The sequence below is a fragment of the Cryptomeria japonica genome, chromosome 2 (genome assembly GCF_030272615.1).
Source record: "Cryptomeria japonica chromosome 2, Sugi_1.0, whole genome shotgun sequence".
In the NCBI taxonomy this organism is placed as follows: Eukaryota; Viridiplantae; Streptophyta; class Pinopsida; order Cupressales; family Cupressaceae; genus Cryptomeria; species Cryptomeria japonica.
Window position 1 is genome coordinate 923,635 of NC_081406.1, and position 72,089 is coordinate 995,723.

Sequence of the window (72,089 nt, forward strand, 5' to 3'; positions counted from 1 at the left end):
ACTAAAAATAAGATATGCCGCGAAGATCAAGCAACTACTGGTGCCAACTGACAAGAACACATAAAACTGCACAAAGAGCAAAACAAGAACAAAACTGAAAGGAAATATTTTTGGTTGATGCAAGATTGCCCATCGACCAGGGATGCTCTTGCATCAGACAACCTAGGTAGAAAAAGATGTTCCATGAGAGAAAACTCATGAACATCTAAAAGGATTCAGAATGAAGATCCCCTGCTCATTTTTTATCCAAACATCTTCTTTGTCTACCAACCTCTGCTTTGGCTCTTCTGGTGCCTCAACTGGCTCCTCTAACCCCTAACCCCCATTGTTTCTCTTTTCTTGCTTATGGTCAACACATTGTCTCTATTTTTGCAACTCTGATTTGGTTTTGCCACAAGACTTTATCCGGTTAGTTACCATCAATTCCCTGTCATCTGGTTCCACTTGTCTACCAGGCTCAACTATCAGATCCTTCTGCAAACTCATGTCACCCTCTGGTATAACCTCTGCAACTGGTTCTATCAGATCTTTCTTCAAATCCTCTGGTTTAACTTCTACAACTGGTTCTATCAATCCTTCTAGTATAGCCCCTATCACTGGTTTCTCAGTAGTGCAACTTCTCTCTGGACTCAGTTTCTTCATCTCCTTCTCTTTCTCCTTTAAAGAAATCAACGTGAACTCCTACCCATCATTTTCAATAGTAACCAGGTTTCTTCTACAGTCATAAATAGCTCCTCTATCATACTACCAAGGTTTTCCCAACAAGACATGACAAACACTCATTGACACAATATCACATAAAACTTCATCTCTAAAAGGCCCAATATTGAAACTCACCAAACACTGCTCCTTTATCTCTATCTTCTTATCATCTTGTAACCAACTCACCTCATAAGGACAAGGATGCTTAAGCCTCTTCAACCTAAGATTCACAACCATCTCCTTAGATACTAAATTATCAGTGCTTCCACTATCTACAATGAGCTTGCAACACTTACCACCTGATTTAAACACATTCTAGAAAAGACTCCTCCTCTGAGTAGATCTAGTATCCTTTCTTTTGAACATAAGGGATTCTCCTTGCTTCGGTGCACAGTCAAATTCAGTACCACCACCTTACAGTTCCTCACTTACCATACAACTTCTTGTCATTCCTTGCTTACATTCATAGGATCTATGTCTGATTTCTCCACACTTGAAGCATTTGCCAGGAAACTCTCTACCGGTACTGTTGCTACCTTTCCTCAGTATCTTTTGCTTCAGTTCTTTACTCCACTTAGGTTTTGACTCCTCTTCTTCAACCAGTTTCTTCATATTATCACTCATCCTGAATTTCTCCTTTCCCTTATTCAGTTGTTTTCTCCTCACTTTCTCCTCAGCCTTCAAAGCATATTGTTAAGCTTCTTCAACTATGGAAATCTTCAACATACTCATCTCATCTTGAATGTTAAAAGAAAGTCCATTGAAGTAACTTGCCACCTTTTCTCTATCCATCTCTTTATGTCCAAATCTGATTACCACCTCATAGAATTCCTCAGTATATTCCTTCATAGTCATGTTTATCTATTTCAGGTCCTGCAACTTCTTAAACAACTCCAATTCATAGTCTCCCGATGTGAACTTGGCCTTCAATCTTACAACCATATGTCTCCACCAGGTGATCTTCAATTCACCATTCTCCACTCTATCTTTTTGCAAGTCTTTCCACCATAAGGCAACATGCCCTTTCAAATTGGTATGTGCCAACCAGAGTCTCTACGGGTCCTTGACATCCTCAAACTCAAAGTAGTCCTCCAACTCTCCAATCCAATTGATCAGATCCTCCGGGTTCAACATTCCCAAAAATTTAGAAACCTCAACTTTATGCACTTAACTTGCTTGCACCACTGCTTTTAGGAATCTTTCCTCTCTCTCATCTTTTGATTCTTCAGCTTCCTCAAGCTCTTCACCAGCTACCTCATATTCATCCTTAGAATCAGGGTTTCTTCACAAACTAGCCAAAGCATTCCAAATTTTATTCCTCACTTCATTCTTGAAGTCTTCCATCATCTGTTCTACCCTCCAGGACTTTGTTCTCCTCGACGACATCTCTTCTTCCACTCTGGTGAACTGCCTCAACTTGACGACCTGACTACCGGTTTCAATTGTCTCCCCTCGGTGATCTATTGAATACACACACAACGTACCTCCAATCAGTGATCTGTCCACCTCAAGGAATTCCTCAATGTTTGCAAACAATTCTTTGACCAACCGGTCCATAACCAACTCTGATACCACTTGATGCAACCATAACCAGTAAAAACCCTCAAAAGAGTCAATTGGCTTATGCAGCAAGGGAGACACAATGAAAGCAACAAGAAAACATAACAAATTCACATAAACAGATCATATTAAAGTTGTTAGGATAACTGGTGAAAAACTGAGAGGGGGGGTGAATCAGTTGTTAACATATATAACTTTTAATCCACAATACAACCTTAAACAAATCAAGTACCGGTAAAGCATATACAGATGCCAATAGGAACAAATACCGGTAAACAATACAACTTAACAATTAACTAGATAATCAATGCAAAGCAACCATAATAGCTAGTGTTGACATCAATGACAAAACATCAATGCAACACATAATCAATTCATCCATAATGCCAACAATCTCCCCCTTTGGCATTGATGGCAACACTAGATGTGAAAAACATCTAAGTACCAAGAAATGCCAAACAAGTCTCTCCCTGTGGAAGACAACCAACAATCAATAGCTCTCCCCCTGTGAATGATGTCTTTGTAATGTTCTGAATGATTTTTCACATTACTATCTTTCCTCCTTTGACATCAATGCCACAAATTTGACAAAAATATCAAAGCAATGATATAAACCTCTGAATCTCAAAGCTGACTACTCCCCCTGAGTAGTAGCACCACTCATCAGTGCCAGAATGAATAATGTCTCTTGTAATGCATGTCGGACTGATGACAAACTTCATCAATCAAGTCTCTGCCGAAGGGGCATAAACCCCTAACCTGTCTCTCAAATACTCAAATGATTCCTTAGATAGGGGTTTAGTAAATATGTCTACAATCTGTTCTTTAGTGTTCACATAAACCAATTTGACTTCCTTTGCTTCAACCTTGTCCTTCAAAAAGTTATACTTTATTGAAATATGCTTAGTCTTAGAGTGAAATACCAGATTCTTAGATATGTCAATAGCTATAGAATTATCACAGTAGATAACTACCGATTCACTACAATTTACCCTGATATCCTTCAACATTTTCTTCATCCACAAGACTTGAGTGCAATTAGTTGTTGCTGTAGCATACTCAGCTTCTGCAGTAGATAAAGAAATGCATGAATATTTTCTTTCCAAGAGAAAAAGCTCCATGAGAAGTTCTCTTCCTGTCATCGATATCACTTGCCCAATCTGAGTCAGTATATGCACATAAAGTAAAATCATCATTTCTGGAATACCATAAACCATATTCTGTTGTTCCTTGCAAATACCAGAATATCCTCTTTACTACACATTCATGATTTTCTTTAGGATTACTTTGATATCTTGAAACAATAATTACTGCATTCATAATATCAGGTCTAGTCTGAGTTAGATATAACATACCACCAATCATAGACTTATACCTTGTCAGATTTACCGGTGTAGAAGTATCCTTGATAGATAATTTCTCACTTGTAGCCATAGAAGTACTTACTGGTTTGGAATTCTCCATACCAAACTTCTTCAACAATTCCCTCAGATACTTAGTTTGACAGATAAAAATCCCTTTGTTAGTTTGAGTAATTTGCAAACCTAAGAAAAAATTCATCTCACCAATCTTGGACATTTCAAATTCATTCTTCATGTTGTTCACGAATTCCATGTACAGTTTATCTTCTCCTCCAAAAATGATATCATCAAGAAAAACTTCAATAATCAGAATATCGTTATCAGTGATCTTATAATATAGATTACTATCAGCACTGCCTTTAGTAAAACCAAGCTTCAAAAGATATTTATCCAACCTTGCATACCAAGCTCTAGGAACCTGTTTCAATCCATATAAAGCTTTCTTCAATCTACAAACCATATCTTTATCATCTATCAGTGAAAATCCATCAGGTTGCTCAATGTAAACTTCTTCCTCAAGCTCACCATTCAAAAATGAACATTTAACATCCATTTGATAAACCTTATAGATCTTATAAGCTGCATAGGCAAGAAATAGTCTAACAGCTTCAATTCTAGCTACAGGTGCAAATGTCTCATCATAATCAATTCCTTCCATTTGAGAATATCCTTTAAAAACCAATCTAGCCTTTTTCCTTCTAACTTGACCATCCTCATTCAGTCTATTTCTAAATTCCCATTTAGTTCCAATAACATTCTTATTTTTAGGCTAGGGAACTAAAGACCAAGTTTCATTCTTCTCTATTTGATCTCATTCATCTTCCATAGCCTTTAACCAATGTTTATCCTTACAAGCTTCAATAACAGTTGTTGGTTCAATTTGAGAAATAAGACATACCTCTTCATTTGCCAGTTTTCTTCTTGTCATAACTCCCTTGTTTCTATCTCCAATAATTTGATCTTTAGAATGATTTAATCTTACATACCTTGGTGTCTTTTGAACTTTAGGTTCACTGCTCTGATCATCAGTCACAATTGAATTTTCTGATTGTGTCGGTGTAACTGTCTCAACTTCCTATACCGGTTGAGGCATTGTCGGTTAAGTTATGATCATTTCCACGGCTGGTTCCCTGTCATATCATATAGAATGATTTCTGTACTGTTCATCCACTTTCACATTAGCACTCTCCACAATTTTCTGCAATCCTTTGTTATAACATCTATATGATTTTCTCTGAATTGAATAACCAAGAAATATCCCTTCATCACATCTAGGATCAAACTTTCCAATTGAATCATCCCTTTTGATATAGCATTTACTTCCAATTTGTTTGAAATACTTAATAGTAGGTGTATGTCCAAACCATAGTTCATAAGGGGTCTTACCGGTTTCACCTTTGATGTGAACTTTGTTGAATGTGTAGACTGTTGTACTCACTGCTTCTCTCCAGTAGATATGAGGCAATTTGGCTTCCATCATCATAGATCTAGCTGCATCCAAAATGGTTTTGTTATTTCTTTCAACTACTCCATTTTTTCGAGGAGTCCTAGCTGCAGATAGTTGTCTCTTGATTCCATTTGTCTCACAATAACTGTTAAATTCATGAGAAGTGAACTCACCGCCATGATCTGATCTTAGACATTTGATTTTCAATCTAGTTTCTGTTTCAACCTTCGCTTTAAAGATCTTGAATTTCTCAAAAGTTTTAGACATCTTCCTTAGAAAAGTCACCCACATCATTCTAGAATAGTCATTAATAATCAGCATGAAATACCTCTCACCTTGAAAGCTTCTAGTCCTTGCTAGACCACATAAGTCAGTGTGAATCAAATCAAGTACATCATTAGATTTATCATGTATTCTCTTAAACTAACTTCTGACTTGCTTACCCAATTGACATTCCTTACATACCGGATTATGAGGCTTCATAATCTTAGGTATATCTCTAACTGCCTTAGTTGATCTGATCTTAACAATACAATCAAAATTAACATGAAACAACCTCTAATGTCATAGCCAACTCTCATCAATATGAACAATCAAACATGTCTTATTACTAGTGTTCAAGTGAAAGATTTTACTTCCTATCTGAATACCGATTGCAATCTCCAAACCAGTCTTGTTAATGATTTTGCATTTTCTATCTTTAAACTGAAGTTGAAAACCCTTATCAACCAATTGACCAACACTCAAAATATTATGCCTTAAACCTTGTACATAATAGCCATTTTCGGTGTTATGCTTGCCATCCAAAGAAATAATATCTCTACCTTTGATCATACATGCCTTGTCATCTCCAAATCTGACTTGACTGCCATTGTATTCTTGCAGGGACAAAAATTTCCATTTATCTCCAGTCATATGATGTGAGCATCCACTATCAATTACCCATTCATCCTTATCTTCAACTTTTGCTTCCAGGTTCTTGATAGCCAATTTCAGTTCATCTTCCTTCAAAGCATAGAACACCCATTCTTTTCCATTTCCAGATCCACTAGCAAAACCTTCTGTCGGTTCATCTCCAGAGTCATCAGTTACTCCTTCCTCATCTGCTATGTAGCATTGTTTACTCTTCTTGAATCTATATCTGTTCTGGTTAGGCTTAAAAGATTTCTTAACTCTTTCCTCAAACCTTGCATTCCTTTCAGGACATCTAGATTCAAAATGACCAATCTTATCACATGCAAAACATTTAAAAGGTGCTTTTCCTTCATACTTACTTCCAGTTGGTCCTTTAGGTATTCTTCTAGCAAATAAGGCTTCAAGTTGCTCAAGTTCTTCATCTTTTTTCCTCATGTCTTCCAATTCTTTTGCATATAGGGCTTTCCAGTCACTTTTGCCGGTAGATGTTGATGATGATGCATGAAAAGAAGGTTAAGACTTTACAGCTCCAAAAGATTCAAATTCTTCAAGCTCAAAAGAAGATAATTTTCCAATCAGAATGTCTCTGTTAACTGAAGTGTTTGCCATTGTTCTTAACTCATTAATAGTAGTTGCCTTCATCTTGTAAGCCGGTGGAAGGGCTCTCAAGACTTTGGAAAATATTTCATCTTCACTTAGAAATCCTCCACAACATTGAATTCCCATAACAATCTCATTTACTCTTTCCATAAACACAACAATTCTTTCATTATCTTCTATTTTCAAATTTTCAAATCTTACCCGTTAACCATCAATTTCAACAATTTTGATAGTAGGATCACCTTCATTCAAATTTTGCAATTTGTCCCACATAACCTTAGCCGATGATTTGTCAGTCAATCCCATGATCTGTTGTTCAATAAGTGCACACAAGAGGGCTTCTCTAGCTCTGCAATCATTTTCAATATTCTTATCCAGTTTTGCAGGAGTAGGATTGCTAGATGTGGGATCATAAGGTGTGTATCCTTTCTCAGTGATCTCCCAAATATCCTTGCCAAGACATCTAAGATGAGACTCCATTCGAATTTTCCATTTCCCATAATTTGTTCCATCAAGCTTAGGGATTTCTCTTCTGAAAATAGTTGCCGGTGGATTAGAAGTGTTAGTTGCCATAGGACCTACCTCAAGCGATTAAGCTTCTGCAAAAGAGGACCAAAGCTCTAATACCAATTGTTAGGATAACCAATGAACAACTGAGAGGGGGGGGATGAATCAGTTGTTAACATATTATAATTTTTAATCCACAATTCAACCTTAAACAAATCAAGTACCGATAAAGCATATACAGATGCCGGTAGGAACAGATACCGGTAAACAATACAACTTAACAATTAACTAGATAATTAATGCAAAACAACCATAACAACTAGTGTTGACATCAATGCCAAAACATCAATGCAACACATAATCAATTCATTCATAATGCCAAAAAAAGCCATAAAATTTCTGGCAATCATCCGACAATCATTTTGTTATCATCAAAGAACATCCAACAATTAACCAGTTACATGCATGCTTCAAGCCATATACTATCCAACCGAGACTCTAAGAATCAACCGAATCACAACATGCGAATCTCAATCCTTATTTTGAGTTCTTCTTCCTTTGCCCCTCCAAATGATTACCTAACATCATATTTATACCCGTCAAAACACATTTGGGTCGGCCTCATAAGATTACATTCACCAATGCAGGAAAATGAAACGTGTAATTAGGTCGGCCCTAAGAATAAGATAAATATTTTTGAAAAATAACAACCAAGTGATGTGGTTCAGCAGGAAGGTTGGCCATATGCCAAAGAACATCATACAAGACCCAAAATGAATCCACACACCAAGAATCACGTCGGTAATGAAGGAAAACCAACTGGTAAGCACAAGAACTGCCCCGGGAACCCAGAAATAGCCAATCGAAAGCGATAACTAACCGGAAAAGAACCCAAATGAACTAGAAATATGGAATCAACCACATGAAACCACCAGGAAACCAAAAACAAGATCTACCACGAAGAACAAGCAACTACCGATGCCAATCGACAAGAACACAAAAAACTGCACAAAGAACAAAATAAGAACAAAACTGAAAGGAAATATTTTTGGTTGATGCAAGATTTCCCATCGACCGGGAATGTTCCTGCATTAGATTTTGATTCTAGTCAGCTCATCTCCACCAAGCCTGAGACTACCAAGAAAGCCAAGACCTTGTCAAGAATAAAGATAGATAAAAATAAGAACAAATATGCAGAGATTTCCATTTTGCCTATTGATAAGGACATTGATCAAGTTCAAGATTTATATTATACTATTACTAGGGTTGATTTGAGCAAACAAACTCATGACACTATCAAAGGAGATATTTAAATAACACTAGATGCTCTCATTGATAGATATGACAAGGACAAAATTAAGAAAGATAAGCTTAAGGCACATGTTGAACTCACTAACGTTCTAATCAAAGTGACCAAGTCCTCTGAAGAAATTGAACAAGCGACTTCATCACTGGATGAACAGGTTATGATGAGAGCTGAGAAAATAGCTTCACAGAGTAGAGCAGTGGGTAAATGGATGGATATAATTCTTAGTCAAGGAACATGTCTCTTGAGCTTAGCCACCACCATAGTCAAGAATCTTGATGCTATGAAGACTAAGGTGGATTAAACTATAGGACTCTTATCTTGAGAGTTGGAAACATAGGAAACAGACTTTGATGCATGGTTGAAGCTTGAACATTGTGACATATATTCTTGTGGAAAGTGGTGTTATTCCTTCTCGGGATATGTATGTTGAGAAACGAGAGGCATTAGAGCATCAAATGAATACTCTGGAGAGGCTAATAAAAGACCTAAGAAAGGCTCATATATAAAGAAAGATATTCTTAACAAAGGATAAAAAATTCCTTGTGCTTTCTTAGATGAAAACTAGAGAGTGCTTGATGTTGATGAAATCATCAAAGAATTTAGTTTGCTGATAACTACCAAAATTGAGAGAGAGGACTTCTCTTTTTCTTGTATTGACAAGTTGGTTGATCTTTAGTTCATTCTGGATTTTCTTGATTCTCTCTTGAAGAAACATAAGAAATGTTATGTTGATTTGGGAGATTCTCTTACATGGGTCAAGGATTACCAATCATACTCAGGGACCCAGTGAAGCTTAGATGAAAATGATTCTACAAAAGCTTGAAGAATTCTAGGAACAAGATCAACGTGAAGATAAAGACACTTAAATTATTTCATGCTTTTCTAGTGGCATTTTGTAATTCCAATCGACACCTTAAATATAATTTCATATATGCTCTAGTACACATGTAGGACTACACGTGTCCTAATTCAAATAGGTTTCTACTTTTGACTTATTCACAATTAGTTATAACTTTCCCTATTTTTGTGCATCATCCCTCTTCTATTTATATGAGGGATCTCGTTGTAAAGAGGATTTTTTTTCCATCTTTTGGCTAATACGTTGAAACTCTGTAGAATTGAAAAAATATCTGTCTTTGAGCTTTTAGTGTATTTAAGAAATTTAATCAAAGAAGAAGAGAAGTTGCATCCAATATTTGTCTTGGGACTACTTTATTGTGTGAGGAAATGTTCGTATGTCATTCTTTTCAACTTTCTTCAAATGAGTTTAAATCTTGCATTGTGAAAATTATTAGAGTTAGAAGAGATTAAGTAAAATATTGTAAACTTTATTTTATGATATCTTATTGAAAAAACTTGTGTTAATTGGGTAATAAGGCAAATTCAAGTTGTTCTTGGTTGAGTTATCTTGTTAGAGAGAGATTTGTAATATTTTTGGGAGACTTTGTTCTTACAATATATCAATATTTTGGTTACAGTGGTTGATAGGACTTGAGTGTTTGAAGGAGATGGACACTTTGCTTCCATTTAGCATAGATTAGGATTGTCTTTTTGCTTTGTTCTAAATAGAGAATCGAAGAGATACTTGTTCTGAATAAAGAGAACTAAGTTATTGTTTTATCTTGGATTAGTGTAAATTTAGTAGGTAGATAAGAATAGATATAAATTGCAATAGAAAGTGGGAGCCTTCCCTTATAACCAGGGGAGATTATACCTTGCCTTCTGAGGTATTATCTCATGTACTATCGTGAAATTCACATTTTGTAAACCTTCCCCAATTTACAAAATTTTCACCCAACAAAACATAAATGATTTAAGCTAAATAAATTCATAATACCACTTAACTAGAGGTAAGAAGGAATAAAATAAATTTTTATCCAAACTTACAGTTGAGAAAAATCTAACTAATATAGAAAACAAAATTCCAAGCAAAGAAGTACCTAGTACTAGATGAAGAAGCTCCCAATCTCAAAATCTAGCACATATCATAGTCTATAGCGCACTACACTATCATCCTTACATAGTAGATCCATAGACTCCCAAAATTATCATTTACAATGCAATAATTTTCCAAACTTGCACACATTGAGAACAAGCAAAATGTTGTGGGCTATTTAGGGGCTTGCCTTAGTCAAACCCCCATTTTAGTCTTTCAACTTACATGAACACCTGGAGATAAAATATGATAAAAATGATAAACAATTACTTTTTAAACCCTATCAATATTAAGAATTTAAAAGTAGAGATTAGTGACAAAATATGGATACAATTTCAACCATAGTATATGGGGAAGAGCACCATGACTTTGAGATTTGATAAAAGATAAATGATAAACTAATGTATAAAGATTCAAATATTTATTCTATAAACATAAAATAATAGATAAATAAAGAGAGTTTTACCGGAACTTTGGCCTTTCTCCTTCAATATTGTCAATTGATTTATAGTGTATAGCCAAACTAAGGAAGCTTGATCTACAATTATTGGTGTGAATAAGGTGTCCTAACTAGTTCACTAATAGGTCTTATTCACATGTTAAGTTTACGTAGGTCGTAGGAATCTTTATAGAATTCCCTAGTGTCATGTGATCTTATCTTATCTTATCTTGGCATTTACTTCTTGTCTCCTAGGTCATTTAATATTTATCAAGTTAATTGTCTCATTCTATAGGATTAAGATACATCTCAATCTTATCTAATCCTACCAATAAATCTTGCATTTATAAGAAAGACCTCATATGTGCATTTCATTCAATCTTGCATCCATGATCAAGCAAGCTAAATTCTTGCCATTATCTCTTGTAGAAATATAAATTTGTTTTGTAGGTGATCTTGGGGTGCACCATGGAGTGTTCACAATCAACTCCTACAATAGTGTGTGATTATATCATAATAGATTGAGACTTCACTTTAAAAATATTGCAATGGCTAGAGGAATTCTTGTAGAGTTTTGCTAAGATAGAGAGATTGAGAGTATATAGTGAAAAAATATTTTTAAGAATGAGGAGAAAGAGATTTTTATTTGGTTGAATGGGTGAAAGAGGACGTTACTTTCCCATTTGGGTATTACGACATGCATCATAAATGAAGCATGTAAAAAGTATAGTTTTGAATCTAAATAATTCGTTGGATGCTAGCATGCCACATAGACGTCTACACATGCTATTGCAATCAAAGATAAATTTTGTTGATTTTCAAATTACAAGATGATAATACATCATTATCAATTGTGGAATTGAAATATTTGAAATCAAGATATCATTTCATCATTAATTATCTAATGAAAGCAAGAACAATGTGCATGAGTGTGAAATTGCAACACTATCAATTTTTTTATGCTAGAGAGGGTAAACAAACAAGAAATGAAATCATAATTGAGCATGAAGGGATTGGATATGAAGGGGCATAAGATAGGAGAAACATTGATACTTGATAAGGAAAACAAAATAGGTAAAGAAAAAAGGGGGAAGAAAGGGGTAAGATAATGATAATAAGGTGTGAGAAATCTAATGTGAATAGGATGTTTTGAGTATTGGTTTTAATTTTAAATTTCTCATTTACAATTTTTTAGAAAGAAAAAGATATATTTTTTGTATTCATTTGTAAGGTTCACTAAATAAAATATAGTAATATATTTACCATTATATTTTACACTAAGTCTAAGACTTATTATTTTAGCATTTTTAAAGCATTTAACTAATTTAATTATATTCAATAAATTAGTAAAATAAATATTTTTTAGATCTCTATTATAAATACATTCAAACACAAGAGTTGGAAATCGAATGCATGGATATGAAATTGACAAAGTGAGGTTATAAACATGCTCTTGGTTTGAATAAGATATTGTTTTAAAATGTTAAAAGCGGAATGCAATTGGTGTCTAACCCTTGGGTTCTTTTGTTTGACCTCCAAGAATCAACGATCTTGTTCTAATGATGCTATTATTTTTCACTTTTATTGCTTTGTAGATTCCTAAGCTTGCTTGTCTTAAGTTTACAAGCCTTGTAATGCATGTAGGATCTTGGAGGTCTTTTGAAAAAAGATAGTAATGGTTAAAAAACAAGATTTGTGCTATTATAACTATCTCAATAAGTCCTATATTTGGCATAGTTTATGTTAAAATAGTGTGATATTAAATTGTGATCCTATTTGTAATATTTTTGGGCATGAAGGGAACCCTTACCTCCCTCTAGCAAGTTTCATTAAAGAGAATTGGGGGAAGCACCCTTGAATTTTTTATGTGGCCCATTTTTTTGCCTTTTTAGTCATTTTACGAATTGTTTCCTTGGCCCATGCTTTTGGTGCCCATGGTATTCTAAAATTGATTTTTTTGCGTGCCTATTAATATTTGCACATGAATGGGGGTTTGGTGATGGGGAGGGGTTCTCAAAGAGAGTCTCACCTTGCTCAATAGGAAGTTGAGTGATATGTTAGTGGGCTCCTTTCACTCTACACTGTTCATTCAACAAACCAAAACACTCAAACTCTCTAAGAGTGCTCCGTATCAAATTATGCTCAATAGTTACTCAGGCATGGTTGAGATTCACAAGGGTAAATCCAACCTCAAACTAAGAAATCTTCTAATGTATACTTGCAGGGGTTGTAGTAGGTGTTATTAAGGTATTTCCATGCCAATCAACTAGTTTTACAATTGTCTTTCCTTCATTTCTTCATTGCTCCCTTTTCTCCTATTTTCTAGGCCTAGTAGCCTTAGAGCCCCAATTAGCCCTACCTAACTGGTTTTTGGGGAGTTGTTCAAAAACCACTCAAAGAACCTGGAAAAATATTTTGTGATATGGATACCCTTTTGGATGGAATTTTGAATCCATTAGGTGAGGTAGTCAGATCTGTTCGTACAGGTATGAAACCCAAAAATGGCATTTATGAAGGGTTTTGAGACTTTATTGTCTTCTCAAAGGGTTTATTGTCTTCCTAGCTCTGTCACACCTCCAACCTTCCACATAAGCTCTTCCACACATTATTTACTCATTCCAAACACTTGGCATCTTCATAACTGAACATCCCTGCAAGCACATGCAACATTTCACTCATTTTCCTAACCAAGCTATGACTGAGCTCGCTTAGAAAATGATACCAAATAACCTTTCAATGACTTCCAGGCCAAAAAAAAACTTATTTATATTATACAAGGGTTCCATGGCTTGAGTCCCAAGGGTTATTGAGCAAAACTCAAGGGATTTCAAGCTAGAACCATAATTGGGCTCTTAAACCCTTTCTCAGTCCGAGAGCAATGTAAAATCAAATACACACTTCAAACCTGCACTACAAACAATAAAAAACACCTCTTGAGCACTAAAATACTATGTACAAAGAAATTTTGAAAGAACAGTAGTAGAATCAATCCATTAAGTATGGACTGCTGCTCAAAGATTGAGAAAATGCAAGGTAAAATTTGGAAAAAGTCTTCACAATGCATTCAAACTTGCTCAAGACCTTTGCCAACCTGTTTACATTCCTTCTTAGAGAATTTTATATTCCATATGGATCCTAATCAACTCTCCATCGGTTTCCTAACCACTGATGTGCTCAAAGATGCAAAAAGTTGCTCAAAAGTTGTAAAATGTTGTCGAGCAACAATGACGACTTTTGCCAAAAAGTGCATTTTTACATTTCATACATTACCACTCATCCTAAACCACCTATAATTACCTAAAAACACTAAAATGACATGTCTAAATTCCAAATGAGGTGTTACAAGACATTTTACACCAAAATGCAAGTTTGTGCCATTTTAGGCTTACAAGGGCTCATAAGCCAAATTTGAGTAAATATATGATCTCGTTGACATTCATCCCTCAAATTCATATCCAAAAAATATGCGGACCTATGAGTAGTCCATTATTCACAAAACTAATCCAAGATAAAGACTAACACACCAAAATCTAGAAAATGCATTAAAAACTAGGAGCTCCTGCACCATTTGGAGTAGTGAGTTTCATTAATATGTGATAGGTATATAAGGACTACAAAATGCTATGAGATTAAAGGGATAAAGTGTGTTACACATATGCTCTTGTGTTTAAGATTAATACATGCTTGTGTCTCTCTTTTATGGTGTATTTTTCAATCGTAAGAATTTTCTCCATGTGCAACTAGTATTAGGTGTTCATTTATCATGGTCTGTTAATGTCTATTTACTTCCATATATATCTTAATGGGTAATCCAATGATACATTCATAAAAATCAGATTTGCATACTTTTCTAAGGGTAACAAATTTGTTGTAGCTTAGTTTGTTTTACCACTATTTAGGCCTCCATAAATAGCAAGTAAAACAAGGACTATGTGATCCTTATGTAATAGTAACAATGGTATGTGCAAGATCTATAGCTCTAAGAGAATCTCTTTGAGATGTCTAGTCTATTGTGGTGTGTGTAAGCACAATGGAGGAAAAATAGGAAATGGATATCTCTAGAGTGTCAAGGGTGTTGTGCAAAAGGGATTTGAGAAGGTAGAAAGAAAGGGAAATTTCAAAAGCTAGGGGTTGCGAACATTGGATGGAAAACTTAGTATGGGAGTGTTGGCATTGTGTTGTCATTGATGTCAATTGGTATACCATGGAAACCGGTATGGGAGATTGAAGTGTATTGTTGTCATTGATGTCAAAAGCTAGGGGTTGCGAACATTGGATGGAAAACTTAGTATGGGAGTGTTGGCATTATGTTGTCATTGATGTCAATTGGTATACCATGGAAACCAGTATGGGAGATTGAAGTGTATTGTTGTCATTGATGTCAATCGGAAATGGTGTCATTGATGTCAATCAGAAATGGTGTCATTGATGTCAACTAGTATAGCAGGTTACCAGTATAGCTTGTCATCAGTAAGGAAGAGAATGTCAACCTGCATTGTGATCATTGGAGTCACCAGTGCACAAGTTAGTATTAGCTTGTGTTGACGACATAAGGACTGTAGATTGGTATGGAATGACAACCGATAAGTGATATGTTGGAAGTGTATGGTTTCCAACCGATATGCACGATGACCGGATGCAAGGTTGAACTAATGAAGAAGTGCAGACACCGACATGCAATTGGATGTGAAACAACAAGACTCCCACCGAATAAAGATGCTATGATAGGATGAAGAGAAAAATGAGCACAATGTAATGACAACTGGTTCATACCAATCATTAGTAAGAAAATGACAAGGATCTACTCTCATTGATAAGTGATCATACCGAGCTTATCTCCCAATATGCATGGAATGCATCATAACCTTTTGAGATAAGACAAAAAAGTAGAAGGCAGGTGATTGAAGGCTCACACCAGATGAACTAGTGAAACACAAAGATGCCTCAGGTGCATGAAATTTGAGATATACTTTGGATCAACTAGAGTTGGCTTGTTGAGCCATCGGGATAGAGAAGAAAGAGTAAAGAAGTGATGGGTTTGTCACTTTGACAAACCGGTTGAGATGATGTCTGTGATGATGAAGAAGTAGGCAAGGTTGAGCAACTACAGACAAAGAGTGCAACCGGAATACAAATGCAGACAGAAGGAGCTAGTTGAAGATTGATGACATGGTGTCATCAAGGTGGTTACCGGTAAGTATGTCCACCGATAAAATTGGCAAAGTGATAAGAGAAGAGCTCTTGTCTGATGAATATGAGCATGCTATAGATTGGCATGTTTGGTGACTGACAAAGGTGTTCCACCGACAAAACAACAAAATGCAGGCATGAAAGTTGATCGATTAGGGTATAACCGACAGGGTTAGAGAACTGTTAGATGAACCTGGTTGTATGTTGTGGTCGATGACGAAGTCCAAACCGACACGATGACTGAGCTGAGGTGCATGTCGATAGAGACGCCACACAATGTCCAAGTGTTAAACAAATGGACCATGCATTATCGGTGAGGTAGTTGGTGATTGGTCAACATTAATGTCGATAGCGGATATCATGGGTCAAGAGCAGAAGGATGAGGCTCGAGACTGATCAAAGAACAGAGATCTGATTCGTGGCATCATGATCAATGCAGTGTGTCTAGGTGTTGATCAGGGTAGGTGAAGCTAACCACGTGATCGCTTCATGGTGATTGACAAGTGCAAATTGAATAAGAGGTCGTGTTTGCTAAATATAGAAAATGTGTTTTGGAAGCAACGTGATTGGCTAAGTTGAGTGACCCTTTGCAGGTGGTCGATCTCTGGAAGGAGGTTTGATTGGATTTGGTTTGCTTTGAGGTTGATGAAGGAACCCTAGCGCGCCAAAAGTTTGAATGTCATTTTGGCGGGAATGCATAATATAAATATGTAGATCAAAGACCAAATTTGATGGTGCTGCATGAGAGAGTGGCACTAGTGAAGTGAGTGCAATTAGAGAGACAACTAGTGAAGTGAGTGCAATCAGGGAGCCAACTAGTCAGAGACTTCATCGAAGATCACAGAGGCTTAGTGTTGGAGGTGCAACCGGTGAGAGGGTTTGGTAGAGGCAGAACCGACAAGGTTAGAGTAATTGGTAAACTCCAAAGTGAGTTGCAGTCGTCTAAACCGGTAGTGCTAGAACTTGTAGAAAGGCAGAGAAGGAGTTGCACTGCAGTGTGAGCGATTGAGGAGATTTGGCAAGCCAGAGAACAATGCAGAGTTAAACCGACAAGTGGAGGAACTGACAAGCAAGAGAACCGGTAGTGATCAAAGATCAGAGTACCAACATAGAAGAGGTAGAGGCTGAATTGATAAGGTTCCATCAAAGAGTGAAGGAGAGGAGGATCTGAGTGAGAAGAGAACCGATAGAGAGAAGAGTAGAGGAAGACCAGTTGAGAAGAGTAGAACCGGAAGAAAGATTGTAGAGGTTACATAACACATTTGTAACCAGGTATTAACTTTTGTATTTGATATATGACATTTTAATCACCAAGTTGGTGCCCTAAATCGGGGGTTGGTGGTCTTTGGGTTGGTGCCCTAAATGTTGTAACCAATATTTTATTGTGAGGTTATATTGGAGCAGTAGACTCCAACAACATTTCTCATCCAGGTTTTTCCCATGTTGGGTTTTCCTCGTACATCTGGTGTTATGTGATGCTCCTGTTGTGTGTGATTGCATCTTGATGTCTTCCCCTATCTCACTGGTATATCCACCTTGTGTTATAACTGCTAACTGGTACACACCTTTTAGGATTAAAAGGCTCAAGTTTGGAAACCACTGATTCACCCCCCTCTCAGTGGCATCTTGTGTTCTACAATTGGTATCAGAGCCTAGGTTCCCAGTTGATAAGCTTTCTCCAGCTTGGGTAGATTTTGGTTTCTATGAACACAATGGTTTGTTTCGTGACAATCCCTACTCTCATATTTGATGGTTCAAACTATTCTATTTGGAGTTGTAGGATGGAAGTCTACTTGCCCTCCTTAGGGTATGATGTATGGATGTCAGTTGTAAATGCTCCCTCTAGACCAGTTAGTCCTCCCACTGGTCCTAAAGCAGAAAGAAGAAATGAATGTAATGATGAAGCTATGAAGGCTATACTCAGTGGTCTTTCTGGTGATGTTTCCTCACAGGTGGAAAATGCAAATTGGTAAAAAGCCTATGGGACAGATTGCAGAAGCTCTATGGAAATGAGCCTACCACTAGGGAGCTGATTTGTGAGAACAAGAAAAGAAAAACAACAACAATGATGAAGATGAGACTCACCTCTTAATGGCTCAAGAGACAAAAAGTGAGAGACATGCATCTGGAAGTGATCATGCAGATCAATCCTACCGACAAGATGTATTTGGGAGCAATAGTGAAGGTGATGAAGAAGATGAAGCTGAGGTAGATCTTGAAGGAGAATTGGTGAGTGCTCTTGATGAACTCAATAGAGTAAGAAATGAATACAAGTTATTCAAGAATGCTGCTGTTGTGAAACAAAACCGGTTGATCAAATGCCTTCAAGAGTCAGAGTCAATCATTGCAAATCTAACAACAGAGGTGGATGATGCTAAAAGGATAAATGAAGAACCAAAATCAGATTTGGACTTCAAGGAGTGCAGGTTTAAAGATCTAGCATCAGAGCTAGAGGCAAAGGATAGAGTATCAACAGCTAAAAGGAGAAATGGAGAATCTCAACAAAGACCTTGAGAAATGTCAAGATGAACTCAAGGTGAGGATCTGGTTTGATGGCAACAGTAATGCCTTGGATAAAATATTTAAGAAGAAAAAACATTCCAAGGATATCAGAGGATTAGGATGTGATGTCAGTGAATGCTCCACTAGCAGGAATGTCTCTCACAAAGACATTCAGTTTGTCTCCTCAAATGGAGATAACAAAGGACAAACCTTCACTATCTGGAATATTCCCAAGAAGAAGGTTAATCTAACTACAACCAATGAGGAAATGAAGCTAAAGAAGATTGGTGCTGCAAGGAGGAACAATGTTGATCCAAAAGGAAAAGGAAAGATGAGAGAAGGTAGCTTCACTAGAAGCAAGAACTTGAGAAGAAGACAACATAGAAGACCTCCTAGTGGTAGAAGACAAAGAGATATTGTTGTCCACAAGTCAAGACAAGTGTGGAAGATGATGAGATCATATAAAAGAACTGTAGAGTGTGGATAATCCAAGATCCACCCTCGGAGAAGCAGAAACAAAGAAGCCAAACCGGTAAGATCACCTCATGTTTGGTAGAATAAATTTGTATGTTATGAGCCCCCTTTCTTCGGTTATCATTTTTCTTGCAAAGATTATGGCCATAGGGAAAATGAATGCAAAAAGAGGCCTAGGAATAGACAAAATGATTTTCCTAGATATAATAATGGTGTATGTCAAAGATGTTGTGGTTTTGGCCAAAGGTGTCATGACTGTAGAAAGAAGAAATTGTAGTCATATGGCAGTTGGTATAACAACTATGCTCAATATGAAAATGGGTATAGAGCATATGGGAGTCAAATACCCACATGGAACTATAGGAGAAATGCCCCTACAGGATCAAGGAATAAACTGGTACCGATGGCTGGTTACAATAGCATGACCAAAAGAAGATGGTCTAACCGGTTTGACAGAAGGTCCTCAAGACAACTGGTTGGTATGAACATGGTCTGCTACTACAACAATATTGTTGGAGAAAGGACCAATCAACATAAGAAGGTAATACCTGCTCCAAAGATTGCAAATGGGAAGAGGAATGAGACCAAGCAGGTATGGAGGAAGCTAGAAGAGAGTAGAACCATGGGTCGACACTGTGCATTCAATGCACAGGTGATAAATCCTAAGGCTTAAAGGAGATGGAGGACCTTAGGGGGAGTTACTTATTGACACAAGAAGACAAGAGTTAGAGGAAGGTTCTCCGGTGGAGATTATGATCCGGTATGGGAAACTAGTAATGTGCAGTATGCAACTGGTATTGCAGGTTATGTAAGTCAATGAGGTCTGAAATAATTGCAGTAACTTTGGTAGCATGGATTGAGGAAATTATGTCTTAGGTGATATTGGAAAAGACTTGAATGACATGTGTTGGCCCGATAGTAGATCATATATGCTTGCATTATTCTGGGCTAACCAACTTGTTTTTTTGACATGATAGTGATGTGGTATGGCATTGTGTTCATATAAGATCATGTCATCAGTTGTGATGGATGTCATGGAGCTAGAAGATCATCAGTTGACCACTTATTCACTCATATCAAATAGTATGAGGTGCAGACTGGAGCATCGGTTTAGGACCTGGCATGTAAAAATGACCTAAGATCTGTGATTCAGAGGGAGTTCACAGCCCCATTTTCTGATTGGTTTCAAACATGCTGGACACAGGGGGAGAGCAAGTGTCTATGGCTGTACCGGTATGATTGAGACCTTGGGATGTACTCATGGGTCCATGTTTGTGAGGTATTTCAATGTCTATCCAATTTGTACTTATTGAAATCACAATCGGACCACCGAGAGAGTTGCCTGCAAAGAGGGAGAGTTACCTGCACAGGAGGAGAACATGCATTTGGTATCAGAGTATATTCAAGTGACATCAAATTGGTATCAGTGTCAGCTTCTACACTTGGTATCAACAAATTTGGATCAAAATACCTTTTGCATATCAAAGGGGAGAAGATGCAGTCTGACCGCCAGGTAAGTGAAATTCACCGACACATGTTTCTACAATTGGTATCAGACTTGTATATGCAATTGGTATCCGGTTTGTATATACATTTGGTTGCTGAGCAATTGGTGTCAGTTGGTGTCTAAGCCCTCCATCTCAAGTGTTGTTGATTGAGAGGATGCAGAGTGAAATGGTCAAAGGAGGAGAAGCAACCGACAGAGAAAAGGGAAAGAGACACTTTGTTAGTGCCCTTTGCCATTATTGTCAAAGGGGGAGAGAGAATATGTAGTATGTCAGATACTACATGTGTTGACATAAATGCCAAAGGGGGAGATTGTTGGCATTGTGTTGTCATTGATGTGAACCAGTATAGCATGGTAACTGGTATGAGAGATTGAAGTGTATTGTTGTTATTGATGTCAACCAGAAATGGTGTCATTGATGTCAACTAGTATAGCAGGTTACCGATATAGGTTCTCACCAGTAAGGAAGAGAATGTCAACCTGCATTGTGATCATTGGAGTCACTGGTACACAAGTTAGTGTTAGATTGTGTTGACGACATAAGGACTGAAGATCGGTATGGAATGACAACCGGTAAGTGATTTGTTGGCAGTGTATGGTTGCCAACTGATATGCATGATGAACAAATGCAAGGTTGAACTAATGAAGAAGTGCAGACACCGGTATGCAATTGGATGTGAAACAACAAGATTCCCACCGGATAAAGATGTTATCACGGGATGAAGAGCAGACTGAGCACAATGTAATGACAACTAGTTCATACCAGTCATTAGTAAGCAAATGACAAGGATCTACTCCCACCTGTAAGTGATCATACTGAGCTTATCTCCCAATATGCATGGAATGCATCATAACCTTCTTAGATAAGACAAAAAAGTAGAAGGCAAGTGATTGAAGGCTCACACCGGATGAACTGGTGAAACACAAAGATGCCTTAGGTGCATGAAATTTGAGATATGCACCAGATCAGCTAGAGTTGGTAAGTTGAGCCACCGGGATAGAGAAGAAAGAGTAAATAAGTGATGGGTTTGTCACTTTGACAAACCGGTTGAGATGATGTCCAGGCTGATGAAGAAGTAGGCAAGATTGAGCAGATGCAGACAAAGAGTGCAACCAGAATGCAGATGCATACAGAAGGAGACAGTTGAAGATTGATGACATGGTGTCATCAAGGTAGTTATCAGTAAGTATGTCCACCGATAAAGATGACAAAGTGACAAGTGAAGAGCTCTTGTTTGATGAATATGAGCATGCTGTAGATTGGCATGTTTGGTGACTGTCAAAGGTGTTCCATCGACAGAACAACAAAGTGCAGACATGAAGGTTGACCAGTTAGGGTATAATCGGAAGGGTTAGGAAATAGGTAGATGAACCTGGTTGTATGTTGTGGTCAGTGATGGAGTCCAAACCGACACGGTGACTGAGTTGAGGTGCATGCCGACAGAGACACCATGTGGTGTCCAGGTGTCAAACAAATGGATCGTACATTGTCGGTGATTGGTCAACATTAATGTTGATAGCAGATATCATGGGTCAAGAGCAGAAGGATGCGGCTCAAGACTGATCAGAGGACAAAGATTTGATTCGTGGCATCATGATCGATGTAGTGTGTCTAGGTGCTGATCAGGGTAGGTGAAGCTAACCGCGTGATTGATTCATGGTGATTGACAAGTGCAGATTGAATAAGAAGTCGTGTTTGCTAAATATAGAAAACATGTTTTGGAAGCAGTGTGATTTGTGGAGTTGAGTGATCCTTTGCAGGTGGTCAATCTCTGGAAGGAGATTTGATTGGATTTGGTTTGCCTCGAGGTTGATGAAGGAACCCTAGCGTGCCAAAAGTTTGAATGTCATTTTGACGGGAATGCATAATATAAATATGCCGATCAAAGACTAGATCTGATGCTGCTGCACAAGAGAGTGACATCGGTGAAGTGAGTGCAATTAGAGAGTCAACCAGTCAGAGACTTCATCGAAGATCACAAACACTGAGTGTTGGAGTGCAACCGGTGAGAGGGTTTGGCAAAGGCAAAACCGACAAGGTCAGAGTAACCAGTAAACTGCAAAGTGAGTTGCAGTGGTGTAAACCGGTAGTGCTAGAACCTATAGAAAGGCAGAGAAGGAGTTGGAGTGCAGTGTGAGCAGTTGAGGAGATCCAGCAAGCCAAAGAACAATGCAGAGTTAAACCGACAAGTGGAGTAACCGGTAAGCAATAGAACCGGTACTGATTAGAGATCAGAGTACCAACAGAGAAGAGGTAGAGGCTGAACCGATAAGGTTGCAACAGAGAGTAAAGGAGAGGAGGATTTGAGTGAGAAGATAACTGATAGAGAGAAGAGCAGAGGAAGACCACTTGAGAAGAGTAGAACCAGAAGAAAGATTCAAAGGTTACATAACACATTTGTAATCAGGTATTAACTTTTGGATTTGATATATGACATTGTAATCACTGAGTTGGAGCTCGGTGTAGGGGTTGGTGCTCCTTGGGTTGGTTCACTAAAGCACAGGTGGTGTTCCTTGGGTTGGTGCCCTAAATGTTGTAACCAATGTTTTATTGTGAGGTTGGATTGGAGCAGCAGACTCCAACAACATTTCTCACCGATGTTGGGTTTTCCTCGTACATCCGGTGTTATGTGATGCTCCTATTGTGTGTGATTGCATCTTGATGTCTTCCTCTATCTCACTGATATATCCACCTTGTGTTAGAATTGCTAACTGATACACACCTTTTAGGATTAAAAGGGTTAAGTTTGGAAACCACTGATTCACCCCCCCTCTTAGTGGCATCTTGTGTTCTACAGGGAGCATGTTCAAATGAGGTGAAGGTAATGAGAGAGAAAAGTAGCAAAAAAGATTAAATAATTATAAAATATGAAGGGAGAGTGCAAGAGTCTTAGATTTCAATTGAAATTGCATAAAAAATGAACAAAGAGTTGCAAATTAAAACAAAGAATATGGCCAAGTAGAACTAAGAATAAAGAACCCTTGAAATGAATGAGGAATATCTACTTTATAGGACAATATTGGACAACTATATATATTACAACAATATAGTAAAGACAACTAGGTTTAGGGTTTTACCATTGGCATGAGCCAAAATTTAGATATGAAGGACACAAGTGTTCTTCAAAAGTGAAGTCTCTAGCTTTCAAAGAATGGAATGTGGCAACAATGTGAGTCTAGGATTGCATGGAGGACACACAAAAAATGAAGTTTAGGCATAAGAAATTGGCTGAACGTGATCTGAATGTGACTAAGAGAATGGATGTCAAAATGATTGCAAAATTAGAAGATGAAAATAGTAATGTAATTTTTTATTTATTTTTTTGTTGCGCCTAGGGTATCCTCGTGACCTAGCCCAACGCCCAACCTACCTTACCTTGGTCTTATTTATAGACAAGTTGGGGTTCAGGAAGGGGTGAGTTGAGGTGAGATTAATCCCTTGGGGATACATGCAATCACCCACAAACCACGTGCATCAGGTAAGCCAAGACCTCATAATTGAACCCGAAACCAATAGAAAGCAAAACCATATATACTAGACCTAGTGAATTAAATAAGACTTTTGCATAATAACAATAAAAGAATAAAATATTAAAACCTATTATTTAAAAGCAATTTAAGCAATCTCATAACCTATTATACTAGACTTTGTGTTCAATCCTGTAACTTTACAAATATTCATGAACATTAATAATAAATTGATCTTTCATAGTTCATAGGCTTGAAACTATTATTTAGAGGCATTTTAAGCAATTTCTTAACCTATTCTACTGGACTTTGTCTTCAGTCCCATTGTCTTTTGTAAATATCGAGGAACAGTTAATAAGAATTTGAACTTTCATAGTGCATAGGCTTGAAACTAAAGCATATCTTACTTTCCACCTAACCAAAGGTTGAATTAGAATTAGAATTAAAAAGATTCAATTTTCTTTGCGGACATTTTTGTAATACCGTTTGAGATCACACGCTAAGAAACATGGACTTCTTCATTGCTGCTTTAACTTTTGGACTCCATAACCATTAAAGTTATAAACATCAGAAGAAAAGAAACATAAGAAGATAAAAGTAAAACAGTGTTGTACTTGGATACATATCTCAAATGTGTCTTGAAATCTAAAACCACTAATTAGAATTGAGATCAGTACAGGTCATTGCAACTTAGCATGCTTGAGAGATGACCTTGCATTATGCAAAGAGTCATCCATAAACATGAATCTCTTTTTAAAAGATGAGCTTGTTGGGGTTAAGGGCAATGGAGAATAAGGATAAGATTGTTCTAGGATAAGACTCGGATCTTTTTCATAGGCAGTCTTAGTCACCTCTGGTGGTGATTTATGAGTAAAACCAGTGTTTTTGTTGGGAGAGGAGAGAGTCTGACCTGGTGGGTTTGATGGAGAAATCATTAGAGGTGTACTGGGTGCTATTGGAACCAATGGAATTTCAGAAGAGTCCAGATCTGGAGGTGGCCGTTGCCACATAGGAAGTGGCCCTGCAAGCAAAAGAGTCTGGAGCAAAGGCCCAGCTTTCAGTACAGCTTCTAATAACTTTCCTTTCTCAGGAAGAGAATTTATCATCATTTCATGATCATGAAGAGACAGTTGTGCTGGAAGGCCATTAGGGGGTATAACTATATCCTCTTGCCTGTTAACTTTTTTAGATGAAAGTCCTGTAGAACTAGGTGAAAAGTGTGAATCAAATGGTAACATAGGCATTCCGTGGCTACCAATAAGAGGTGCAGAAGATAAATCTTCTGGGGTTAAACTACTTGCTGAGCTTTGACAGTCATTGAGCATAGATTCATAAACAAGTTGCCATTGTGCATCTCTTGTTTGATTCTTTCCAGAGCACAAGGTTCGATCCTTGCACCGCATCTTCTTGAAAGAGCCAGGTCCTGTAGGCTGGTCATAAATTTTTACAGGTGATATCTTCTCTAAAAGCTGTTGGCGATTTCCTTTTTCCAGACCTGGATAATAGTAAGCTTCTTGCTCCACAAAACTTTCGTCCAGATGTTGCTGCTCTAAAACAGGTTGTCGCTGCTGGTTAAGGAGGAAATTTGAGATGCAAGTGTTCGAAGAGAAAACATCCTGTTCACCACATATCACAGTATTAACAAAAGAAAATCTTTGGAAAATCAAACCCAGAAAGAACTCTATATTGTTAACATTGTTAACCACCTTACTGACTGCTCTACGAGTGTGCATATGCTGATATTTCCTCACCCACAGTTTTTTTTTCAAATGGAACATATTATATGCTGTTTAAGTTTTATCTAGAAAGGCTATAGCCCAACAGTTATAACTATGGACCCAGTTACCAAGGGGAAGGAGTTCAAAAAAATACAAAAAAGCTGAACTTTACCAAAATGCATATAGAAAACAAACTATAATGGCCTTATATCTCTAATGCATTATAACATCATAAACAAGCTTACCCATTTTGGAAGTTCCAAGTTCTGATATCTTGTACGACTGCATTCTCCAGGCAGGTACCCAAGTTGAAAATCCTCTGCAGGAAGAAAGTTTTTTTGACCACATTGTTCGAAGAGCTCAAAATGTGATGGCGGCAACAGGTTCACATTCTCAGCTTCTGCAAAATTTAGCTTGATGGGCTTTTCTATGTAAGAGAAGGGAGCAGTCACATTGGATTGCATGGCTGAAATATATCCGTTGCACTCTGCAATGCCTGATTTTCTTTTGAGTGAAACTAGAGCTGACTCCTCAGGCTGCATATTTAATTTGTTACAATACAGATGACTCATTCTTGTTTTAAACACCTAATCATGTAGCTTTCCCGACCTTGACAAATTCTATGCATATGCATTGAAATTGTAGACAAACCGCGTCCTACCCTCTTTAGTTTCCCATAGTTTTAGACAGCTTTTTCCTTCCATGTCTCTCCCGTTTACTGTTTCTGCCGTAGTCAGATTTTATACAAGTCAACACAATCCTTTGGCAATTGATGAAGGCCAAAACCTTGGGTTCATATTGCAGAATGAATATAGTAATCTAGATACTAGATACCATCAAAATAAATTCAACTAATTGCACCCGCCTCAGATTCTGATATTAAAATTGTGGCTACAATCAATGACTACTTCCAAAAATTTGGCGACATGTACAAACTAAGCCATCGTAATTTGTGCAGATTAATATGCTCACTAAAAAGCCCAATAGATACGGCCAATGACGTAGGGTATTACAAGTTATGATGTCATCGGTTTCTCATATTTTTGCTTAAGGAAAGGATTTTAATCTTATATTCAGAGTCTTTTTTTAAATTTTTTTACCAGTTTGATCGTATTGTCTGAATCATTATAAATCTAAAAAGTAAAAAAATATTGTACAGTAATGCTAATGATCAAATTAAAGAAATATCCGAGTTCACCTGTTTGCTAAGAATATCTATAAAGCTTATCTTCCTCTATTAGAATTCATAGATGTCTCCATCTCCTCCAACAATAACATAGATGGTATTCTTCAGTATTATAGTTATAAATAAAGAATGTAGGGTTAGGTGAGAAAAGAGGTTAGAAAAGATTAGACTAAAATCACGCGCCTGTCCTTTTGAAAAAGCATAGCCAACTCACTGTAGAAGTTGCAATGCAATGTTCAAACCAAGAAAAAAAGTGGTGAGCTTTTTTATGTAGGATGGGTCACATGATTGGAACGCGGATTGGAGAAGAGAGGAGGAATCTAAAAACATAGATTGGCTACATTGACGAGATGTTTACGGAACACATTTCCGCGTAGTGTGACTTTGCCCTACCTGATTGAATGTCCAAATCCAACTGGGAATGTGAACGGTCCCTATCTCACCGCCTTTCCTCCCTCCAAGTTGGATTTTGACCTCTTAAGAATCCTTATTTTAATGAATAAGTGTGAGCTGTCATTTAATGTAAAATAGTTATGAGAAAGCACGGAAGTTCTGTTGAAGTTCATAAAAAGTTGTACATTTTGTTTGTTTTCTTTATATTAATAATTGAAAATTTTGTGTATATTTGTAATTATAATTTAAATATTTTGTTAGTTTGTTTATTAGTTTCGAGTTGGTTTGCAGACGATTGTGTGTATCACCGGACACTTAGGCCGGGGTCTTATGGAGGGGGGCTTCCTAAAAAATAGAGAAAATTTTAAAGCAGGTGGTCCCATGAATTTTGTAGTGTAGTGTAGCTTAAAAATTTAAGCTCCCAAATTTTGTAAGGAAAGCAGTGCGCGGAAAATGCTCTCCTAACGTCAATTCTAAGGGGATTTGCAAGCAAGGAAGTATCTTAATTTCAGTTTGCAATACATTAAGATAAACACAAACAGGAGATTAGGATTAACCAGACGTGATAACACCAGAGAAAGACATCAGATATACGTGGGAAAACCCTTACGGGTAAAAAACCCACCACCAAAAAAGGAGATCACTTTATTCAGTAAATAACAAGGTTACAATAAAGTTAACGGATCTTCTTTTCTGGACTCTGCTATCACATCATGCAGAACATACAAGACTACAGACATGCCAAAAACTACAACACGTAGTCTTACTTCATCCCTTCATAGTCACTCTGTTCTGCCTTGATCAGCCACTTGTTAGCCTCACACTTAGCTCACACTTAACCTCTGGCTACAAACTCCTCACACATCGAGCAAGGCTTCTCGGAGTTCCTATCATACTTCAATGACACTCCATGCCTTCTGCTCTATGCCAGTCTGAGCTTTTCACTCATCGCCCTGTGCAAGCTCATCGATTACATCTCTGGTAACGCATATGTAACAACGAAGATTACAATGTGTCAATTTGGCATAACCGTTATGGAATCCAATGGTCTTCCATCCGTCCAGCTGTGTTTCAATTTCCTCTAGCCACTCTAACAGTTAGTCGCTCCAACCACCAGGAAATCTAACCGTCGGTCTGCATTCGTGAGAAACACAATATCCCACATGCATCAGGCAATCGGGTCGGTTCATATTCACATACACCGACAGTCTCATCGTTAGTGTCTGAGTGTTCACATTTTGGATCTCGGTTTGACCTTGCTCTCGCAGTCGGTTTCCACTCCATCGGCCATCGGTATAACTACCAACCGGTAGAGCCGATCCCTCGATGATACCCGATCGCCAAAAGGCGACTCCATCGGGTCATCGGCACAACCTTCCTGCTGTCTCCTCGATCCCCGATCACTATGAGGATGCCAACACCAAACCATCGGGTCTTCGGCCAAACAGTGAACAAGTAATCTCGATCATCAAAAACAACTCCATCATGTCATCGGGATAACCTCCAACAGGTAGACCCGATCTCCCGATAACCAGAGCGGGCCGCACAGGAGTGACCTCATCGGCATATCGCTCCACAAGTCATTCCGATCTCCGATGACTCTATCGGGCCATCGGTGAGATTGCTTCCAAGCTATCTCGATCTCTGAACACCGAAGGCAACCTCATCGGCCCATCGGAAACATCACTCAGCAGTTACTCCGATCCTTGATCAATACTAGACGACTTCATCGGACTTCGGCATAGCCTTCAGCTTGTCAACCCAATAGCCAATGCTACCCGATCGCCGAAGGCAACTTCATCGGGTATCGGCACAGCTTCAAACCGGAACCTCTGATAGCCGATGACAAGCCCGACCGCCTAAGGCGACTCCATCGGGTCACCGGTATAGCTCTCCAAAAGACACTTCGATCTCCGATGGCTAGGAGTGGTCTCCATTGAGACATCGGAACAAGAACACAGTTGCTACCCCGATCGCCGATACCAAATCTGAGGAGTCAAGTTCATCGGCCAGAGTTGTCCCGATCGGCCTAAGTCACACCGATCAGAAAGTGTTTAACAACCAAGAAGGTAACACTCTGCTGCTCCATTGGTGTAGGCTACTCTGATCAACCCGAACATGGTCAAGAAAATTCGAGGCACATTCCCAACAAATTTAAGGAAGTTCGTGGTCTCATAAATATAATACATTTGTATGTACATAACAAAAACAATTCATTTCTCTCCAAAACTATTTATTAATAGAAATTAAATTTAGATGTTTGACAAGTGGCAGATTACATCTCTAAGCTGGTGGGGAAATTTCTAGCCCCACCCCATTTTCACCCACTCAAATTTGCGGTCCCAAAAAGTAGGGGCTTCTAGTTTTTTGGAAATGATTCTAAGGCTGGGTCTCATGGAGGGGGGGCTTCCTAAAATATAGAGAGGAGCTGCTAGAGACTTTTTAGGAATATTTTAAAGCTATGGTCCCATGAATTTTATATTGCAATTCAACTTAAAAATTTAAGCAGTCTCATGAACTTTGTAGTGCAATCAACTTAAGTTTAAACTCCTAAATTTAAACAAGTTGGTGAAAAAAAAAATTGTTCTCTCTCTAAAATTGAGATGATTGACAAATGGCATAAATAATCCCTAAACTGGTGGGGCAAAATCAGTTGGCATTTTGATGATTATGTTGTGATTGTCATTGATGTACACACACTTGCTATGAGATCACTTTGTGAATGTATGAATTATGGTCAACCGATAATTGTTCCAAACCGGTATCATGTTGTAGCCTTTAGACTATTGATGTTATGCAGAAAGTGTTTACCGATCTCAAGCGGTAAAGGACCCAAGTGGCATACAGAGATCAAGCGGTTTAAGGATCTCAAGCGGAGCGGAGCAAAGGAGCCAAAAGCGACAGTTATCATTTTCCCAATCTTCATTTCTATCAATCGGTAATCTGTTAAACCGGTGTTACTCTGAGTTACCAACCGGTAACCGGAAAAGTTGTATAAACCGGCAATACTCTGTGATGAGTTACCAACCGGTATATCTTTGTGATGAGCTACCATCCACCGACACTTTGATGGTGATTTTGTGTCGTGTTACCAAATGTGTCTAGATACAATGATCCTAGGAACTTGCAATGTAATCCTATTAGACCGACATGAAATCAGATTCCTTTTAAGGACATCATGTCTAGGGTTTTAAAATGTGTATGTATGAGTGTAGTTGTTAGGTTTTGGTGGTCGTTGAAACTCTTGTATGTGCGATCTTAACTGAGAAGATCAAGTCTGTGTACTGCAACTGAGTGTGGATTTACTGCTAGACTGTTAAAGTGTTTAAGTATAGTATTTTTTGGTATACTAATTCACCCCCCCCTCTTAGTATTCATCAATTGGTATCAGAGCCAACCTTTCTATAAGTCTAACCACTTGGAAAGAGATATGGGGGAATACACTTTGAGGGAACTTACTCATCGATTCACTCAGACTGAGCAAGCCTATGATGAACTTAAGGTCAAATATAAGGCCTCTCAGGCAAAAAGAAGAGAGCATGCTGAAAAACTGATGGAGCTAACTGAAAACAGTTCTTCTGATGAAGCGAACATGGAAGTCCTAATTCAAGAAGTTGAAAAACTGAATGAGTCCAATGCCAACCTAAGAAGAGAACTTGAAGGACTAACTATCAGAATGTGTCAAGAGCTTGAGAATCAGAGGAAAGCTGAAGATCTGATAAAAGACAAAGATCATGAGATCTCCAAGCTGAAGCAAGAGATCAATGCACTTACCGCTCATCTTCTTGAAAATAAAATGGAAAAGGAAGGAATCCAAAGTGAACTACACATGGTTGTTTCTGAGAATGCAACCTTGAAGGAATTCAATGCTGCTATTACCAAAGAACTTACTGAGTCAAAGGAAACTTGCCGAATTCAATAAGAGCACTGTCAAGCTAGAGCAGAAGCTTGAATCAACTAAATCGGTAAAGAATACCAATGGACTTGGTTTCTCTGAATATGAGGAAGGTGAGACCTCTGGAACAAAAGATGGAGCATCAAAGAAACGACCGACACCAAAAGATAAAGGTAAGCAAAAGTTCAAACCTATTTGCTTTAATTATCTCAAGAAAGGACACACTGCTAATGTATGTAGAAGTAAGGCTTACAATAATTTTCCTTATTTTCTAAACGACAAGCCTAGACCCAATAGATTCAATGGTAATTGTTATGCATGCAACAAGTTTGGGCATAGAGCATTTGAATGCAGGTCTGTCATGCACAATACCAGAAGGTATCCTTAAAGGAGTCAAGGATTTTTTCCTGAATCCTCTGGGAACCGGAACCCAAACTGGTTTAATACCTATAGTCATCAGTCAGGTAGCAGTGGTTATCAAGCGACAACCAGATGGAGAGAAAACTATTGGATTTGTCATGGTCATGGTCACACTACTGTAACATGCAAAAGGAAGAATGGAAACATGAATAATGGACCTTGGAGAGCACTTGGAGTGGTTTGCTATCATTGCAACAAACCGGGTCATACAACAAGATTTTGCAGAACAAGAAAGAGTATATCGGATGATATACCGGTCACTCCGGAAGGAAAAATTGATGTTAAAATTGTTCAAGCAAATATGAAGAAAACCTGGAAGAAGAAGCCAGAAGAAGTGATTCAAGTAGAATTGATTTCTGCACCTAGTGTGGAAGTCGTTGAACCGACAAACTAAGCATCAGAAAAGCTTAGGGGGAGCAAACAGTGAAATATCTCGAACCCCCAGTTTACACCGGTAAAAGACCTCAACCGATATGTGATACCTATCAGTTGGCAGAAGACCGGAAATGGTAAAAGGCAAATTAGGGTTTATGCCCTAATAGCGGAGCATTTATTGTGGTAGGTGAAGAACTTGTTTAAAAGAAATTTTCAAAGTCGTTTTTTACGTATCAGTTCACGAGCGAAGAAGTTTTCAAGCACAGAGTGAAGAAAAGCAATTTGGATTGCGATTCAAAGAATTTATCAAAATCCTGAAGAAGAATCAGAAGCAAACATCTATTGGTGAAGTATAGAGCACAAAGCAGTATTTCAGCAACCAAAGGAGTGTGTAGCGAAGTTTAAATTGTGAGCCCTAAATTTTGACTTACGAAGGTATTTTTCAAAATTATCTGTTTATCATGGCTTCCGTATCACATGCTAGTTCTAGTGCACCTATTGATTCTGTAGACTTCATTCAACAGAAGGCAAAATACAATGCCCTATCTTAAATACCCGCTGGTGTTATAGTTGAGGAAGGCATTTTCGATTACATTGACTATAAGATTGAAGATCTTGGATCTCTGATGATCCATTCTTAGTTGAGTTTGTTCTGTGGGAAGGACAAAAAGATTAAACCGGAATTCAGCATTTTGGAAAAGAAGAAACTTCACAATGCTATCTATTTCCTTGAAGAATTTTTAGATGATCACATCCGTATTATTTTGAGCAGAGTACACGGTGATAAAATGTACTTAGAGCGGACGCATGATATTACACCGGAAGCAATTCATGCCATCATCGGTTTCTGCAACGTCGGTGAAGTGCCAGCCCTAAGGAAGATTAACAAGACAAAAATGACTAAGCTCACCGGTTCAGTGAGCGATTCACGGGGAATGACTGTCAATTCCATCAAGGACGATCTAGTCAAATATGCGTGTATGGTGATAGGATACTAGACGTTCCATGCCAGCAGAATCAACTCTGTCTCTACTGCAGCAGTAAATGCCGCCTACAGGATGATCAAGGAAGATGCATCGTTTGCTCTATGCACTGGTATGCAAAGACAACTTCTGTTGAACCTCAAGTCGATCAAACAGGACAATGCCCTGAAATTTAAGTTTGGAAAACTATTGGTTGGGTTGTTCTTCTACTTCCAAGGCTATTTTCTAGGAGTAGGTGATATTCAGTGGTCTGCTGACCAACCGGTGACAAAGCAAATCAAGGAAAGCCTACAAGCGGTAGGAATCGGTTATCCGGAAGTGCTAAACAAATACTTTGATGAGTTCAGATGCAAAATAAACCAAAGAGTAAGAATATCCGGTGATATTGTCAAGAAGTATGAGGAGGACATTTGCTTCACCATCAAAGTTGATGAGTGCATAATGGAGGCGGTTGAGCCTAGACAGGAAGAAGTGGAACCGATGGGATATGAGGTAATGTATGACATGTTAGATGGGTATGCCTCTACCCTAATTGCCTCACCCCTTGATCCAAAGGCAAAGAGAACCTGCACCTATTTAGAAAGGATAACACCAGTTGAAGAACCCTCAGTAAAGAAGGGAAAGGCAGTGCCTTCATGATCGGCACCGGTTACCACAACAAGTCCCAAAGTGACCAAGCGGTCACCAACAAAGAAGAAACCGGAAGCGGCACCCGCCAAAGTCTTTGAGAGGAAGCGGAAGACAAAAAGAAATACACCAGACTCAAAGGACACTGTCTCTAAAGAACAACCTAAGAAGACTAGGCAAACGAGGAAAAAGACAAAGAATGATCCGACAACATCAGCACTAGTAAATATTGATATTTCCTCTTACAAACCTTTGACACATTGTCAAAGAACAATTAAGAATATTAGAAGAAAATCACTTGATGATTTGAAAGAGTGCTTTGATGATTTTAATGATGATGAAAAGAAGGAAGTTGAATAAGAAGTTATCAATTATTTATGTATTAATGATCGGTGGCCATCAGAAATTAAATCTGAGACACCTGATTCTTTATATAATTCTTTAGATAACGAATGACACATTGCCATAGAGAAAGAACAGGAAATAAGAGAGGAAGAATTTGCACAATACTTTCCTAATGTGCCCAAAACAGAATTGTATGAAGTAGTGGAGAGATATAAGGGCCTCTTCTTCATGAGAAGAAGAAGACTCCTGTTGTTGGAAGGAAAAGTTTTGGAAGTGGCCAAAGATACCCACTCCCTTGCTCAATCAGCTTTAAGATTGCATCAAGTGGCTGAAGCCAACAAGAAAGCTAAGCAAGAATCGGAAATCACTCAACCTGATGAAGTATATGACAGTGAAGGAGAACCGATCACTACTCAATTGGACCCGATTGATGTTGATGCCTTGAACAGTGAAAATGTTACTTCAGATGCACCAACAGAAACAAAAGGTCAGGAGAAATAGGAGGAAGAAAATAGAAATTAGGTAGAAATGGAAAAGAAGAAAAAGGAAGAAGAGAAGAAAAAAGCGGAAGAGGAGAGAAAAGAGGAAGAAAAGAGAAAAGAAGAGGAGAATAAGAAACAAGAAGAAGAGAAGAAGAAGAAGGAAGTGAAACAGGAAAAGGAGAAGGAAAAAGAAGAGGAGAAGAAAAAGGAAGAGTAGAAGAGAAAGGAGCAAGAGAAGAAGAAGCAGGAAGAGGAGAAGAAGAAGAAGGATGAAGAAGAAGAGAAGCGGAAAGAAGAGGAGGAAAAAAAGGTAGAAGAGGACAAGAAAAGAGCTAAAGAGAAAGAGGGAGCGACACAGAGCACTCAGATGGAGACCCCAAAGGCAACCGGTAGTCAAGCCAAACCGGCTGACATTACCAGTCCCATTGACCTCTAGTCTGCAAACGAATCAGAGTTTCTGCAGAGCATTAAGGTTGCCCAAGAACGCCTGGAAGTAATAAGGAGGAAGAAAGAGCAAGATGTGATCCAAGCTGCAGTGGACACTCTTACCGGTTTGATACCCGGTACCAACCTCCCCAGTACCGATTCCTCTCTTGCACAATTAAAGCTCCTATGCATAGTTGTAGAAGACCAGGTGCAAAGCCTAGAAGAGGTTGCAGAAGCAAATGCCAAGAAGGAGCATCAAAAGGCTCTAGAGACTTCCTTGGTGAAAAAATTAACAGAGCTCCGGTCTGATCTACAGAAGGCACATAAGGACATTAGAGATGCAATGGATGAGGGAAAATTATTGCTAAGTAAGATATGTCAACCTCATCTATTCAGTGATGATGTGCTTTCTCAGAAAGCCAAACTGCAATCTGATATGTAGTCATTTATAAGCACCTTCAAGACTCCATATGATTCCTTCTCCACATATGGACAAACCGCTCATCGGTTTAAAACTCCAGTCTGCAACAATAGAGGCAGAGATAAGCAACCAGACACGTAATTTGCAGAAACTTCAACTGGTCCTACTGCCAAGACTGCAAATTCTTCAGAAATGCTATCTAAATCTAGATGCCCTAACGGTCACTCAAGAGATGAGTACCTTGGATGCCATGGAAGAGTAGGTCTATCAGATGCAAACGGAGAATGAGGTTGCTACCTCATTGCTTGAATCATGGTCTTTATCCATGAAGACATTTATGCAAGACTTTAAATCAGTTTTTGACAAGTTTCACTCTTTATTGTCATAAACTTTTTAAATCAGTTTTTAATGCTAATGGAACAGGGGTTTTTTAGTTGTAATTTGTCATTGTTGGCAAAGGGGGAGTAGTATTTTGTATTTAAAATTTTGATGGGGGAGTAGTATTCTGTATTTTGATGCATGCTATGTATACTTTCATGTTTATCTCTTTAAGGAAGTAGTATACATTGTATTTTCTATAAAAGGGATAGTGTACATGCTTAGGGGAGTAATTTTGATTATGGCATAATTTTGTTGTAAAACGCTTGTATGTCAAAAAATTTCCTAAGTGTTGCCATCAATGCCAAAGGGGGAGATTGTTGGCATTTTGATGATTATGTTGTGATTGTCATTGATGGACACACACTTGCTATGAGATCACTTTGTGAATGTGTGAATTATGCTCAACTGGTAATTGTTCCAAACCGGTATCATGTTGTAGTCTTTAGACTATTGATGTTATGCATGAAGGTTTTACCAATCTCAAGCGGTATAAGGACCCAAGTGGCATAGAGAGATCAAGCTGTTTAAGGATCTCAAGTGGAGCAGAGCAAAGGAGCCAGAAGCGACAGTTATCATTTTCCCAATCTTCATTTCTGTCAACCAATAATCTATTAAACCGGTGTTACTCTGAGTTACCAATCAGTAACTGAAAAAGTTGTATAAACCGGTAATACTCTGTGATGAGTTACCAACCAGTATATCTTTGTGATGAGTTACCATCCACCGACATTTTGACTGTGATTTTGTGCTGTGTTACCAAATGTGTCTAGATACAATGAACCTAGGAACTTGCAATGTAATCCTATTGGACCGACATGAAATCAGATTCCTTTTAAGGACATCATGTCTAGGGTTTTAAAATGTGTATGTATGAGTGTAGCTATTAGGTTTTGGTGGTCGTTGAAGCTCTTGTATGTGCGATATTAACTGAGAAGATCAAGTCTATGTACTGCAACAGAGTGTGGATTTACTGCTAGACTATTCAAGTGTTTAAGTATAGTATTTTTTGGTATACTAATTCACCCCCCCCTCTTAGTATTCATCAAAATCTAGCCCCACCCCATTTTCACCTGCTTAAATTTACAAGGCTAAAAAGTAGGGGTTGTGTTTTTTTGGAAAAGATTCCAAATAATCCCATAGTAAAAAAAATATTTTTTCCATGGGACCACCCTCTTCCTTAAAAATAGAGCTTAAGCCACCCTCATGGGACCCTTGCCTAAATAATCTTGTAGTACAATTTTTATTTATTCCTAGGATCACCTCTTCCTTAAAAATAGAGCTTAAGTTCCCCTCATGGCACCCTTGCCTTAGTCTCACTCTATATTTCTTCTTCCTAACCCCAACTTGGTAGTAAGACCAAGGCAAGGTGATTGAGCATTGGGTTGGATCGCAAGGTTACTCCTAGCATAGCCAATATATATAAAATTTATCTTGGTCTTTTTTTAGAGAAGTGATCATTCAATTGTGTGCATTAGCTTGATTTGGTGTTGAGAATAAGTTGGCTTGCAACATAGATGAGTGGCTGAGTCAGCTGGTTCCGAGAGGGTGCCTCTACATCCCATCATTTGGGCAAGGTCGGATATAGAGAGAGTCCAATCCCCTACTGGTCTAAGGGTTGGAGCTGAGAGGCTACTATCTATCTATAGGGCTCAATCGATGATGATTAGTAAACTACTTAATGCAAAGTAGCATTGGCAACCACCTACCTGTTTGCTCCCTTACCATGGCCGATTGATGGATGGAGGCCCCTAAAATTCTATGGCTGGATGGGGGGGGATTATAGATGCAAACAACATGAATTATATGATATAGAAGAAAAGACCGCAACATGAATTCTATCTATCATATAGTAAAAGATAAAAACAATGCTTAAGTCATAAAGCCTCTTCCAACTATAGATGTGGCCCTCCCACCCACTCTTAATTAATCAATCCATAAAATTTTAGGGCCCCCACTCCCTTCCACCCCCCATTATAGTTATAGTTCTATGGTTCAAATCTTGGGGTCCACTAAATAGTTCTAGAATCAACCCTATATCTATATTGGCAAAAAAAAGATGTGCCCTATATTCACCATGCTAATAGACCGAGTTTCAATTCCACCTCGTGAAAGATGAAGTCTCACCTATAGTAGATCGAGATCTAGGAAGGCCATAGCCACTTTAACCATTTCTCATGAAAAATCAGTATGTATACCCAACAATAGATCCTACTATTCCAAGTACAAATGCAGTAGCAACAAAGAAGGTATAGACAGTTGATTACCCCATGAAAGCAGATCCCCTAAAATTCTATGGGTGAGTTGTTTACCAAGCAATTTAGAAGTGGTATTCAATGCCCTCTACATAGAGACTCAGTTGATTCTAAACCAGAAGCAGAGACACCAGCAAATGACCTAGTTGATCCATTTGATCCCCTTTAGAATAGTAGGGCCATTGATGACCGATTTCAAATAGGATAAGTAAAGGTAGGAGCACCTCGTTCAAGATCCCATTTTCCAATTATCAATTGAACAACCCCTACTATCTATTGGAAAAGATATAGGTAGAAGCGGGAAAGACAAAAGAAAAGGACACAGAGACATAAGTGGCAGAGGCAATAATGAAGGTAGCAAACACATATGAAGTAGTAGAGACAAAGGGAGGAGCAATTTACTTACTGATGGAAGGAAAATGACCTTAAAGCTATTGGAGGTAACGATGGAGAAGCTGGGATGGGAAGGAATTCAACGGGCTATGGGACTAGAATGGATATCGAGCAAGGTAGCTCAAAAACTAGATCAATGGAAATAGGATATGGATCTCGATCTGCTACTGAAGCTTCTTCTCCTACTGTTGGTCCAACTGGTGGTTGTCCAATTGTCTCTTAAACAAGCTATATAAATAAAGGGGATACTGAGGGCTAGAATGGAATGGATGTTGTTGGTTTGTATGTAGACTCTTTTGCAGCTTCAATCGAGTCAATCATTGCTTCTAGGTCATCAAGGTCCATGTGTATGCTAGCCACCTCGTAATGCCTACCTACTGCACCTCATATACGTCGCAAATATGAGTTGGCCATTCGTACCATTGATTCATGTCATCCAACTCGTATCACCAATCCATTAGATCATATACTCGATGACCTGCCCTCGTTCCCACCTAGAGCCATACATCTAAAAGCTAGCCACCCCAATTATAAGAAAGGGCCCATTACTCCAATGTTGCAATTTATGATTAAACCATCCATTACGTCATCCACAAGAACAATAGAATTATCCCCCACCCCATCAGAGATATATTGAGACCCTCTAATTGATTAGTACCATAAAATTGTAGGGCTTGATTGATTATTCTAGCAAGTGCATTAATCTACCCTAGTCAATTAATTAACTTTCTAGAATAACCTCCTCCTCCCACCCACCCAACTATAGCCTCCCACCCACCCCGATCCATAGAATTGTAGGGCACCCATAGACCTTCTTTACCTCTCCCTACTATTTAAAAGGTTAGTCGATATCTAGTAGAGGAGCTAGCCATACATCATACTCTTCTGGTCCATATCCCCTTCATAATGCTCGGTTCATATCCCATCGGAATGGCTTAGTCCCATATTTGCAGGAACTTGGTCCATTCCTGAATAGCCATACATGGAAAGAGGAAATAGATATCTATGAGATGGGAATGGAGTTCCCCTACTATTCTATGGCATTACACACACTCCATAGAATTTTAGGGAATCAACCTGCTAGAATAAGGGGGGCCACCCAACCTGCTACTCAAAGAGAAGATAGGTAGATAGGAGCTCTAACATCTACTATAACATATTGGTGATTCTACAATGATGGTGACACCATACCTCATATACGTCATATGGTGCATGATGGTGGTGTAATCACATGTGCATGATCTCGACCCACTAGGGATCAATCAATTGTTTCTAGCTCGCAATGAAGCTAGGGCGAGGAACCAATTGTCCTCTACTTATCTATCTACCTCTCCAATCACAATATCTTGAGTATCTATGATTGTGACCACATCTTCTAGCATGTGATGTTTGGGCATAGAATTGGGTCATTGTGAATGGGAAAATCCAGGTGCTCTTATTCTATGATGATAGGGACAATTGCTCCCATTAATGATAAAAAAAAACACCAAATTCTCTTGTACGTCAAAAATCGATCAGTCATGGGCATCGTAAGGTGATGCTTTTCTCAAATCCCAGCATACTCCCGAACCTCTTGGCATTACACCATTAAATCCCCAATCCTTTGCTTGTTGTGTCGTGATAGTACCAATATCCACTAATTGTTGTTTCTGGATACAATTGTCAGTTGGCATCTCTTTTGATTTGTCAATACGAGAAGCAAATTGTCATTTAAAGTCATAAATATCTTAGCATAAGCCAAGAGGCAGATCTTGTGCCACTCCACTTAGTCTTATGTAATTGGCATGCATCTTGGCTCCCAAGACTCTCTCATAGAATTCCAACAATTTCTCTCGCTCCTTTAAAGCCCACAAAAATAGGGTTAATGCTTCCACATCCATAACATGAGTGGTTAAAGAAAGTAAATGATTCAAAATTCAAATGATTTCACAAAATGACACTTGTATATATTGAGCTTGTAATGGTACCTCATAATTCAAAAGTTTCTCTATGGCTGAAGAATAAGCATGTTATTGGGCCATCATAGGAACATGAATAGGGTTGACAACAGAATTGTTGGGTCTAAAGGTCATTTAGGCTTTAGATCGACCGTGAGATAGCATTCATGCACTAGAAGATCAACGGGTCTCCAATCAACTATCAATTCTTCTTGCATCCCCCTCCTCTCCCCCCTTCTAAGAGAGAGTACCTAATGGTACTTGCCGAATCCAAAAGTGATCCTATGGAAACAACGAGCACTCAACCTACTATAGCTATAGAAAGGTAGGGTGGGGGGGGGGGCTCACTTCTCAACCTATTGGTTGAGCTCCCTAACCCCCCTACTATAGATAGGTAGTTTTATCAAACCCTCTCCGACAATAGTTATTCCCTCCCAATATTAATTAATGATGCCCCAACTGAATTTGGTGGGGGTCCTCCCCCTAGCCGCCACCTCCTCCCACCCACCCCTAGGGTGAGCAACTTGCTAGAGTCAATTTAATTAACCTGCTAGAATCCCCTAGTCCATATAATTTTAGGGCTTGATTGGAACCTGGTAGAATTGTAGGGTTGACTGTATTACCATAGAATTTTAGGGCCATAAAATTATTATAGGGCATTCATTAATGCACTTGAACTCGATAGTTGCTAGAATTGCCCATAGCCTCCTCCTCCCACCCACCCCTTGGGGGAGTAACACTCGATAATTGCTAGCCCTACAATTGAGCTACCTCCCCCCTATTATTTGAAGGCCTCCACCCAATTCTATGGGGGATCCAATCAAGACATGAACCCCCCCCTCCCCGCCATTCTAGCAAGTTGATTTAATAAGGAGGGTTCTCAATATTTGTGAGGGGCCAACCCTACTATCCTAAGGGGCACTTGATAGTTTCCATTAATTAGACTTGCTAGAAGTGAGAACTATGCCCCCAACTATCAAGCGTTGACACCTTGGAGGGACCCTATAAATTCTATGGGGTTGTATTCAAGTCTAAAATTATATGGGCCCCTACTATTCTAAAGGGCTAGCAAGCTAATTCCATCAAAATTGTAAGCGCCCCTCCCAAGCTCCATATAATGTTAGGGCCATAGAATTGTATGGAGCCTAATAGAATAACCTGATAGCCCTCCAATCAACACTTGATAGTTGGAATTATACATTTCTATAGCTAGGATAGGTGGATATGGCTAAGGGAGAGCCCAGCCCACGGGGGAAGGGGTAGCTACAAAGGAAAAATCAAATTTTTATGTTACAAGTGCGGTTGTCGTTGCACCAAAATATCAACCTGTTAATGCCCAATACAACCACTAGACTTATAGAATCCACAGGAGGCAATTAAGCCAGTCAATTAAGCCATGCCACAAATCCGAGTGCTACGCTGCACAACACAAGGAGACCAAGGGTGCACACCTTGCAACAATCCTACCCCCAACGCAAGCGAGGGGTTTGAACCTATGACCAAGCTTTGATACCACTTGTTACAAGTGCGGTTGTCATTTCACTAAAAGATAGACCTGTTAATGCTTGATACAACCACTAGACTTATAAAATCCACAGGAGGTGGTTAAGCCATGTCACAAACCCGAGTGTTGTGTTGCACAACACAAGGAGACCAAGGGCACACACATTGCAACATTTTCATCACGTTCTTCTGAGTAACTATGGGGCAACTATAGTTTCCCACCAACTTAGCTCGATTCTAGAAATATTTTAGGGTTGATTATAGAACCACCATAGAGCCCTTAAAATAGTACGGGGGGAGCATAGATTCTCGAACTATTTTAGCATTGGAGGGCCCCTACAATTCTATGGCTAGCAAGATAATTATTTAATGGCTGGGGGTTGCTTGCCCTCAAATTTTATGGACTACTCACCCTACCCTCGATTGAATTGTAGGGGGTTGGGGTTGGATTCCTTAGGAGTGGGTGGGAGGAGGCTATGAGGCACATTAATGAATGTATTCCCTCAAATTTAGCTGGTACTGCAGTCAATCCTACCCCCCATAAAATTATAGGGTTATTCTAGCAAGTTAATTAATTGATTGGGGAATTACTCTAGTAGGTTAATTAGTGTTATTCTAGCCCTCACCCAAGTGAGATACCCCCCCCCCCCCTACTATTCTCTTTCAATCAAGCTACCTTCCCCCTACTATTTGAAGGGCTAGCCCCCTCCCCCTTTACTATTTAAAGGGTTCTAAAGGGTCCCCGCCCAATTCAGCTGGGGGTTTCAATCAAGCCCTAAAATTCTATGGGTGAATTAATTATTGATTAATTGTGGGGGGGTTGAATAGGGCTAGAGGGCTTCAATCAAGCCCTACACCCAGACAATTAATTAACTTGCTAGAATAACCCTACAATTTGGCTAGGGGGTGGGGTTGGGTACCATAGAGTTTGAGGGAATGCGTCCTAGTCCCTTTCTATTCTATGGATTAACCTACTAGCCTTTTAGAATAGTAGGGGCCCACCCAATAACAACTATGATAGGAGGGGGAGGGGGTGTAGTCAAGCTCCCGACAAATTAATCAATAGTTAATTCTCCAATTTCTACTAATTTAAAAATATATTCACATATCCGCAAAAAAATATTTATTTATTTAAAAGTATTTTTTATTTTGATTTTAAAAATAAATGTTGGGTCTAAATATATTTTTAATGTAGTGATAATATGGGAATTTATCATTGTTGTCATTATAAATGCTTCTAGACATATTTAAGAAAGTAAATATAAATTGTAAAGGGATTTATTTAGTTTGATGATTGAAGATGTATGATTTTAGTGTAGATTCTAGAATTTTGCTTGTGCTTTATTTAGGAATAACACTTCTTTATATGTATATTACTTTAGATTAATTGTAAGGTGTGTATCTTTGTCTAGGTAGGGTCAAAACCTCTAGGTCATTTTTGTTGGTGTGAACGTGGTTTTATTCCTAACTAATCTTTTGTGGGAACCCATTCACATGATTTAAGTTTACTTAGTCTTAGGTGGCATTCTACAAATTCTGTATAATGGGGTCAAGTCTCATTATTAACTTTTAGTCACTTAACATTTAATATCATGCATCATGCATTTAATATTATTGTTTATAGGTAGTTATCTCATACCTCATCACACCCTGCTTATATATACAAGATGTTTGTACATTGTATAATATCTCATTTTAATTGTATTTTGATATTGAGTGGAATAACATCTCTTTCTATTGCTTCTCTCTTGTTTGGAAATGTTATTTGGTTTTGTAGATTGTTGATCTTGGTTGATGCATCAACATGGTATTAGAGTCTACAGTCTTGCATACCCCTTCTTGTTTGGAGATTTTTCACTAATAGTTCTATAGCTTAAATCTTAATATGCAAATAAATGTCTTTCTTATTTGGTTTTCACAACCTCTCCATGTTGGTCTATGCAACTTCTTGTCTAGTTGGAGGTGTTGTTGATAATATGATGAAACTATAAAGATCCGGTCAACTACTGAGAAGGGGGGGGGGGGTGAATCAGTAGATAGAAAATAAACTAAACTTTCACCAAACTTATTTACAACTCAAAAACAACTCACAAAGTTTACTGACTTAGACACTTCAATAAATCTGTAGTAGCACTGCTAAACCTTACCGGTTGACCTAAAACTTCAGTGATACAATGCAACAAATCTAAAAATTCAATATCCTTTGAACAAAACCTTAAACCACTTCACTAATACTAGTAATAACATATTTCAAATCATTTTCAATCGCGTAAATATATCTATGCAGATTTACTAATCATTCATATCAACCATACTAGAAACACATCCACAAAATCATTCATCACTTGACACAATGATTTTTTACGTGGAAACCCAAATGGGAAAAACCACGGTGGGGATGAATACCCACAAGTATTTTGAACTCTTCTGAAGTTCGCCCTGTTAGGAGCCAAGCCTTGTTAGAAGCTTACACAATAATGTTCTGTTAGGAACAGATCCGGTTAAGGACCACTTGGTTAAGGGATTGACTACAAATACCATGTTAAAGGTAACCTTGGTGGAGGATTTCAAATCCAAGCTTATGGATAACCTGGTTAGAGGATTTCAACAACAAGCCTATTAAAGCTTACCCGATTAAGGGATTTTACTGTTGTAATGGTTAGAGAACAACATGTTCTTGATTGATCTGGAAATAACACTTCCTTGCTGAATCAGATCCTTTATTGCTCCTGTCTTCCTTCACATCATTCTATAGATACACATCCTGGTTCGACAACAATATCTCTCACACTTAATCAAATTGCCAACAACTCATTGAATCAAATCATCAACCTTATAAACAAATACATTAGGTTGGTAACACAACACAAACCCTAAAAATCTCATAGAGATTACAAACATATCGGTTCAATCTTGACCGTTATATTACATGCAATCAACTTTACATTCTTCTAGGCATCTACAACTGCTTCTGGATCACCACACTTTGAATCTTGTAACACATCATGCGTTTTTCACTTCATACTATGAATTTGATCATTCCCAAGATAAACGGTTATCTTTACGCGCCAAAACCTTTTCGAAACTCATCATGTACAACATTCTTACATGACATCTCCATCACCGATCATCATTTGGTCATAGATTATCACAACTGATCTCCAATATCCATCGGTTAGGGTTCTACTTCTCAACTGGTTAGGGTTACCGGTTGATCTTCACCGCTTCATTATCGGTTGCTTTACCGATTCATTACCGGTTGCTTTACTGCTTCATTACCAGTTGATTTACTACTTCATTACCAATTTCTATTGACATCAATGACAACACTATACTTATTCAATGCAATCTTCATGCAATGCCAACATTCTCCCCCTTTGGCATTGATGGAAATACAAATATCATACCAATTGATTGTCATGATTGAGAGTAAAGCATACACACACAGGTATAGGAATCCTGGTTTACATTTTTCAACATATACTATCCTTCAATTGTATCTTCATATCTTCAGTTGGTAACTGGTCTGCAATCTGTCTCCTCTCCTGAACATAGCAACACTATCAATCATATACTTTTCTTCTCCCCCTTTGACAACAATGCCAAAGTGAAGGTAAACCATTCTGTTTCTCAGCCATGCTTCACCGATCTACAATTAGTTGCTCCCCTTGTGGAGTAGCTCCATTCTTCACCAATACTTCTTCAAGATTTTCAATAGGCTTCAGGATTGATGTCTTCCACATCTGCTTAATTGAATTCATGTAGGGGTACAACCCCTAACTCACCTATGAGATATTCAAATGTAGCCTTAGGTAGAGGCTTAGTAAAAATATATGCTAGTTGTTCTTTAGTGGAAACATGCTTCAGTGATACATCTTTGCTTTGAACTTTCTCTCTCAGAAAATGATACTTTAGCTCTATATGCTTTGTCCTAGCATGAAACACCAGGTTCTTAGAAATATTTATAGCACTAGTGTTATCACAAAAAAATTCTTACCGGTTTTGATATCTTCAGCTTGAAACCTTTCAATATGTGTTTCATCCAAATTGCTTGGGTATAATTCATGTAAACTGCAACATACTCAACTTCTGTTGTTGATTGAGAGATACAACTTAGTTTCTTGTTTCTCCAAGACACTAATCTGCCTCCAAGAAAAAATGTTCCTCCAGTTGTACTTTTCCTGTCATCAATATTGCCTTCCCAATCTGCATCAGTATAGAATTTTAAGTTAAAGTCTCCTGCATATGGATACCATAATCCATAATCTATTGTGCCTTTCAAGTATCTGAAAATTCTTTTGGTTGCAATCATGTGTGACTCCTTTGGACTTTCTGAAATCTAGCAACCAATCCTACTACATGAGCAATGTCTAGTCTGTTGTGGACAACATAATGTAGCTTACCTATCATGGATATATATTCCTTTTCATCAACTGGTGCAGAATCATCTTCCTTTGATAATTTACAACCTGTAACCATTGGTGTTCCAACTAGTTTACAATCTCCCATTCTAAAAGTTTTCAACACTTCTTTCACATACTTGGATTGTGTGATAAAAATTCCTTCCTTCATCTGTTGGATTTGCAAACCTATGAATTTTTTTTATCTCTCCTACTAGTGACATCTCAAATTAATTCTTCATTTCATTAGCAAAATCATCACACATATCATCATTACCTCCAAAAATGATATCAACAAATACCTCACTTACCAGTATTTTATCTCCTTGTGCCTTGAGATATATGTTACTATCATCACTGGTTCTTTGAAAACCTATCTTTACTAAGTGAGAGTGCAATCTTTCATACCATGCTCTTGGTGCTTATTTCAAACCATATAGTGCCTTATGTAGCTTGCACACCATATCATTTTCTTCTATTAATGCATAACCATCTGGTTGTTCTATGTAGACTTCTTCTTCCAATATTCCATTGAAGAATGCTGATTTAACATCCATTTGATATACCTTAAATCCTCTGTATGCTGCAAATGCAAGTAGAGTCCTTACTCCTTCCAATCTGCTACTGGTGCAAATGTCTCACCATAATCTTCACCTTCCTCGTGTGCATATCTTTTGCATACTAGTCTGGCTTTATTCCTGACCACTACTCCATCTTCATTCAACTCGTTTCTGAATACCCACTTTGTCCCTATTACATTCTTGTTTTCCGGTCTAGGTACCAATGACCATGTATTATTCTTCTTTATCTAATCAAGTTCTTCTTCCATTGGCTTGATCCGGTCTTCATCTGCAAATGCTTCTTTTGCTGTTCTAGGCTCAATGGTGGAGATCATACAAGAGTTTTGTCTTAGCATTCTTCTAATTAACACACCTGCATTCTTGTCTCCAATAATTTGATCGGGGATGTGATTGAGTCTAACATGCCTTAGAATAACTTGATCTTGGTTTTCAAGTTCTTCTTCTTCTTCACTTTCTTCATCTTCTGGTGGACCTTCCTGTTCCAGTTGAACTGGGGCTTCTGTGTTCAGTTCTTCAACTTCTAGTTTTACCGGTTCCGGTTCCAAAAATAGTGTGTTAGGTTCTTCTTCTTCCTTCTTCTTGCTGGTTTCTTCATATTTTCAGGAAATTCATCTACTCAGACATTGAAACTTTCAATGATCTTCTTAGTCCTGTTGTTGTAGCACTTGTAATCTTTTCTCTTGGTGGAGTAACCAAGAAATATGCCTTCATCACTTTTGGCATCAAACTTTCCAATATAATCACTTCTTTTAATAAAACATCTGCTACCAAAATTTTTCAAGTAACTGATATTCGGTGATCTACCATAACAGTATTCGAAGGGTGTTTTGTCTTTACCTCTTTTGACCAGTATCTGGTTAATTGTATAAATAGTTGTGCTAACAACTTCTCTCCAAAATGTCTCAGCTAGACCTCCTTGAATTAACATAGTCCTAGAAGCTTCAACCATTGACCGGTTGTTCCTTTCTGCAATACCATTATGTTGTGGTGTCCTTGGTGTAGATAGCTTCCTCTTGATCCCATTGTTTTCACAATATTTAGTGAATTCCTTTGAAGTAAATTCACCACCTTGACCAGTCCTCAAACATTTCATCTTCCTTCCACTTTCATTTTCAACCAAGGCTCTGAATACCTTAAATTTGTTGAATGCTTCTATCTTGTCTTTCAAGAATGCGACCCACATCATCCTTGACCAGTCATCGGTAAATATCATGAAGCACTGATCTCCTTGAATACTCCTAGTCCTCATTGGTCCACATAGGTTAGTATGAACCAAATCTAGCAAATGTTTAGCTGAGAAAGATTTTCTCTTGAAGGTTGAGGATGTCATTTTCCCTAACTGACATTCCTTGCACAAAGCATTCACCAATTTTTCCACTGTGGCAAACCTCTTATTGATTTTGACTTGCTGACTATTACAATGTTATCAAAATTCACATGGAAAAACCTTCAATGCCAAAGCCAACTATCTTCTACTTTTGCAATCAAACAACTATTGATTTTAGAGTTTAAGTGAAATAAGTTACCTCTGGTTTGTTTGCCTATTGCAATCAGTTAACCTTTGCTTCCAAAGATCTTGCAAACTCCATTCTTGAATTATAATGGGTAACCTTTGTTATTGAGTTGAGAAACACTCAAAAGAATGTGTTTCAGACCTTCAACCCAGTAGACATCATTTGCACTACTCTTAGCATTCGGGAAAATGGATCCTTTTCCTTTCACCATGCAGAGAGTGTTATTCCCAAATCTGACAACACCTCCATCAAATTCTTCTAATGTTAGAAACTTGCTCCGGTCACCAGTCATGTGGTGTGAACAACCACTGTCTATAATCCAGTCATCTGAATTATCCAAGTGAGAAACCAATGCCTTCTAATCTGATATGTCTTCTTTGATAGCAACAAAAACAATGTCCTCATTTGCATCTTCCTCAGATTCTTCATCAGTAATACCTCCATCCACTGCAATGAAACAATTTCTTTTTCCTTTTCCTTTAAACTTCCTATATTTCTCTCGTTTTTCCTCATCATCTCCATTAGGACGGTTAGCAACAATATGTCCTATCCAGTTACATGCAAAACATTTCATTGGTAGTTTACCTCTATACTTACTGGTACCTCTGGGTAACCGCTTGGCCAACAATGCTTCGAGTTCCATCAGGCTATCTTCATCATCTACCTCTCTGCTGGATCTAGATTCATGACTGTAACTTACTTCTCCGCTTTTCCTTATTGGTGGGGTTGAGACTGAGGCTTTAAATGCAGATTCTAACCTTTGAACACTTTCATCAAAACCATTTAATTCAAATGCAGTTAATTTACCAATGATAGAGTCAAGAGTTACCTTTGTCTTGTCAATAGATTTGAGTTCTTGAATGGCTGTAACTTTGATAGCGTAGACTAGTAGAAGGGTTCTCAATACCTTGCTAACCACAATGGCATCCTCCACTGTACCTCCAACACTTTTGATTTCTCCAACTATCTCCTTGATTCTCTGACCATACTGTTGAATGTTTTTACCTTCAACTATTCTCATGTCATCAAATTTTCCTCTGAGACTCTCTTCCTTGGCTATCTTTACATGCTCATCACCATCATAGATTTCTTCCAGTTTTTTCCAAACTTCATATGCAATCTCCAATCCATGAACATCAACATATTCTGAATCAGACAAGGTACTATTGATGGCCTCCAATGCTTGGTTGTTCTCCTGTTGCTCCTTCTTCTGATCATCTGTCAGAATTTGACTAGGCAAGTTATACTTAGTAACAACTTGATCCCAATACTGACTTCTTAGGCTCTTGATGTAAATCTTCATCCTATCACTCTTGATTATGTAGTTATCTCCATTAAACTTTGGACCTTCTCTCTTCATCATTTTCTCCTAGATCTTTTCCTCAAGTTGTTAGGCTTATACTCATGAGGACCTGGAATGCACTGATACCAATTGATAATATGATGAAACTATAAAGATCCGGTCAACTACTGGGAGGGGGGGTGAATCAGTAGATAGAAAATAAACTAAAATTTCACCAAACTTATTTCCAACTCAGAAACAACTCACAAAGTTTACTGGTTTAGACACTTTAACAAATCTACAACAACACTGCTAAACCTTACCGATTGACTTAAAACTTCAGTGATACAATGCAACAGATCTGAAACTTAAATATCCTTTGACCAAAACCTTAAACCACTTCACTAAAACTAGTAATAACATATTTCAGATCATTTTCAATCATGTAAATATATCTATGCAGATTTACCAATCATTCATATCAACCATACCAGAAACACATCCCCAAAGTCATTCACCACTTGACACAATGATTTTTCACGTGGAAACCCAAAGGGGAAAAACCATGGTGGGGATGAATACCCACAAGTATTTTGAACTCTTCTGAAGTTTTCCCTATTAGGAGCCAAGCCTTGTTAGAAGCTTATACAATAATGTTCAGTCAGAAACAAATCCGGTTAAGGACCACCCGGTTAAGGTATTGACTACAAATACCTTGTTAAAGGTAATACCCTGTTAAAGGTAACCTCGGTGAAGGATTTCAAATCCAAGCTAATGGATCACCTAGTTAGAGGATTTCAACAACAAGACTGTTAAAGCTTACTCGGTTAAGGGATTTTACTATGTAATGGTTAGAGAACAACATGTTCTCGACTGATATGGAAATAACACTTCCTTGCTGAATCAAATCCTTTATCACTCCTATCTGCCTTCACATCATTTTGCAAATACACCTCCTGGTTTGGCAACAATATCTCTCACACTTAATCAAATTGCCAACAACTCATTGAATCAAATCCTCGACCTTATAAGAAAATGCATGAGATCGGTAACAAAACACAAACCCTAAAAAACTCATAGAGATTACCAACATATCGGTTCAATCTTGACCATTAGATTACATGCAATCAACTTCACATTCTTCTAGGCATCTACAACCGCTCCTAGATTACCACACTTTGAATCTTGTAACACATCATGCATTTTTCACTTCATACTATGAATTTGATCATTCCCAAGATAAACGGTTATCTTTATGCACCAAAACCTTTTCGAAACTCATCACATGCAATATTATTACGTGGCATCTCCATCACCGATCATCATTCGGTCATAGATCACCACAACCGATCTCCAAGGTCCATCGGTTAGGGTTCTTCTTCTCAACTGGTTAGGGTTATTGGTTGATCTTCACTGCTTCATTACCGATTTCTTTACTGCTTCATTACCAGACTATACTTCTTCAATGCAATCTTCATTCAATGCCAACATTTGCATCTTTGGCATTATATGTGTCATTGCATTTGGCACATGAGCATTGTTTCAATTTTTTTTTGAATAAGCAACTTTCTTATTGAAAGCTTGTCTGCATATTTCAAAGAACAATTCCTTCATTGATGAGTTCATTTATTGTTTTGAACAAATTTTTATTTTCTAGTTCAAACTCATTTCTTAGATTTCATTGCTCAGATCATCAACTTTTGATATTGGCAGACTCGCTTGTGTGACCAAAAATAGTGCTCATAGTCAAGGTGTGGAGTCTCTTGGTGCCTTTAGGCTTATTCACAAATGATTATTGATTTACTTATTCTAGGGTTTATAGAAGTTTAGTGATGTAAATTGTAACCTTGTATAATTTTACACTCTGTTTTGTGGCCTTGCCTTAGTGTGTTTCCTCCTAGGTCTTTTTCAAGCCTATTTCTAGCCTCTGAACTATAAAAATATTGTCATATGATCATATGGTGATCTAAGTCTAAGTCTTGAGTTTGAGTGCACCTAAGCCACCTTTGTTTCACCCCTTTCTAGGTAGCCAAGGGTGCTAGCACCCTTGTCTCCCCAAAATGGGCCCATTTTTAAATATGTCGGTACCCCACTAGTTGATTCTCGATCCCAATATTTCAATATGACTGTTGGAGGTTGGCCTAATTTATGAAATACCATGGGAACCCTATATAAGAGCATATTTTCTGATTCATTTTCACGTCACATTACAAGCTCATTCATCAAGCATCCATCAAACATCATTTCATCCCACCATTATCCTTCAAGAGAAAGCATTCTTCAGATCTAAGCATTATGGAGCAACAAGTTGCAACAATCTCCATGCAAGCATTATTGATTCTTTTAGTTTTGTCATGTCATGTTACTACATCAACATTTGTGGTTTATATTCAAAAAGCATTGCATCATCACCATTATAAACATCAACAAGCTTGAGGTATAATATTGTAGATCCAACATTTTACTTTAAGGCTTTCCTTTCATTTACTTTATTAATAATTAAATCCAAACCTGAAGTTTGACCTTGGCAAACCTTTATCAACCCAACACCTTTTTTGCTCTTGTGTGTGTAGGTGACAAATTTTGGAGACAACATGAATATAGATCTAGAAATAGAAGACTGGGATGCATATAAATAAATTTTGAAGAAGTGAAAAGTCTAGGTCAAGGTCATCAATGGGCAAAATTTTTCTGACAAAATTTCAGGGAGATACTTAGAGAAGATCCTGATTTTGAAACAATTTTTGATATCCACATTCAACACTTTTGGGTCAAGATCGTCTAAAATCATTGACCTGCATTTTTTGCTTAGATTTCAGCCATAGGTTCCTCTCTACTTCCCATTGTTGAACATATTGAAATATTGAGAGGGGGGTGAATCAGTATTCCCCAAACACAACACTATGATATTCTAAAAATTTATTTGATCTCAAATAAACTTATCATAAAATGATTTAAGCAATTGGAATGAAACACAAAACATGCACATCCACAAGAGAGACACCCCAAAAAATTAAATGTGGAAAACCACAGAGGGTTAACTCTCAAGATAATATAACTAGTTATATGGAATTACAAAGGCTCACTGTTGGAGGGCTCATTGCCTAGATTAGAATGACGGTCAGAAGTCTCACTGCCAAGAAAAATAAGAATGAAATGAGAAAATTGCATCTACATATGCATGGGATCATTTACAGTTAAGCTCAAACATCACATCAATTTTGTGCAGTAGATCCAGTTAAGAAAATGCAATTCAAAACATTGTCACACTAAGTCTATCCTTCTTCTTCACCCACAAATATCAACTCTCTCACTCTATCACTCATTACCTTCTTTCCACTCATACTTTGCTATGATAGACTTATAAAGCACTGAGAGGGGGGGGGGGGGTGGGGGGTGAATCAGTGACAACAAAAGCAATACCACTTTAAACACAGACCGATAAAGGTACTTAACCAGTTTACTTAATACCATGCATGCAATCCAAAATGATATTAAAGCATCCACAACAAGTAAAACATCCACCATAACACAAGTGATTATATGTGGAAAACCCAACTGGGAAAAACCATGGTGAGATGGGACTCACAAGTTAACTATCTACAGTAATAGGTAACTGGTCGGTTAAGGTCTACAAAATTGCTCTGCTAGGAGCGAATCCTGTTAAAGATCCCAAAGCCCAGTTAGGATCTATACCCTGTCAGGAGTAACCTCGGTAGAGGATTTCAAACCCAAACTAATGGATCACCTTGTTAAAGGATTTGTACATTGAAGCTTGTTAGAGCTTACCTGGTTAGGGGATTTGACTGTTGTAGTGATTAGAAAACAACAGGTGGTGTGATCTAGAAGTAACACAACTTGCTTGAATAGATCCTCTTCTGCTCACTCAAAACTGCATCACTGACATACTCTGCTATGCCTTCAGTAAATAGAAACAACTTAACACTTCTGTCTCACACCATAAAAATAGTTCATCATAATGTCATTATATAGACATTAGATTTCATGTCGGCTCAGGAATCATATCACAATTTCCTAGGTGCAGTGTATTTGGACAATCTAAAATAACTCATCACAGATTGCCGCCAAATCTGTTGGTTAGGGATACCTCATCACGACTGGTGATAACTCATCACATAATCAGTGAAACCAGTTGGAACACCGATATCGATTAAGATTTAACCTCTTCCAACTCATAGAATGATTGTCCTCCTTTTGCTTCTTTGATGGTCTCCATTGAATCTCCAAGCTGGTGTCATGCCATTCCTATATATACTGGTTAGACACCCTCAAAACCGTTTGAACTTAACTATACATATAATACCGGTTTTGCAATGCAAAGACTTAGGAGTAATACCGATTTGTCTTAACTAAGATGACCAAGACAATGTGAACATATGTGTGGGTATACATGTGCCATCAATGACAACACATGAAGTCATCCATTACAATCATCATCAAGCCAACATGCTATATCCAAACATAATATGTATATAGATGTGTGTATCTATAAGAATATACATCGAGTCGGCCTCAAGAACACTTTCCCCAAAGATATTCCAAGGGTCAGATCACAGCCTACAAGCACCAAAGAAAAACAATAATAAAAACATTCAAGGTCGGCCTAACCCATAATGAACATATCCTAGAATATTCACAAGAACACACTTCCAAAGCATAAAGAACATGATCAAACCCAACATAGAAATAGTTAAAGACATGAACAATGAATAATCAAAGGATTATCATTAGAAATTAAAAAAATGGAGGAAACCAGAGCCCATAGAATTATCAAACACTGCACAACCGAATATATTTATGGAGCACAACATCCAAAGCATGAATTCTGGAGCACCAAAACTTGAATACAAAAAACTTAAGAAATGACAACCAACATATAAAAAATGTGGTATCATATCTCTGCAATCCTGAAAACTATCCACTGAATACCACCAGATTGTATTTCCATCACTGCAAATACATATGAAGCACAAACTTAATTGCCACAACCAACACCATGTTGGAATCAATGAACACTGAGATGGGGGGTGAATCAGCGTTGTGCAATTAATAACTTTATTAAATTGATTCTTAAACCACCAGATGCAAATGAATAAAAGCAAAGTGCAGAAACTAAATGCAAACAAGCACAAAACCATAACACCAAAATTTTTATGTGGAAACCCGAAAAGGGAAAAACCATGGTGGGATTGAGACCCACAATATTATAATACTGTGATCAAGAGTATAATAATATTACAAGAGGGGAATACACATGCATTTAGGGACACTGCCTGGAGCTCACTGCTCAATTACAAAGAGGGATGTAACCCCAGAGGACTCGCTGTCCTACAAATGATTTACAATGACAACAAGAATGTCTGAATTGATGAGTAGCATCTACAAATGCCAAAATGCAGTTCCAGTTAAGCACAAAGTGACTGACTTCACTGTTTTGTCTCACTGCTATGCTTTGCTTCTCTATCAACTACTGGAGCACCAATCCAAAGACATCGCACGTGAAACTATGCACCAAATCTCATACAACCTTCACACACTCACATCTATATCCAAAATTCTCATACAAATCGGTCTTATATGTCCACACCACCAGATTAAATAAATTCCATGTCGGCCTGAAAACCGCATAACACACAACATGAAATGTGTAACAATAAGTTGGCTCAATTTGATTATAAATCCATATGTGGACCTAAAAAATTGATAAAATGCTTCACACATGTCGGATCAACCACCTCGAACTCAAAACCAATCACCAAAATCATCCCAAAGATTTTGCATAACATGCTACACCAAAATAACCTTGTTCTTCTTGAAATACCGAATACCAGATCTTCTATCTTACATGAGAATCAATACTGAAGGCTAGGCTTGTGAATTAAGTTGTCATGAACATCCAATCATCTAACTGTTCCACCGCAACCAAAATTATACAACCAAAATTGATTTCTTCTCAATGTACTCATACTTTGCTGCATACTGTATTCCACCTTCCAGACTTAAGTAAAATGAATATCAAAACTTCTGGTAGAACAATTCAACATATACCAGATGTGATCTTTGATCCGAGTTGCCATCAAAGACAACCCCAAAAAATTCCTCATGAACTTAACTCAATCGGTACAATATCTCTTGCCAACAATCTCCCCCTTTGGCATTGATGGCAACACTTGATGAAAAATGACACTGTAAAACTTTAAAACTGTAATAACTCAACAACTCAACAAGCTCCCCCTGAGAATATACATCATTTTTCATTCCTCTCTCCCCCCTTAGATATAAATGGAAAAGGTAGGGATCCGCCAAAATTTATGTACAAGGGTATACTCAATAACTTAATTTAAAAAATCTGCGCAAAAATGGTCTTCAGGGATTGCAGGTGATCATCCCAACCTTTATTAAGGTTCTCCAAAATGTTTATGAGAGAACTAAACATATAGGCATGCATCTTTGCTCCTCTAATATCTGAAGGAACACTCTTATTCAGAGCATTCATAGCATCCTGCTGACTTCTAAGAAAAGTATCCAATCAGGGAGTGATTAAGTTCCTTAGTTCTCCCACTCTGCCAACTACTCTGTCTTTTTCCTGATTAAGTCTCTTGATTTTGTCAAGTAGAACCATCACCCGAACTTCAAGATTATTGGAAAAAAATGATTGGGGGGCAAAGGATTGAGAAATACCGGCTAATTTTCCTTCGCATTCCTTAATCTTCTTATCAATTTCAATTGTGAACTTAGGAAAAATAAGACATGATTTGTAAATCTTACCGCCTTCGTCCAGTGCCTCCACAATGGCCTTCGAACCAGCAGTCAAACTAACCCTATCACCTTCAACCATATTCAAAATTTTCCTTAACCACATGGCATTGAATTGGCTTAGAAACTTTCCTTCGACAACTTTCTCTAAAGATACAAAATGAGAATCTACAAACTTAAGCATGCTCCTCAGCTTACCAGAGGGTGAGTCTATTGTAGCTTGCTTGAAAGATGGTAGAATTTTCTCAAGCACACTTGTAGCCATATATCAATTATTTATCCTTAGAATGATACTTCAATAAGTCTTCACTCACTTTGGCCTAAGCAAGTGCTGCAAGCTTGAGTGCTTGGACATGAGATAGATAATTAAGATCAATAGGCCCTTTGGTGATCTGTGTCACTGATAATTTGCTTGCCTTTGTCCACAGTGTCTCTTTCCATTGGAACCTGTTTAATCTTATTTCCATCCTTCTCCTTCACCTTCTTTGCATCTTCACCCTTTTCATTTCCAATCTCCTCAGCAACCTTCTCTGATTCAACATTTATTAGGTCGGGGGAGTTTGATCAGCTTCACCGGAGTCTGTAACCTTTTGATTATCAACAATGTCATCTCCAACTACAGTTTGTACATTGGATTGCTCATCCAGAATGAAGGTATCATCCCATGTATGCACTTTTAGATGGGTATCAACTTTTACCTGATTTATGTCATACTTATGCTCTTCCAAAATTTGTTTCAAAATTTCTGCTTTCCTTGGCTACTTCAACAACTTTTCCAAACATGATCTTGTTAACTCTGGTTTTACTTCTAAATCTACTCTTTGCAAGGTTAAGAAGTCTGTCTACTTAACTCTTAGAGATTATAGAGCACAAATTAACCAATATATATTATTTTAATCTCTCATCTTATAGACTAGTCGTATGCCTTCTGGCATCCAAAATTTCATATAGACCCTTCATAATCATAGATGATAATTCTATCAGGGCTTTAATATATGCATTCATGTATTCCACAATGGCTTCTTCTATTTATCTTGGACCATTCTCATTACAATTATCATACCATTCAGATATATGCTTCAAATTCCCTACCTTTACTACTACATCAACTATCTAACCTCATGAAATGGGTGGCACAATAGTGTATTTACCTTCAAGTTTTTCAAACTTCAAAGCTTCATCAAGCTCAGACTTGGGCTTCTTGCTAGGATGAGGTCTTTTGGATTGTTCAACTCCAAATATTGGTTGACCTTCACTAGATGGTGGCTTCTTGACGACCCTGGCAGAAGTAGCAGTCTTCTTCACTTCCCTCATTGCTTCATCAGATTTTGTTTCTTCTTCTGTAGTGGTTGCCACGTAGACTCTTTCTGGCTTTCCTTTCTTTCTCTTCTCTACTCCACCAGATGATTTGATTTGAGGCTTTGGTGGAGGGGTAGGCTTTTGAGCACTGGAGGAAGGTGCTGAATTGGTTTGGTGCTCTTGGGTTTTACCATGTCCTCCTCTTTCAAGATGTTCTACTCACAGGCTTTGCGAACTGCTTCCTTTGTAATGCCCATATCTTCAACAAACTTCTCTACTTCTTTCCTCACTCTCTTCTCCTTGTAATTCCGAAATCTCTCTTTCTTTTAATCCATCAGCTTACTCAAAAGGTGTTGAGCATATGCGTCAAGAGTTTTTACATCAACTTCATACCCCATGGGCATGATCCACACTATTCTTGGTTCAACGACTTCCATTAGGCATTGGTCAATTTCGACCATGAAGCATATGGTGTCCTCATACTTTTCTACAATCTCCTTTGAGATCCTTTCCCTGCTCTACATCATGCCTTGGAAGGATTTGAAGTAGCCCCATAAGATAGCTTTTTGTGTTTGAGCATCTCCTAATCCTTGTAAGGCTTTTTTGATCTTCACTGCCACTGGTTTGTCATATGCCCATTGAATTTTGCCTATACCAGGGATCTCTTTCCTGAAGTAGAAGGCTAAACAGATAATAAAAGTACCAAACTTAAAGACATGCTTCTTTTCTTGCTTTACCTTCTTTAGATTGCTTATTAGTTCACTCAAAAGTACTCCGCATAGGTCTTACAACTTGTTCTCCTTAAGAATTTGATAGGCTACATAAATTGCCATACTGAAGACTGAGTTTTCTCTGTTAGATTGATAAACTTTATACCCTGTCACCATGCAGGCAAATTTGGCATCATATTCAATAATGTCACTTATTGTCATCAATCTTCTATTATGCTGGGAACTGATTATCTCTGTCACTGTTGTGTTCTTCACATTTCTAAGACTAGGAACTTCACTGGTTGCATTCAGACATGTCACCACTTGAATTGCATTCTTGGTGATCTTGTATGGTTTATGAATCCATATAAATTCATCATGGACCCTGCTCAAAATGTATCTAACCCATTCGGGTTCATCGAAAATCAAAAAGTTCACAAACTGAATGAAACCCTTATCCCACAGAGATTTGAAATCTGGTTTCAGGTTGCCAATACCATCTATCATGTGCTTGGTATACAAATATAGCATTCCCAAGCTCCTTGATATTGCAGTGGATGTATGCCCTAATATCTTCAATGTGCAAAACCCCATACAGAACAAATGAAAATGCTCCATTTAGATCATCTTCCATCAATTTGTATGGATGTTTTTTAAACTTCGGCCTTGCCCTATCAGTTATCTAAAAAACCAATGGAGTCACCACACTAGAATTAGAAGATGCCATTATCAAATTCTAGGTTATGAATAAATAGCTCGAACTCTGAACATACCTTTTTTACTTCAATCGGATGCAAGAAATCTTTGCCAAATCTTCACAAGATTTGGTTTAGCTGCACAATATTATTTGCCACACTCTTCTCCTCTTTTGCTTTGAATGCAATGCAAGAAATGAAAGTTAAAATGCCTTTTTATCCTTCAAATACCTAACTTTAAGGTGCAATAAATGCTCAACCCTAAAGTTCTCCCAGATGCTCTGAGTCTCATTAATATTATACTGGAGCATCAAATTGAACATGAAGTCTTTTGGATATCTCTTAGGATCATCTGCACAACCATCTACAATCATCTGCAACCTTCCACAACCGGTTACAGATCTTAAAAAGGGAGTTTTAAGGATTTGCATGAAAAGTTTCCCACTAAGGCCAAATGTGTTAGTTACCAGATGAGGATCCAACACTGGAATCAGGTGTCGACCCATTTGCTGCATTTGAATCATCCTTTTTAACTCACATCTTCTTGTTCTTCTCTTTGATCTCTTCAACTTTCACTTTGACCTTATTATGTGCTTTGTTCTTGTTTGCCGGAGCATTCTTGCTCATATTCTTGCTTCTACAATATTTTGCAATATGACCAAATTTGTCGCAAGCATAACAAACAATGTTGTTTCTCCGATTAGGCCTGAAATTACCTTGATTTCCTCTAGATCTACATTGGTTAGCAATATGTCCAAATTTTCCACAAGCATAGCATCTTATATTTCTCCTATTTACCATACTTTTGCATTCAATTGACTTATGACCATATTTATTGCAATTGAAACATTATTCAGAGAATGATGAATTATTCTGATTTGTCCTATTTCTGCATTGACTTGCCATATGACCAAATTTATTGCAAACAAAACATTTACCATTGAATTTATAAGCATTAGGCTATCTTACTAGAGATTTCTTGTTCTTCTAATGATTGCTTTGACCAGATTTGGAGCTCTCTCCTTTCTCAAACCCAAGTCCTCCCATATCTCCTTTATTCTTTTGACTTTGTAGTATTTCATCCAGCCTGGCTAAGCTAGCATTGAAGTTTTCTTTTTACTCATCAGCAGTGGTAAGTTCATCTCTCAGAATTATGATTTGTCTTTCAAGCTCTTGATCATTATTCTTGGATTATATCAATTCAAGCTGCAACATTCATCAGATCTATCCTTCAATGATAGAGTCAGACTTTCTTCACTCTTCTTCTTGTTTTCAATCTCCTTTGTCAACTTCATCACAATGAATTTCATTTCATTCTTTAGGACTGCATTATCTCTAGCAAGTTTTTCACATTCATCTGTCTTGTCTTTTAGAACTTGATCATCAATGCTTTTCTCTTCTTTCTCCTTGAGTTTTTCCATTAGCTCCTTTCTCTTCTCTCTAGATGTGTTCACTTGTTCTTTCAATGACTCAATAAAATTTTCAGCATCATTCAGATTTCTACTCAGGTTACTTGCTTCTTTCCTTGTTGCATCTAGGTCTTCAAGTGTCACAATAAGTTGTTTTTGTAAATCGGAGTCTATTGGTTCTTTCTCCCGGATCTTCCTCAAGTTGTTAGGCTTCCTAAGAGGAACTAGGCTATGATACCAATTGTTGGAATAAATGAACATTGAGAGGGGGGGTGAATCAGTGTTCTGCAATTAACATATTTCTTAAGCTAATTCTTAAACCACCAGATGTAAATGAATAAAAGCAAAGTGTGGAAACTAAATGCAAACAAGCACAAAACCATAACACCAAAATTTTTATGTGGAAACCCGGAAAGGGAAAAACCACGATGGGATTGAGACCCACAATATTATAATACTGTGATCAAGAGTATAATAATATTACAAGAGGGGAATGCACATGCATTTAGGCACACTGCTTAGAGCTCACTGCTCAATTACAAAGAGGGCTACAACCCCGAAGGACTCGCTGTCCTACAAATGATTTACAATGAGAACAAGAATGTCTAAACTGATGAGTAGCATCTACAAATGCCAAAATATAGTTCTGATTAAGCACAAAGTGACTGACTTCACTGTTCTATCTTACTGCTCTGTTCTGCTACTCTGTCAACTACCAGACCACCAATCCAAAGATAGCGCATGTGAAACTATGCACCAACACTCATACAACCTTCAAACACTCACATCTATATCCAAAATTCTCATACAAATCGGTCTTATATATTTGCACTACCAAATTAAATCAATTCCATGTTGGCCTGAAAACCGCATAACACACAACAATAAGTTGGCTCAATCTTATTACAAATCCATATGTGGACCTAAATAAATTGATAAAATGCTTCACACATGTTGGCCCGACCACCTCAAACTCAAAACCAATCACTAAAATCATCCCAAAGATTTCGCATAATAGGCTACACCAAAATAAACTTGTTCTTCCTAAAATACCGGATACCAGATCTTCTATCTTGCACGAGAGTCAACACCAGAGGATAGGCTTGCGAATTAAGTTGTCTCGAACATTCAATCATCTAAATCTTCCACCACAACCAAAATTGATTTCTTCTCAATGTACTCATACTCTGCCACATACCGTATTCCACCTTCCAAACTTAAGAAAAATGAATATCAAAACTTCTGGTAGAACAATTAAGCATATACCAGATGTGATCTCTGATCAAAGTTTCCATCAATGAAAACCCCAAAACATTCCTCATGCACTTAACTCAACTGGTACAATCTCTCTTTCCAACACACCAAACCTCAAACATCAAGGAACATATATCCACATACATTTCTAGAGAAACAAAACATATATGTAATACATCTACAACAACTAGGATCTCCATCTTTATACATACATACCTATCTTCCACTGTTTTGCATCATACATACCTATCTTCCACTTTTTTGCATCATACATACCTATCTTCCACTATTCTACATCATATCTAGACCAATATGGATCGTCGTATTTGACATCAATGACAACCACGACATATATTTCTAACAATCTCCCCCTTTGTCATTGATGGAAAAACACTTAAACTCTATCCTTTACTTTATACACCTGTACATTTCTGTCATAGCTCCCCCTTAGATGATAATTTCTTAATTCTCCGTGATTCTCCAAAAAACTCAAATATTTCTCCCAATACACAATATTTCTCCCCCTTTGACATCAAGGACAAAGGGTAACAAAAAAGAGTTACCAGAACTGCACTACAAAAAGGTTTTCAATTACGCTTTTCTTGGAAAATTCTCTTATACTTCTCTTTGAGTTCTCAAAGAAGGGTCTTCCAAGAATTCACAACCAAACCAAGACTCGCACTTACATTGTCATTTTCCACCACAATATCAACAACTTTTGATAAGGAACTCAGGATGGAAGGGTTTCGTGCACACTTATCTGCTTCAGTAAGGAGACTAGAAAGATATTCCAATCTGGCTTCAACTATCTCATTCACCCACATCTTTTTTATGCCTCTAGAAATATTTAAGGTCAGTCTGCAAAGAGTTTATTCTTTCTTTTTTCACCATCTTTGTCATTGAAAATGTCAAATGATTTACCCATGGAATTCAACTTAGACTCAATGGATTCAATTTTAGCTTTGAAATGTTCAATAGCCGTAGGCCACTAGACACAATACTTATACACTCTAGTTGCTTTTCTAACACAATCTATCATATTATTGATGCTTTCAGACAATCTCTTCTGAGCATAGGCATATTTTCTCTCCAAATTTTCCCGAACTTCATCTTTTTCACCTAGTTCTTTACGCGATTGTTTCATACAATCGTCAAGCATCTCAAACAAAACATTTGGGAGGATATTTGCATTATTGTTTAGAAAAATACTATCCCAAAGCAAGCAATCAACTAAAACTTCTTCAATCCTATCTTGATCATATGAAGGTCACTCAAGCCATAAATCTCCAATCTTATTCAAGCCATTTGCTTCCCCAAGAAAATTTAAAAAATGTTCAACTCTGCAAGGGTCATCTTTATCCATACCGTCTTCTTGTTTCTCAATTAAAGCCATCTTTCTCTTAGACTCTATAGATGGTTCTAGATCATCAAGGGAAATTATCTCTTTCTTTTCTTCACTTTTCATCTTCTTCATCGGTTTTAGAGAAGACCCACCAATTATTTTCTTTAAACTTTTCCTACTAGAGGAAGGAATCTCCTCATGAGTATTCATAATGCTAGGAACTGGGCCACTAGAGAACCACATCTTCTGAAGGTTCATGAAATGATTCTTGCATGTCTGATCTTTTTCTACCAAACAATCTAGGTACCTGCAAATTTTCTTTCCAATAGAAACATTCTATTTCCACACAACATTCTCTTTCAATGGTAAGGATCTTGTGAAGTAAAGCATTAAGCACATGATCAAAGAACCAAATCGGAAAGGATATCCCTCATTTTTTTTCATATTAATATTCTCTACTAATTGTGTCTGTAATAACTCACAAATCAAAGTCTTTACTTTCTTTCACCATTTGATGTGCAATATATACTGCTATCGTTGAAGTTGATCCTTCTCTGTTTTTGAAATAAATTTTGTAAGAAATTCCATAAGCAACATACCTCACCACAGGGTCAAAGATTGTATCAATTATCAATTCCTGTTGATCACCCATGACACCAGTTAGGGTTTCAACTTCTTCTTTCTTAACCAATCTCTTCACTGAAATGTGTCCAACATCACAAAGACTAGAAATCGCTGATATTGCTTCCTTTAAAATCGGATAGAGTTTGTCCAGCATCATAAAATCATCCTAAATATGATTCAAAAGAAATTCAATCGAATCCTCATCTACAAACCCTGAAAACTCGCTCCAAATATCCAAACCTTTGTGCCCTAATTCCTCGATTTTCTACGATTCTACATCTGACAAAGAAATTTCCAAATTCCTAATCTTCTCATGATTATATTCCTCTAATTGTAATTTTTCAATTTTCCAAATATTTTTACTACTAGATTCTCCTATAACAGACATCTTAGGATCCATAGAGAAAGATGTGAAAAATACCTTTTGAGCTAACTCTATTATGAATTTCCTTATTCTCTTCAAGAACTTTGCACTTCAAACTCTTCAATGCATAATGCCAAAAATGATCTTGAAAAAATTATGTATTTAACTTGTTCATTGTACCTAGGAATTTGCTGCCAAAAATTGTCTTGTCATAGTAACGTGAACTTAATTTTGTACTTCTACATACACAATCTACAAGAGCATATAATACATAACACCAACAACACTAACATGATCAACACCAACATGCAGAAGCCACCACATGCATTTCCTTCACAAGATAGGGTATAAATAGATTTTTCTTTGAAGTCCCCCCTAAGCTAAAGCTATCAGATCAATTTTTGGAGGAAGAAGCACCCGTACCAAACTTAGGTGCAACAAACTCAGTCTCTTCTTTCTTTCTGCATACCATAGAATTCTTCTTCCAAGTTTCATTTTATTTTACCGGAGCATTCACATTCCTGCATTTGTTAGTGTTGACATTTTGGCATTAAGTTGTCATTGATGTCAACCAGTTTGGCAAGGTCACCGGTAAGCAAGAAGGAGTGACTAGTATGATGGCAATTCACATGAGAGTGAGTAGACAAAATGAAGGCTTACCAGTAAGGCATAAACCAGGATGAAGACTGTGTGCATATTAACACGTTGTGTAACAACCAGTAGAGCAATAAACCAGTCTGGAGGTTGGCTGCCTGTTTTTGATGAAGAGGCAGAATGTTAAAATTATCACAAATCACCGGAGGTGAAAATGTGTTACCGATATAGTGTGCACTGCCAGTTAGCAGAAGAAGAAGGTCTCATTGATAAAGGGATGTATTGGTATGAGTTTTCTGAATGATCAAGTGTGAACCGACTGTGTGTCAGTGAGTGAAGTGATTGACCGTTGTGATGCCATGTGGAGCTAAGGTGACAAACATGTAGAGGTCGGTAAAGCCTCCATCAAATTGGTTGTTGAAACAACTAGTTGACATTAATGAAACATCCACAAATCACGAGATTGTAACTGACTGATGCAGATTGAGGAAGAAAGAATAACAGAGGAAGATTAGGGAGCAGTTGGCGCCTAGATCAATGCAAGGGAAATAAGATTGCAAGAAGACTTCAAAAAGGAAACAGTTGAACGCTTTATGAGTTGATATATTTCAAGGTAGGAAATCTTGTACGTGATTGCTATCTTTAGCAAGTATGCATTGGATCTTGTACAGATGCATCCCTGGAGTATAGGTGATCGATCCAAGACACACTGGATTGGATCTCATGAAGATTGTGTTGGGTAAAGGAAACCCTAACTGCTCAGTGTTTGAATGCATTCTTGGTGAGAAACCATGATGATAAATATATGAGCTCGAGATAGAGCAAGATGATGCTACAGAGAAGAAAAAGAGAGAAGAGATATTAAGTATAGAGAAGAATTTTGGCCTTAGAATTTATTCTAAGAAAGTTGCAGAGTAAGTGAGCAAGCAAACTGGTAAGAGGGTTTAACCGGCAGTGATTGAGTACCGATATAACTATAGTTCAATAGTTAAGCAAAACTGGCAAGGTGTAGTAGAGAAAGGCAGCATCCCAGTGTGCAACAGTGTGTGGTGGGACTATGAGAGAGAAAGAGTGTTAATAGAGGCCAAAAATTAGAGAAAGTAATCTCACAACCAGTAGTGTGAGATTCAGTGGAGGAGAAAAGACTGTCAACCGATAGTAAGATATTTGATCAAGAGCTACAGAATTCATTTGCAACAAGAAGCCTTAACTGTATCTAAATTGTATTTCAATATACATCGCCAAGTTGGAGCTTGGTGCAGGGGTTGGTACTCCTTGAGTTGGTGCCCTAAAATAGAAGGGGTTGGTGCTCCTTGGGTTGGTGCCCTAAATCTTTGTAATCTAGTGCTTTACCTATGAGGTTGGATTGGAGCAGTAGTCTCCAACAACTTTTCTCACCGAGGTTTTTCCCATATTGGGTTTCCTCATACATCTGGTGTTTTGAGTTGCATTTGTGTGATTGATCTCTTTGGCTTTCCTTCCTGCTTTACCAGTTTGATTGTTTAGTGCTTAAGTTAATAACAGGTATTTTGAAGCTGCTTTGAAAGGTCAAAAGTTTAGGAACCACTGATTCACCCCCCTCTCAGTGGTACTCTGTGTTCAACAGTTAGTAAAATGTCCATACTTGTTGCAATTGTAACACTTGATATTCCTCTGTCCCAAATTCACCGAATTTGTTTTAGATCTTCACTGATTAGCTTTGTAACCAAATTTATAGCATATGTGACAATAACCTTGAAATGAATTATTCATAAGCGATCCATTTACTCCATTCACAAACGATCTATAGCTTCTATTCATGACTTGATTACTGTAGTTATTAGCCTTATGTCCAAAACCTTTATAGATAAAGCATTGAGTATTTTGATTTACTTTGCATCTGCAATCTACAACTTTATGTCCAAAATAGTTGCACTAAAAATAATAACCATTGAGTGACGAGTACCTTTGAGCATTAGGTTGTTGAACCACAGGTTTGTTTGCAACGGGTCCTGGATTCCAGACTTTGTTTGAATCTTTAGATTTCTTCTCAGCTTCCACCTTCTCCTTGCCTTTTCTTTTGTCATTCTAATTTGAGAATTCACCAAAAAATCCTAATCCTTCCTTGTGCTCATGAGATATTTGCATAGTCAATAGTTTATCCAATAATGCATTGCTTTCACTGACTTTTGCTTCTAACTTCAGTTTCAATAGCTCTTGTTCTAGCTTCCCACATGCTTCTAACTTGTGATTATTTGCATCCTTAAGATATTCTTCCACTTTCTTTCTTTCTTCAATTTGCAACTTCAGACTCACAATAGTTTCATTTGCTTGTTTTAATTCCTTGAAAACTTCTTGATTCCTTGCTTTAAACTTTTGGATCTAATCTTTCAACTTCTTCACACATTCATTTTCTACCTTAATATTTTCTTTCAAATCTTCATTCTTAGATTCTACACTCTCCAGATCTTCAAGGGTTGTCTTCAATTATTCATCTAAATAGTACATTCTCCTATCATATCCAAAGGAACTATCTATTCAATTCAAGATCTCTCTCAAGCGGTTAAGCTAGCAACAAGGGACCAAGATCTGATACCAATTGTTGAACACACCGAAATACTAAGAGGGGGGGGGGGGGGAGGTGAATCAGTATTCCCCAAACATAACACTTTGATATTATAAAACTTAATTTGATCTCAATTAACCTTATCATAAAATGATATAAGCAATGTGAATGAAACACAAAACACACACATCCACAAGAGAGACAGAAGAATTTTTATACGTGGAAAACCCAAATGGGAAAAACCATAGAGAGGGTTAAATCTCAAGATAATATAACTAATTATATGGGATTACAAAGGCTCACTACCCATATTACAACGATTTACTGTCAAAAGGCTCACTGCCAAGAAAAATAAGAATGAACTGAGAATATTGTATCTACATATGCATATGATAAGTTCTAGTTAATCTCAGATATCACATCAACTGCTTGCAATAGATTAGGTTAAGAAACTCTGCAATTCAAAACATTGTTGTACTAAATATGTCCTTCTTCACCCACAAATATCAACTCTCTCACTCTATCTATCGTTACCTTCTTTCCACTCATACTTCACTATATCTAAACATAATATGTATATGTGTGTGTGTGTGTGTCAATAAGAATATGCATTGAGTCGACCTCAAAAACACTTTCCCCAAATATATTCCAAAGGTCATATCACACGCTACAAGCATTAGAGAAACAAAATAATAAAAACATTCAAGGTTGGCCTGACCTAGAATGAACATATCCTCAAATTTCTGCAAGAACATGCTTCCGAAGTATAAAGAACATGATCCAACTCAACATATAAATAGTTAAAGACATGAACAATGGATCATCAAAGGATTATCATTAGAAATAAAAAAATCGGAGGAAATTGGAGCTCATAGAACTGTCAAACACTGCACAACTGAATATATTTCTGGAGCACAACATCTGGAGCATGAATTCTAGAGCACCAAAAATTGAATACAACAATATTAAGCAATGACAACCAACTTATAAAAAATGTGCTATCATATTTGCAACAAGAAAAAAATGCAGAGCACTGCAATCCTGAAAATTGTCCATTGAATACCACCAGACTGCATTACCATCACTGCATATACATTTGGAGCACAAACTTAATTGCCACAACCAACACAACACCTTAGACATCAAGTAACACATATCCACATACATTTCTAGAGCAAAAAAACATATCTGCAATACATCTACAACAACTAGGATCTCCATCTTTATACATACATACCCATCTTCCATTGTTTTGTATCATACATACCTGTCTTCTACTATTATGCATCATACATACCTATCTTCCACTATTCTGCATCATATCTAGACCAATACGGTGTTAGGATATTTTCATTTATGATTTTGTGATCTGACAACATGAGTCTGACATATTCCAGTTCGATGCACTCAAGCTTTAGTATTCACTTGGGTTAGACATATTCCTTTTTTCGTCTACATTGTTCCATAATACCAGATATCTTTGTATTATTTTGGGAACTTGTTTTCTATGTGATCTAATGACTCTAACTGAGATTTTAGGTGTTAATGTTTTTGTTGCAGCACAGTTATGGGTCCGGTAATAGGATACTCTTCTTACCGGCATTGCTCTGCATGAAGGTTTTGGTCTAGTTTGCTCCAGAATCATCAGTGGTCTATTATCTTTGATTATCACGTCTGTTCCTTGATGGAGAAGTTCCTTTTTTCTTTAGCCGACTTCTCCAGTATGATATGATCTATTGAGTTGTAGCGTATAAAGGTTTTTGGGCTAATCTTTACTCCGATGAAGACGCCTTCTTGAAGACTTAGTATATATAAAGACATGAACTTTTGATCATTGTATGTGGATATATATAGTGAATGTGAAAGTGATTATGTACAAAAAATATGGAAGTGATTATGCACCTCAGTGGAACTGTAACTCATGCATCTGATAGATGTAATATTAATAGTTCATATTTTATAATATTGGTTGTAAGCCATCTTCTGACAGTGAGTCGTTATATTTTGGATAGTGAGTCCATCCGACAGTGAGCCACCTTGTATTACTATAATTTGTTACATAATATTGAGAGCTAATCATCTCCGTGGTTTTTCCCATCTTGGGTTTTCCACGTATAAATCCCTGTGTCATGTGGTGTACTGTATTTTTGTTTATTGTTCATCTTCAATTCTACAATTGAGTTATGTTATGTGGATGGTTGTTTAAATTTTTTAATAAATTCAAGGGAATATTGATTCACCTCTCCCCTCTCTGTATTCCGGATGTTCAACAATTGATATCAGAGAAAGGTCCTTTAGAAGAGTCTAATAACTCGAAGGAGATCCAGAAAGTTGAACATATGGCTTCTAGATCCTCTTTAGATCAAGATAGATACCTAGATGTGAATGGAGAAATTAGCACTGCTCTTGAAGACCTGGAGAATGTTGAAAATTAGTATAGAGACCTGAAAGAAAATGTTCAATTGGCAAATGATGGTAAGTTACCACTGAAATTTTTTAATTATGGAAGAATTGATCATTATGCTTCAAAATGTACATATAAAGAAGAATATAGAAAGTCATAGGATGATGAAAAGAAAAGTAGGTTTGGAAGAAATGAATTTAAGAGAAGAATGGATGATAAATGGAAGAGGAGCTTGTATTCTTTTGAAGCACACTCATCCGAAGAAGAAGATGTTGAAGACTTGAATGAAGAATCCCTATTTCTAGCAATTGAAGAGAATTACCAGGAATTTATCAGAAGATCAGAAAAGAAGACTGCATTGCATGCTAATGTTGGACCCGGAACATGGATAATTGATTTTGGATGTTCAAATCACATGACCAGAGAAAAAGAAAAATTTACTACCTTGAAGAAGTATGATGGTGGATATATAAAATTTGCAAGAGTGGAATTTGCACCAATTTGCTGGATAGGAAGTATGTCTATTGATGGTAAGCATAAAACTGATGATGTTTATTATGTAGAGGGATTGAGACATAGTATGTTGAGTGTTAGTAAGATGTGCAATAGAGGTTATGAAGTTGTGTTCACAAAAACTAGATGTATAATTAGAAAAGGTAAAATCAGAAAGCTAGTAGTAGAAGGAATCGGGACAAGTGAAAATATTTATTACATAAAGGACAAAATTTGAAACACATACTATCTGAATAAGAGTAATGAATGTTGGTTATGGCACAAGATAATGGGACATGTTAACTTTTACAATATGATAAAGATCAACAACTTTAAAGAAATGAGAGATTTACCAAGGATTATCAAACCTATTAAAATTTTGTGCATGGAATGTCAGTTAGGAAAGCAAACAAGGAGTATTCTACATCACACCAATTGGACATAATTCACATAGACTTATGTGGATGTACAAAGACACACATACTCAATGGTGAAAGGTATTTTATGCTACTCATTGATAATTTCTCTAGAATGACATGGGTTACATTGTTGAGGGAAAAATCTGAAACTTTTGAAAGATTTAAAGTTTTTAAGTTAATGGTAGAAAACCAAGTTGATGCCAGAATCAAGTGTTTGAGATTTGATACAAGTGGAGAATTTAATTCAAATGAGTTTCAAAAATTTTGTGAGAGGGATGGGATTAGGAGACATCTTTCTACTCCAAGAACCCCTCAGCAAAATGGTATGGTATAAAGGAAGAACATAACTATTATTGAAATGGCTAGAACTATGATGAAGATGCTAACTTGGCTAACATTTATTGGAAAGAAGTTGTGCATAATGTTGTTTATATTCTTAACAGAGTTCAAATAAGGATAAATCATACAAAGACACCTTATGAGTTGTGGTATGGAAGACCATCTACTATGAAGTACTTCAGAATATTTAGAAGCACATGTTATAGCAGAAGAGATGAGAATTATCTTGGAAAGTTTGATACCAGAGCCAACGAAGGGATATTCTTGGTATATGAAACTAACATCATGGCTTACTGGTATTACAACAAAATTTAGAACAAGATAATGGAGAGTATAAATGTGAAAGTATGCGAAGCATAGAATCAACTTGCCTTGAAACTTGTTCAGGAAGCTAAATTTGAGATCATACCTACTATTATGGAAGAAAAGAGTCTTCCTGTAGGAAGAAACGAGGAGAAAATAGATGAAGTAGAAGATGAAGACAAAGAAAAAGTGGAACAAGTAATCAATACCTTGAAGTATGTGCAGAAGAATCATTCAGAAGATTAGATAAGTGGAAACAAAAATAAAGGAGTTCAGATAAGAAGATGTGTTTCAAAGGTAAATGAGAAAACTAATTGATGTTTTCTTTCACTTATTGAACCAAAATCATATGAGGAAGCAATAAAAAAAGAAAATTGGGTTAAAGCTTTGGAAGAAGAACTGAATCATTTACTGAAGAATAAAACTTGGGAATTGGTACCTAAATCAATAGATAAGAATCTGATAGGAGTGAAGTGGGTGTTCTGGAACAAACTGAATGAACAAGGACAAGTCACAAGGAACAAGGCAAGATTGGTATGCAAAGGCTATTCTCAGGTAGAAGGTATTGATTTTGAAGAAACTTTTGCCCCTATTTCTAGGATGGAAGCTATCAAAATGTTTCTTGTATTTTCTGCCTATAGTAGCTATAGAGTGTATCAGATGGATGTTAATCTAGTGTTTCTTAATGGAGAGCTGGAACAAGTGTACATTGAACAAATAAATAGATTCAAATAGTCATAAAATTTGGATATGGTTCGTAGGTTAAAGAACGCATTGTATGGACTTAAACAAGTTGAATAAGTATATGTTGCAACAAAATTTCAGGAAAGGTACTGCTGACAACAATCTTTACTGAAAGGTTGAAGGTATTAAATTATTGATTGTTGTTGTCTATGTTGATGATATTAGTTTTGGAGGAAGTGATAGTTTGTGCAAAGAATTTTCTAAAGAAATGCATAAAGAATTTGAGATGTCTATGTTTGGTGAAATGTCTTTCTTTCTTAGGCTTCAAGTTACTTAGTTGGATGATGGAATTTTCATTTCTCAAGCTAAGTATGTTAAAGAGATGTTGAAGAAGTTTGATATGG

General features: G+C 37.4%; 1 protein-coding gene and 1 pseudogene across 1 annotated transcript; both read right to left on the reverse strand.

Moving 5' to 3' along the window:
• Positions 1-24,487: 24,487 nt before the first annotated feature.
• Positions 24,488-26,691, reverse strand: LOC131073817 (uncharacterized). The gene is made up of 2 exons (XM_058010333.2): positions 25,881-26,691; positions 24,488-25,533 (listed from the first exon to the last, which is right to left on the reverse strand). Exons 1-2 carry the CDS (start codon positions 26,205-26,207, stop codon positions 24,598-24,600), a joined length of 1,263 nt encoding a protein of 420 aa, XP_057866316.2. The 5' UTR covers positions 26,208-26,691; the 3' UTR covers positions 24,488-24,597.
• Positions 26,692-39,620: 12,929 nt separating this feature from the next.
• On the reverse strand, positions 39,621-40,286 carry LOC131073806 (NADH dehydrogenase [ubiquinone] iron-sulfur protein 2-like; annotated as a pseudogene).
• Between the last annotated feature and the right edge of the window lie 31,803 nt (positions 40,287-72,089).

Excerpts from the sequence above, each read along its gene's own strand:
- LOC131073817 (XM_058010333.2), bottom strand. The coding sequence starts at position 26,207 with ATGAGTCATCTGTATTGTAACAAATTAAATATGCAGCCTGAGGAGTCA. Across the intron at positions 25,534-25,880 it reads ACTTGGAACTTCCAAAATGG|GATGTTTTCTCTTCGAACAC; the intron begins GTAAGCTTGTTT and ends TGTGGTGAACAG.